The sequence below is a fragment of the Gossypium hirsutum genome, chromosome A07 (assembly GCF_007990345.1).
Source record: "Gossypium hirsutum isolate 1008001.06 chromosome A07, Gossypium_hirsutum_v2.1, whole genome shotgun sequence".
In the NCBI taxonomy this organism is placed as follows: domain Eukaryota; kingdom Viridiplantae; phylum Streptophyta; class Magnoliopsida; order Malvales; family Malvaceae; genus Gossypium; species Gossypium hirsutum.
Genome location: NC_053430.1, coordinates 28,183,193 through 28,255,281, shown reverse-complemented (window position 1 = coordinate 28,255,281; position 72,089 = coordinate 28,183,193). Strand labels below are relative to the sequence as shown.

At 31.6% G+C, this 72,089-nt stretch overlaps 4 protein-coding genes and 1 long non-coding RNA gene across 7 annotated transcripts; 3 read left to right on the top strand and 2 right to left on the bottom strand.

Moving 5' to 3' along the window:
- The first annotated feature begins 25,160 nt into the window (after positions 1 to 25,160).
- Positions 25,161 to 27,838, top strand: LOC107955838 (pentatricopeptide repeat-containing protein At2g03380, mitochondrial). Its single transcript, XM_016891628.2, has one exon. The coding sequence runs from the start codon at positions 25,445 to 25,447 to the stop codon at positions 27,836 to 27,838; it is 2,394 nt and encodes a 797-aa protein (XP_016747117.2). The 5' UTR covers positions 25,161 to 25,444.
- Positions 27,839 to 27,887: 49 nt separating this feature from the next.
- Positions 27,888 to 31,597, bottom strand: LOC107953017 (transcription factor PHYTOCHROME INTERACTING FACTOR-LIKE 15). Of its 3 annotated transcripts, none has more exons than XM_016888244.2 (8): positions 31,109 to 31,596; positions 30,830 to 30,895; positions 30,016 to 30,733; positions 29,821 to 29,931; positions 29,645 to 29,710; positions 29,473 to 29,538; positions 28,880 to 29,382; positions 27,888 to 28,253 (listed from the first exon to the last, which is right to left on the bottom strand). In XM_016888244.2, the coding sequence occupies exons 2-7, from the start codon at positions 30,859 to 30,861 to the stop codon at positions 28,954 to 28,956; spliced, it is 1,422 nt and encodes a 473-aa protein (XP_016743733.2). In that variant the 5' UTR covers positions 30,862 to 30,895; positions 31,109 to 31,596; the 3' UTR covers positions 27,888 to 28,253; positions 28,880 to 28,953. The 3 variants fall into 3 exon arrangements, with proteins under 3 accessions (XP_016743733.2, XP_016743732.2, XP_040973832.1); XM_016888243.2 differs by having other exon boundaries at positions 30,830 to 30,900; positions 31,109 to 31,573; XM_041117898.1 differs by having other exon boundaries at positions 30,830 to 31,597.
- A 1,403-nt stretch (positions 31,598 to 33,000) lies between these two features.
- On the bottom strand, positions 33,001 to 39,384 carry LOC107953018 (meiosis-specific protein ASY3). Its single transcript, XM_016888246.2, has 9 exons — positions 39,178 to 39,384; positions 36,606 to 38,250; positions 35,775 to 35,888; positions 35,613 to 35,682; positions 35,362 to 35,511; positions 35,231 to 35,289; positions 34,597 to 34,731; positions 33,869 to 33,960; positions 33,001 to 33,400 (listed from the first exon to the last, which is right to left on the bottom strand). Exons 2-9 carry the CDS (start codon positions 38,242 to 38,244, stop codon positions 33,332 to 33,334), a joined length of 2,328 nt encoding a protein of 775 aa, XP_016743735.2. The 5' UTR covers positions 38,245 to 38,250; positions 39,178 to 39,384; the 3' UTR covers positions 33,001 to 33,331.
- Positions 39,385 to 55,397: 16,013 nt separating this feature from the next.
- Positions 55,398 to 56,023, top strand: LOC121232255 (auxin-responsive protein IAA30-like). Its single transcript, XM_041117897.1, is given in 2 exon segments — positions 55,398 to 55,821; positions 55,911 to 56,023. Coding segments are annotated over 2 exon segments (528 nt in total). The 5' UTR covers positions 55,398 to 55,406.
- Positions 56,024 to 58,603: 2,580 nt separating this feature from the next.
- On the top strand, positions 58,604 to 59,283 carry LOC107956491 (uncharacterized). The gene is made up of 2 exons (XR_001700125.2): positions 58,604 to 58,878; positions 59,081 to 59,283. It is a non-coding gene; the product is annotated as an uncharacterized lncRNA (long non-coding RNA).
- The last annotated feature ends 12,806 nt before the right edge of the window (positions 59,284 to 72,089 follow it).

Sequence of the window (72,089 nt, the reverse complement as noted above, 5' to 3'; positions counted from 1 at the left end):
AAACAAACCCTTTTTTTTTTTTGCTAATTTACGTATAAGTTACTAGTGAATTTAAAACAAAACTTTTTATGTATGTCACATTTCTGAATGAAATATAAATGAAAGTTAATGTAACTTGTAGGAAATCGCAATCTAAAACTTGATGTTAAGGGGCAAATAATTGGACAAAATATATTTTACAGAATAATGACCCACAGTGTTGTTTCTTCACCTTTTCTTGTTTTGAAGCACATCACGTTCCTCCCTTAAGTGCCTAGAGAGAGGGGTCTATTCAGGATGACCCTTAATGTATCCCACTAAACCAGCCCCATTAACATTTAAAGGCAACATAAGCACATGCATTTGTCATATACATCTCTATTAAACACTCAAACTAACGCTGATTTCAGTTTAACCTGTACCAATTGACCTTATCGTTATCGTCTTCCACCTCTTAAGCTCGCCTTTCAACAACTAATAATTAAGCTGTTTATTTTTTAAAAGTGAAATTGGCATCATAATTAGTGAAATAGACAAGCCCTGAATCTTTTATGAGTTAGTCACAACTGAAAACCATGATTCACCCTCCTAAATAAAAATGTCAAAAAATTACATAAGGGATATGCTTTTAACTGATTTAAAGAGACCAAAAACATGATGGGGGAAACTGACTTTAATCACACAAGCAACAAAGCCTTAACAAGGGGGGATTAACATAATTATAAAAAGGCTTTGGCAAGTTGATTAAAGGCCCTTGTCTTGCTTTGTCAAACTAAAATCCCTGTTTTGTTTTCCATTAACTTTTGCATAATTACATCTCCCTCTCTTTTTTTATTATGTAGTGGAAAACGATAGTCAACTTTCATCACATATTATTACATCATTGAACCCCCCCCCTTTCTTCTTCTTTTTTTCTTTCCTGAATTGCTAATTATATATCATCTTGATGTTAGATTATTTTCCCAGGATGCAACTGCTTTGTTCTCCAGGGTTGAAATAAAAACATCCTTCATTAAATTTCATTGTCAGAGGCAATAATTAAGAAGGGGCAGGATTTTGAAGATAAAATAGAAAGTGGGAGTGACAAGGACAATGCGTTTGATTGATATATATTACCCTTTCCAGTTCAGAATAATAATAATATACATACGCAACATGAGCCGTTTGATGAGGAGCGGAGTGGCATTGACTGAAGGAGCGAAAAGTCAGAAGATTAAAAAAAGCGATAAAAGAGCAGCATGTCAACTGGGAAACTAATTTCACTTGGGTATCCTGTCGGAAGAAAAGAGAAAAGGTAGGTAAAAGTAATAGTAGAAATGAAAGAGATATATATTACTGATGATCATTTAGGTAAATATGGTACTATTTGAGTGACTTGAGTTAAATTTGAATCCAGACAGGGAAAATGAATCCATTATTTCTGTTTGGAATTGGGCTAACCGTGTTGGGCTAAATTAGAGGCTCACTGACTCAGGAACTTTGGCAAACAAGAAGGAACTGGTTTATAAATCTGTCGTCTAATCTCATCATGATTCACTTCTCATGTTCTCATCCTATTCCTTTTAAGACTCTGTCATCCTAATTCTGCTTGGTTTATCCCATTATTATCGATTTCTCACAATTTTAGCTTGTTCCGCGATGCTACCAAGTTTTTTCAACCCATAAAATGAAATATATTTGCAGCTCTGAAATTAGCAATTATGAGCCTTGGACTGGGCTTACAAACACCAAACTTGAAGGCTTACACTGTTACTATTAGGATCTGTTAGAGAAAAAAATATATATTATTTACTACTTGAATTTGATTTCAATGTTTAATTTGACATTTGAAATTTATTTTAATATTATTTTATCCCTTCACAACAATAAAAGTTAATTAAATACTTTTTAGTGCCATGAGAATGCATTGTGTAAAACACCAGACGAACACAAACAAAAGATGCACAAAATCAAACCAATAATAATTTTTAACCAAAAATGCTAATTTTTAATCTATATTTAAGAAATATGAGATTATAGAACAATCAAGCTTAATTTCTTTAAGGATTTGTATTAATGTTATCTAAAAAATATAAGTCAATCAAGATATTAGTGATCTCATACAAAAACTAATATCCCCAAATCATTCCATCAATAAAAACTTAATCTTACATAAAAATTCTAATGTATAACAAGTAAAGTCACAATTTTAATTTTTTAGACATCAAAGCTTGAAAAGAAAAGAAGAATAGTTATCAAATTAGAGAAACCTACTTAAAAGCATTAAAAGACTGATAATCTATTTTATAAAAATTATGGATAAAGTGTGAGAGAATAAGAAAAGTTTGAGAAAAAAAATAATGAATGTTTAAAGAGAATAAGAAAATATTTAATTTTTAATTTTAGTGGGTGTTTTTCAAATAATTTTGTGGGTCAATAACTCAATTTATTATTTATATTTTTTTATTAAGAAATATTTTTTTAGAAATTTTTTTGGGGTTAACTCAACATGTGGTTTCGCCATTAATTTCAACGTTTAATTTGGTACTTAATTTTTTTTTCTTTTTACATTTAAGTACTAATATATTTTTACTAGAACACATTTTTCAAACATTCATTAGACCATATGATACCATTCGATCTAGATATCAAATTGAATATTGAAATAAAATTTAGATATCAATTTAAAAAAAAATTAAATATCAAAATATAATAACTAAAAAATGTTCTTGAAACTTGTGGCGGTTAACTTAAAGATGGCGAATTCGAGCAAAACTCATTGCAGATGCCACTTTATTTTATACTTATTTTCATCACCAGTAAGGTATGCAATAGGGGTTAAACGAAATAGCTATTGTGTGGGATTATCATATATTTAGTGTTGGGAAAAATTCAGTTCGAAAGCGGCTTTTTTATACGGTGGAAAATTAAAAATTTGATAACCGAGTCAATATGTGATATTTATAACAATAAACCTTTTATTGAAATCGCACCTGTGTTTTTGGCTATATGGATCCTTGTCATTCCCGACTTTTAACCAAACGACCTTCTCTGTTATTCTTGTACCACGAACTGCTTCGAGTGTAGGCTCGAACGAATTCGAATCAAACACAGAACTAGAAATTATTTATTTTACTTTCAGCGGGAAAACAAAATTCTCTTTTTAATAGAAACCGGTAAAATTGTTATGCCAAAAAATAGAATTTATACTTAAAATAAATTCTTACCATTTTCGGACAAAATAACAATATCTTAAAGTTGTGTGTTTTAGCTCTACCGGTGCCATCTATTTATAAGGAGAATAAGTGAAACTCTTGTTGAATTAGTAGAAGTCTATTTCAATAATAATAATAATAATAAAACAAAATTTTAACCTAACTAGGAAAGAAAGGGCGTCAACCCTAGTTAAACGTACTAGGGTTTGTCGTCCCATGTATGAGCATAAAGGGGCTTTTGGGCTTCTCTCGTATCAGGTCCAATTATAAGTACTCCAACACTTTATAATTCAATCCAATCTAATACATGTTTTTCTATTTTCCAAAATAAAAGCATAAACTAATTTAAATAAATAAATTAATTTTCCAATTAAATAATTTCTTCAACCCGATTTTAATTTCATTAAAATCATTGCAACTTTATTGTAAGAGGATCTATGAGAAAATATATTTAATATTTTTACACTCAACGAATTCACTATGGGTAATTAATTTAATTTAATTTTCGAACTTCAATAAAAATAATCATAAATTAATTTTTTAGGTCATTTCCATTTAATGAGAAAACCACATTTATTTTTGAATATTTCCTACTTTTCCAACTTTATCATTATTATCCATTTTATTCAACATGCAATTCATTTCTGATTTCAACAAGCTAGCAGAGGGACTGATTAGACATATGTAATAAGGGCTCAAATGATTTATAATTAAGTTCCATCTTTTCGCCTATTAATTATAAACTCATTTGATGATAAAATCATTCCATTATAGTATTATGTTTGAGCTCTCCCTAACGACATATCATTACGAAAGCAACTCGATCAGTGATTGTCTAATGATCTTGTCATAAGTATGTTACCTTAATAGGATATCCTTAATCTTTTTGGAATAAATTCGCTCTCCCAATAGGATCCTATTTTATCTCATGGTAACCATTACATTTTCTTTCATAATCAATTACTATTAAACAATAATCAAGTCATTCATCACAAAGACGAATAACTTGTGGCCACGTTTACTTTTCATCTATCATGTAAAACCAGTGAAAGGATATCATTTACCCATATTTGGAATGATGAATTCTGTTGTTGTGAATGACTCTACATACTGCAGAAGTCATATACCCAACGCACCAATTTTGATTCCTTATTTATTTGAACTCAGGCTTTTAGTTATATTAAAGTATATGAGTCACACATACATAGTCCATCATCTACTCAGGATTAAGGCATGTCACACTTTGAACGTCACAAGTGAATAAATCCATAAACAGATTCAAGATTTATTCTTCTTAGGTGCAATCTGATGTATTGTTAGTCCAATCAGTCACATCTATGTATCTATCTCCTGAGAGTCATTTGCTCTGATGCCCAAGATAAGGCATCTCCCCAATTGAACTTGATAGATGACATATTAGTCTTTCAATCAGTTTCTCATTTCCAATTAAACTAAGGACATATTTAGGTTCATCTAATAATATAAGTTGTCTTTCAGTATTTTAATTTGACTACGTAATACCACTTATTATTAGTTAAACATTAGACAACCAATGAGCTAATATTTACTTCTATTTTACTTTACATGCAAAAACCGTGTGATGACAATATACAAAGAGTATTAATGTAATTCATGAATAATTTTATTAATGAATTTGTTCGAAAAAAAACTACAAGTGTACATAGATGAAAATACTATACTTAGGGCAATAGATCCAACACTTAGGGAGGGTAATTTTATGTTCTTTGTAAGAAAATTAAATAAATCAATATCAATAGATTTGAAGGGATAACTTAGGATCTTAAAACCTATAATCAAACAAGAAGATAAAACATTAGAAAAAAAATATTCTAATAAACATAATCAAGATTAATAGAGATATGGAGAATATGGAAAAAGATTGGATGGAAGGTGATGAAAAGGCAATGCCCTATGAAACCTTGAAGAATAATCTTCAACAAGCTTTACAAATGGTTCTTACCAACCCCCTAAGGCTGAACCCTAGTAAATTGGAGTATGAAGAGTGTATTCCCATGGTTCTTGAAGAAACCAAGAAGAAAACAACTTCCAAAAATCATAAGAAAGATATCTTGCAAAGAGAGAAACTGAAAGAGTTGTATTGAATCAAATAATCAAACACCATACCTAATGAGCAATAAAAATGCCTTTATATAAGCTACCTAATTACATGAAAATAAAAACTTCTAAGTATAATGAAGTTCTAATTAATCTAAACAAGAAGTAGTTCTAGTTTAACTAAACTTTCTTGTTGACTAATAAGCAAAAAACTTCTAAACAACTTAAATACTTTAAAATATCCTAAAATTTAGAATAAATAAGTAAAATATAAAACCTAATAAATAAAATATTAGGCTCATATATAATCAAAATTAAGCCTTAAAATCAAACTTAACTTCATTTAAACTTAAATTAAAGGCCAAAATTTGTAATTTCCCGTAATACTCTTGTATAGAAATTCTACTCGCACAGTCTTCACCAAAACAACCATAACTTGAGCTCTCTAACTCAAAATAAGGTGATTCGAAGTGTTTTTCAAAGCTAAAAGATAGATATTTCATCGATCAATAGACATCTCGACCCAAAAATGTCTGGATCCCATTGAAAAACTCATCGCAAGTCACGTGATCTTTTGGGCTTGCCAAATGTGCTTTATAGAAGGTTAAGCCCAACATGTTCTAAGGATGAACATTGGGCCCCATATACATATCAGCATTTTATTGGAATTTTGACTTCTAAAATTTGAAAAGTCTATTTTTAGTAAGGACGCATTGGTCATTTAGCTCATTATTATATGAACTTGTCTTGAATCATAATTAAGAGAAGAATAGACAATTTAGAGAGCATTTTCATATTTTAGAGAGCTTTTAAAGGAAATTTTGTAGAAACTTTGAATTTGTTATAGCTTTTCCATCCTTTTCTTGTTGATGGAAACATAATACAAAGGTCGATACAAACTCTAGCTTTAAATTGTGGAATTTTCTTCTTGGATAAGCATTTCTAAACTTGTGCTTAATTAGTTTATGTTGATTGGATGTATAGAGTGGTCATTTGTGTTGTGATTACGATGTTGTGTTTGATTTTATTAATGGTTAATGGAATGATGGTTTCTAAGTGTTGTTAATAGACATGTTAATGATTGGTTGATTGTTTGATTGTGTTGAATTTCTTATTAAGCTAGAATTGATGCCTCTAGTTGAATATTTAGATAGATGAGACCGGGATGTGGGTTTATCAAGTAAATTTTTAACCCAATCAGGCTAAATAGCAAGCCCATAAGGTGAGCTATGAACTAGGTGAGACTGAGAAGAGATCTTAGGTGGTAGCGTTTTAAGTTAGGATGAGACCAAGAGGAGATTTCTACTTAAGGATGGAAATCGAATGAATTAGGACATATATGTTGACTTTTTTAATAACTAGTTGACCGATCAACCGTCTCCTTGTTAATTACATAGTCTAAGACAAGGAAATGAGAGTTAGGTTAGTGTATTTGGTAGATAATCTAAAATAGTTTTCATGACTTTGAATTGAATTGCACTAATAATTCTTAAATCGATTAAGCTAACAATCATTTCACTAGTGATTTGAGTGACTATTGCATAATTCCTTATCAATACCTATGGAAGAATGTCACTTTGAATACTTGCTTTAAGTGTTTCATTGTAAAACAAATATATTAAAATTTGATACCATCATGCTTATAGTTTGTCGTGCTTAAAAGTGTTGAATATTTCTGTTTTGTGAGTAAAGGTATACAAGAAATCAAAAAGTAACTATTACTTTTCATATCATGGTTCTTCAAAGAAGGACTCCACATTACCATTGTTGGTGTGAGAGTAAGTTATTGGATTTTAACTAGATATAAAAATAAGTTTGAGATTGGTACTTGAAAAACCATTACAGCATGTTTGGTTCAATGTAATGAACATTCTACCCAAATAGATCAAATCAAAAGTTTAGTATAGTGTAATTGTCTATTACGGGTGTTGTTGTTTAGCTCCCTATTCCTACTAATCACTGAATAGAGTTTGAATACCATTTTTCCCCACCCTCTGTATTTTCCATTCAGAGCACAATAGGAATGCTAAAAGATTTAACTTATTCACTTTTGCCCTCATTTTTTCATCATTATCCTTTCTGTACTTTCAACTATAGCTTTCATATTCACTTCCTTCTCCATTTCTAAAGCCCTAAACACCATTGTCCTTTACCAACTTCAATCTTTCCCAACGACCAAATCTCTAACCCTTCCAACTCCATTTCAATCTCATCAGTTTTCTATTTTATAAATTCTCTTGCAGGCTTCAATTTTCTGTTATTAAAAAATTACAGGTATTTATTCAAAATTTGTTGACTTTCTTTTATTTTTGATATGGGTTCCACTGTGGCTTTGTTCTATAGAATCTCTATCTGATTTTCTTTTTTCAAATTTTTTTCAAAAAAAAGAGAAAAATAGGAAAACTATAAAAATTATAAAAGTGAAAAGATGATTGATTTTTGTTTTACTTCTGATTCAATTCGTTGCTAGCATGTTCATCATAGGAATTGAGATCGTCACTCGATCTCAACCGCTTCATAATTTTGGTATATCAAAGCAATATCTTTTTACTGAAAAAAATCTAACAACAATATGATAAGAGATTACAATAAAAAAAAACCTTAATTTTGTGTCCAAAATCAAGCAATCTTCAATTTAAAGGATTTTGAAAATAAATAATTTTAAAATTAAAAAAATATTTGAGCCTTTAAATATGATTACTTGGAGAATTGCCCTAATTCTTTTTTTATTATCTTGCCATTTAAATTCTGTTGTTGATGTCTTGAGTTGTTGAGGATATTAAGAATGTTGTTTTGGTTGTATTGGTTGGTTCTGTTGATGATATTCTATTGGTTTTGGGCACTTTGCCTGTATAACTTATTTTCCATTTTTGAAGTCTCTCTTTTAGGTTTCTTTGTTACTATTCAAGTTTTGAACATTATCATGCCTTTAGTACTTTTCAACTCCTTTACTCTGGTTGTTTTGATCTTGCTATTGACTTTTTTTTGCCTACGGCTAGAATTGTGTTGGTCTAGTGGCAAACATTTATATTATGTTGTTTCCTTTGAGGTGATTTGGTTGTTCTTATTTGAGGTCATATATGTGTCGCATGCATAAATGGACTCGACACATGTATTTGTTCTCTGTGAAAGTAGTATGGATTCCTTTTTCATCTCTTTAAATCATTCCTTATTGGATTCATTCTTGTTAGCATGATGCTATGCAAAAAATATGTCCAATTTCTGTAAACGGAAAAACATATAGATATTTCATTACTCTTTTGTGTACAATCTATGTTAATTCTGAGTATAAAAATAACACTTTCTATGGCTTTTTACCTTATCTTGTTATATTTTACTATTTTCACGGGAATGTGTTAATTTAGTGAATTTATGTTAAATACATGTTATTTTACTTTTTTTGGATTAATTAGGCTAAAGGAAAGGATGACAAAATTTTTGTTGTATTTGGGTCTTAAACATGTACATGTTGAAAGATTAATATTGCAGTCACATGGACTTCAAAATGGTGATGATCTAGTATGAATTCCAAGGAAGCTCAATATTGCTTAAATTGGAAGTCCAAAACCAATTCCACTTACACATTTTTACCAGAAAATAAGTTGCCAATTATCCGCTATTAGAATTAGTAGCCTCTAAACTAGCCATTCAACTCCCATATATAGCATATTTGACCTTATATTTTGCCAAATAAAAGTACGCACCAACATCCCTTGAATTAAGCCTTCAACCATAAACTAACTGCTAAAAATAACAATAAAAAATACACTTGGACCACATGTGGTCAGCCATGCATGGAGAGAAAAAAGATAACTTCATTGCTAAAAATAGCAAGGAAGGCTCATTCTTCCTCACATCAAAGGGATGACAACAAAGGGGAGGGGGAAATAAGCTAACTTACTAAATTTAGCAAGGAATACTCATTTTTCCACCATACAAGGGACGACAAGATCAAGGGGATAATGGGGAGATTTTATTTACTATTTTTGGCATATGAAGTTGGGGATTTTCAGCTATAATAGGAGGCATTCATTCATCATTTCAACACATCATTTTCTCACATTAGTTTTTAGAGAAAAATTCATTTTAAGTGTTTCTTGCCTTTCTTAAGGCTTGCTAGACATTTAGTCCACAAAATAAGGCAATCACTTGTCGAAATGAAAGTAGCTAGGAGATCAACTTGAAGATGTTTAGGTGATTTTTAACCTAAAGATGAGGAGGAAAGCCACAATCGGAAGTCACAATGAGTAGCCATAGTAGCCCTCTGCATTTAGTTGTTTACTCTTTACATTGTGAAATGGCTGTAGATAGCTTGCCTTGACTACTATTTCTTATCCTTTTCTTTCTTGTTAAATTATTGCTTTCTATGTCGAAAGACAAGATTGCATACCATCTTTATATTTTCAGTTTAATATGACATGACTTAATTTTGTTTATTCGAAATAGATATGAATCTTGATTTGAGTTCATTGGATGTTTGTTTCTTGGATATTCTGTGCAAATGATTATTTCATTCATTTAGGTTTAAAGCATGTTTATACATGTGAATGTATGACCAACATTTATAAGTTATTGAAATAACTGTTTAATATGGGAAAAGGTAATAGTTAATAGACATAAAATCTAAATGGTGTATATCATGTCGATTTCGGAAGATAATTGTTGTATGCATAAACTCTGTAAATGCCTGGGAGGGTGATAAGTTAGTTTTTGACATAGGGATATGCTAATTAACTTAGGGACCGGATTGGGCTTTGGGAGAAGCTTATGTTTTAATTAAAATGAGTTTAATGATTTTCAAATTGCCATGAATCTTTCATAATATATATATTTTTATGATTACTAATGAATTCTTGTTAAAGTGAAGTATTTTATTTTAGTTTAATGATGTTATGTTATATTATGCCTTGTGTTTATTTCCTGTTGTGATCATTTCTGCAATGTATGTTGTTTTGTTTTGTGGGTATTTGAACATTGATTTAATTCTTTAATTTAAATTACGGCCTTCCATCAAACTATTCTTCTTTATCTTGTTTAACCAAATTGATTAAAAATTAACTTTGCAAATAATTACCACATGGTCTTTGTGGAGATGATAATTTTTTTACTGACTACTTATTATTTGTACGACTGTGTACACTTGCACATAATCACTCGAAGATACAAGTTTTTGGCGCAATTGTTGTGGACTGTATTTTGTTATTATATGTGAAGATAATTATTTTGCAATTTGGTTTAAATTTATTTTATTTTATATCTTTTTCTATTTTCAGGTATTTATTTATCCTCTACGGCAAAATCAAAACCAATGAGGTTTTTACAACTATTATAATTCGGTTATTGTTACTGAGACAGCCCCATCTGTCGATATGTTGTACTTTTATTCAATGGACTCAATCTGGAAATTGTGAAAGCCTACCAAAGATCCACATCTACACCTTCATTGGTACAGGAATAGCGAAGAATATCATTTAGTTGAAAGCCGGAAACGAAAAGGATTCGCCTATCCGAAAACACAGGTATGATATCGGTCTAGGGTCTGTTGCTTAAAATATCACAAATCGGGTTAGTTTTAAAAAAAATAATATTCATTATGCAAAAAAAAATATTTTCGAACTGAAATTTTCCAACATCCATCTAGTCGAAAATACGGGTGTGATTTCGGGAAAAAGTTTATTGCTATAAATATTACAAATAATTTTTTTTCCAACAGAAAATTGAAAATCGACCTGGGAGGCTTTGGAATGTGTTTGCAAAGATTGACAGGTTTGTTTCCTTGTTATAGAATATGTTACCTTTGTTAATGTTTTTAGGGAAGCTAATGAATTTTCTAACTCATTTGCTAAGTTAGAAGTTTGTAGAGACATATTATTTTATTTGTAGTTGTAGTTTTGTGTTGGCGCTCTTGGATTGAGGCATGGTTTCTCTGTTTTGTTCCTTTTGAAAACTAGTTTTACCTTTGTTGAGCTAATAGTTTTCCAACTCGAAAACAATTAGAATGAAAAGGTAGAAATTCTACAGGTAGGCATGGGTTAAGGATAGACTGCTGTAAAATGAGATCATTTTTGAAGGCTTGATTCTTACTCCTAACCCCCATCAACCAACCTTTCAATCCTAATTAATATCAAAACCTTAAAACCACATGGCTACAAAAAATATTTAGGAAAGGGCTAAACATCGACCACCATAGCTGTAATAGCCAACCCATCAAACAAAGGAAACCAATGTTTCAAATTTTGAAGGTTAGTTTGTTTTAAACCCCTTTGAGAGATCTGAGCGATGAAGAAGTTCGTCATACTAAAGAGAAGTCATGGTCGAAGTTACAAGATGGTTCAATGGTTGAATCTTTAGAGTGGCGTTAGAGAAGTTAAAAAGTTGAAGCCATTTTTGTGGCTTTTTGGAAATATTTCGAGAAATTTAATCGGGGCATTCAGAAGAGGAGTGGAGAGCAACAATTAGATGTCATTTTTGGGTCAAAAAAAAAGAGGTTATTCACGGTGGTGTGGGCCGGGTGCTAGCTAGGGTTGAGGGAGGAAGAAGGAGAAAAGAAGAAGATAAGGAGGAATAGGGGAAAGGGAAGAAAAGAAATCTTAGAAATAAATTTTTTTAATTGATCATTTTTATATATATTTTTAGATTTTTATTTTAAAAAATAAATTATGATTTTAAAAAATATTTTTTATTAATTTTTAATATATTTTTATATTCTGACATCATCATGATGTCATTAATACCACGTGCCACAATCTTATTTTGTGACTTATTCTGAACTTAATGATATTACAAAAGTATTGATTTAATTGACTGAAAAAAAGTGTGAGTAAAAATTTTGGAAATAAACCTTAAATACCAATCTAGGAGAAATGGACAAATTTAGTCAGCATATAATACCAATAGTCAACAAACCTGAATATTTGTAATTAAATCAGAAGACATACAAATACTAAAAAACAAAGAGAATATGAAGAGTAGTTAGATATCACAAACTATTTTGATTCAAATTAGTTCCATGGACTAGAAAAAGAGTTTAGCAATCCATAAAATAAAGAAAAAAAAATAAAATAATACTAAGAGTAAAGTTTAATTGATTTCATGTCAAACTTTCAGGCTAATTTTGGACACATTCCCGATATTTTTTGGGCTTAAGTTGTGAAATAACTTTGGTTATATCTTTCAATTTCTTTTAAAATGGTGTGTTATAGGCTTAAAACAGAACCCTATAGCTCATGTTATGGCCAAAATACTAAAGTGGTGTTGTGACTGAAAGTCCAATTTGCAAAAACTTGTAAAAAAATAAACTCTATGCTCCTTTTTCTAAAATTGTTCACCTAAACCAAGAACAACAAAGTATGAGACAAAATAAAATAATTAAATACTTAATTAACACAACTCAAAAGAAAAATTATCACAAATAGATTTAGATGTATACACCTACCACATTGAATGGCTAATAAATGTGATTTGTGAATAAAGAACAAATGTGTCGATAATGAGGTAATATGCTAATTTGTCACCAAAGTCAATTATGTGATTAATTTCTTAATTTTGCAAAGATTTTCAGTAATGCTGACATGTTGCTATGAATATGATTTTAATATGCAGTAACATTAGTGCGGCCTTAATTAGAGGCTTGACTATATGTGATAAAGAATGAGAGTGGTAGGACGGAAACGGATCGTAAAGTTTGTTCAACTCACGAATTTGACTTAGAACTCTAGACATTGGGAAAGAAACTTGGATTTTGACACAACCTGAAACGAAATTAAATCCAAGTTAGATAAAACAATTTTAAAAAATAACTAAGATAATTAAAATAGAATAATAAATCTACTATTAGAACAATAAGGAAAAAAATAAAGAAGATAGATGGAAAGATAGGACGTGGTATGTAGAAGTCCTAAGAAGCCTTAGAAACATGAAGAATCCACAACTCCCTTCAAGCGGCTCTAATTTCCCCTCTAAGAAAAAAAACTTCGCAAGAAAAAGTTTGAATATGTAACACCCCCTAACCCTTATCCATCGCCGGAATAGGGTTACGGAGCATTACCAGACTTTTCATATCAAATACTAACATTTGCATAATCATTTAATATACACATCATAATTTAATCATATTGTCCCTCTATTAAGCCTTCGAGGCCTAAAATATATGTTAGAAACAAAATGGGACTAAATCGGGTACTCTAGAAATATTTCGTGAAATTTCAAATTTTTTCCTAAGTGTAGGGCATACACGCCAGTGTGGTCAAGGGAAACGCCTATGTGACCAAAGCACACGCCCGTGCTGTAGGCTATTTCTGACCCCATTTAACTCTCTGACTTAGAACACACAGCCAACCACACACCCGTGTACTAAACCGTGTGCCTCACATGGCTGAGACACACATCCGTGTCTCTACCCATGTGAAATTACCTGGGCATTCTATTTTGAAATTTTAAAGTTGCAGGGGACACACGGCTAAACCACACGCCCATGTAAGAGCTGTATGTTTCACACAGTCCAATCACACGCCCGTGTGTCTGGCCGTGTGGACTCAAAATGAACCTTGAGCATCAAGTATACCATACCCTGCAATCTTTAACAACAAGTGACTCAAAAACCAAACGTTCAATCAATCTAAAACACATTTAAATACATCTAAAACATGTCAAAACAATCAATTTAATGATCTAATCAATGTTCCCTCATAGAAACTTCATGTTTATTATCAAAACAATCCATTTAAACTTCATTCAAGCAAATTCAAAATTATGTCAATTTCTACCCAAATATGCATATATCATGCTCACTTATGCATTTACTCATACATCAATATTAAAACTCAATATAACAAACATATATATAAGCAACCGATATCATCATATAACATCATTTACATTCATTTCTCAAGATGACAAACATAAGACATCTAGGTACATGCCATTTCCAAAAAGAAGTTTACATCACCACGTTTTGAGATGGGAATTGTTGTGGATGCCAAATCAACGATCAACTTTAGCACCTACTTGCGCACAGAAAGCAAACCGTAAGTTGAGTATGAACTCGATGGTATTTTTATAATCTGAATGCTTAAATGTAACACCCCAAACCCAGTCTAGACGTTATGGCCATATCTGGCAATGCCACACAATAGTGTTTTTGAAACCTCGTTGGTACGACGAAAACATTCCATGTTATTATCTTTATTAAACCTTTTTTAGAACTTAGAAAGTCATCTTTATTCATTTAAAACATTTGTTTTGAAACATCCCTCGTCGCGAAAGTTTTAATAAAACAGTCTAAGTGATTATGCGTTTAGAAAATACTTTAACTTTTTGAAAACCGAATTTCTTACGACCAGTAGGTATAAACCCATAAAGTAAAATAAATAAATAAAAACTCAAATTTAAAACCAAAGTCCCAGAGGGTCCTTAAATTACAACTCAAATACTCAATTATAATCAAATTATAAATCGTAAATTGAAAACCAAGAAATCCAAAAATTACTGTGGTCACCACTGAGTCCTCCGTCGCGCCGATTCGTCTAAGTCTGGGGATTACCTGTGCACATTAAACAAAAAGGGTGAGTTTACGTAAACTCAGTGTATAATCCTGCAGAAACAAACAAACAATCAGTATTCACAGTGCACAATTGAATAGTCTTGGGCCTAAGCCCTTTTCAGTATCAGTGATAGTTTGGGCCTTAGCCCATCTCAGTACAGTGTCAAAAATGCAATAGGGCCTTAGCCCATCACAGTATCAGTAGCAGTAACAGTTATGCAGTAGTAAAAGCCTACCAAATCAGCCTCTACACACCATCTCCGTCTAACCCTACACTCCATGTGGGGATATAATCAACCCACCCATCCTTACACTCCAATTAATACCGAATGCGGCACAAAACAGTAGTTTGCAGCTGAGCTGCTAGTAAATTAGGCTTAAAGCCTTTCAGTACACTTCCTTTGAATAACAAACCCCAACCCAATGCAATGCAACATACAATGGATGATATGCTATTATGCAATTTCAATACATATACTCAGTTCAGATATTAACATGCTCAGTACAGATATCATTCAGTCAATTTCACACATTTAGGGTCTAAGTAGCACTTACCAACCTTACAGTAGGTTCACAGTCGACTTGAGCAACCCGTGCAACCTTAGAAACATTTCGGCAAAAATGGGCTCACACGCTCATGTGATTTGCCCGTGTGGCACACTCGGCCCAAATTGGCCTTGGCCATGTGATCCATTTTTAATGTAACCCATGCTAGCTAAATATTCAAATATGTTTTCACTATTTACTCATATGTTCATTCAAAATTGTCTACTTGAGTTATTGTCACTAAATTATTTATATCTTAAGCTACAGAATTCCAAATTAAGATCCGCTTGATGTTTTTGAAACTAGACTCAAATACCTTTCTACCATAAAATTTTTAGAATTTATAGTTTATCAAGTAAGTACAGTAAAATCTTCAAATTTATCCCTATTCTACTATTTGACAACTTTAACCTTTCCTTACTAAAAATTATTTATCTCTTAGTACAGAATTTGTATGATATTTCTGTTTGTTTCTCTTAAAAATAGACTCATTAAAGATTTAAACATATAAATTTAAGCCCCTAATTATTTGTTTACAATTTTTGATAATTTTCCAAAGTCAGAACAGGGGAACCCAAAATCATTCTGACATTGTCTCACAAAATTCATTATATCTCATAATTTACAATTTCATTGCTTACACTGTTCTTCCATGAAAAACTAGACTCAATAAAATTTAATTTCATATTTTATTAAACATCTAAATCAATTTCCACTATTTTTGATGATTTTTCAAATTTAGACTACTGTTGCTATCCAAAACTATTTTAGTGCAAAATGTTGATTTCCAAGTTTATAACACCCTTATTTCATTTCTCTACAATTTTTTTCGCATCATTTTCTCTTATTTATCTTATTTCTCGATAGCAAGCAATTTTGGCTTTTCATTGAATCTCATTTTCTGCGTTTCGAGTACACACTTGGTATCGTTTCTAATGCATAAGCACTCTTAAGCCTCCAGAACCTAAAAATCGACCAACATATCTCTAGATTAATCACTTAATTCATTTTTAATCAACCAATTTCGAAAGGAAATCGATTAAAAACCTAACAAAACCCTTACCTCGCTTGAGTAACCACAACTTCGCACAATCACAGCATCGATTCAAAACCACCAAGCCCTTGATTAACTCCTAAACACCAAAAAGGAATCCCCCTTTTAAAGATTAACCAAGAACGATTAACAATAGATAAAACCATTACTTACCGAACACGCGCAACCAACGATGAACAACCGAATCCATTGGAAAAAAAAAGAAAGAAACGGAAAGGGAAAAAATAATGGAAATTTTGACAGCAACTAGGGGAAAAAATTGGTAGAGGAAAGAAAAGAAGAAGAAGAAGAAAACGTTAGAAAAAGTTTAGGGAATTGGAGAGAAAACTGAAACTCTATTATTATTATTATTTTTGCAACAAAAAGATAATCAGATTATTTTCTGATAACCTCTCCCCAATTATCTCCTAAAATCACTCCCTATTAACCCACTAAAACACAACTACTAAGAATTTTGCCCCAACACAACTCTTAGCCAAAATTGGAGCAAAAATATTGTCTCCACTCCATCACAGAGAATTGAACACTGGACCTCTAACATTCCAACACTCCACTTAACCACCAAACCAGCAGGCACATTCTGATATAAAATTACCAACAATTAAACTTAAGCCTTTTGCACAATGTTAAGGCTTTATTTATAAAAAATTCCAAAATTTTCCCAAGTAAGGCTTGAACTTAGGACCTCACACACACACTCAGAACACTTAACCACTAAAGTAGATACACACTTGTGTGTCATACATACATGAAATCAAAAATTAAAATTTTAGGGCGTTGCAAATTCATCATCAAAACACATGCATAAATTATCATATGTTATATTTCTATCTATTTTCCATATCACATTCCAACTAATTTATGCTATTTTTTATTTCATTCAATTTAGTGCAGTATTTCAATATTCAATATTAATATTGACAATCAATTCATACAATCATTGTTTACTCACCTCGATATTCAATCATGCAAGTAACATGTATAAGCAAATAAATAAATCGATCTTGAATCATAAAAGTACAAAACTGAGATTTCATCACTCGTCGATAACTCTCGCTTTTTTTTCCCTCTCAATGTCATCTTTAGCTATGTACAATCATACAACAAATAAACAATACCAATTTTGATCCAATTCACATTTGAATACATAGTTAAGTATATTTTTATTTTATTCAATTTAGTCCCTAAATCTAGGACAAGCATAATTTTTTATATATGGCTTTGGATTAAAATTTGAGTTCACATTTACTCATTAGGGACTCTATACTTTCTGCTCCTAATTGACCACATCCGAACGTACCAACATCCAGAGTAAAAATCCTGCACAAAATATATAAAGAAGCGGTGTCCGCAAGTATACGGTCAGGTTGCAATATAGTTACAATAGAGTAGATGAGTACTCCGATGATCGTACCCAAGGGAGGCAAGCACTAAATTAATTATAACTTAAGCATAAATAGATCTAATTAGTACTTTAGATGATTTATATTACGATCAAATATAAAGAAGGGTTTTGGGGATTCTTAATAATAATAAAAAAGAAAAAGAAAATAACTAAATAAATAATGAGAAATCAAATAGTAAAATTTATCAAATCTAAGCATGGGTGATTAGCTTGCTTCGGTAATCATAATCAACTGTCGCTTCAGGTTTTCTTATTCAATCAACTAGTCAATATCCCCAGTAGGATCTTTCAATCATCCACAAGAATAACGAGTCGATGAGAACTACTCATCCCTTTACCTCACAGTCCAGATCGATTTAGGGTTAAAGTGTTCATGGATAATTCCTTCCAATTTTGGGTTAATTCCCACCTTAATGACTTCTTAGGGTTGTCAGGCCTAGGGTTTAAATTTTTCCTTTTTTGAATAGCTGATCCGCTAAGAGAACCCTACAAAATAGTTAATTAATCATACCTTCACTCGACAATCCTCCACAGGAGGATTAGTTCTTCATGGATTTCATAAACAATATAAACTTGATAGAAAGAGTAGACATGAATAATAATTCAAGAGTATAAAGTTTAGAAGAAGCTTGATTTGTATTAAAATAGAATGTCAAATCCTCATAAAGTTGATCACGTTCACAAATCTGATTTCTTCTAAAAAGCAAAGAACAAAAACTGAAATAAACGCAAAGCATAAGAAAAGAGAAAGACTAAAGACTAAATCTAATAAGAAAATTATACAATATCAAAGTTGTCTTTCACATGCATTAAATAAGCCTATTTATAGACTTTAGAATGGTCATCGTCCTTAACCCTAAATCAGCTGTCATCCTCATGCTTAATGTTTGATTGTGTGAACCAAAATGCCCTTAGCTTGTAATTATTTCTCGTATAGGGGTGATGTTGCAACACACCAAGTCTTTTGTCGCAACATCGAGGGTGGTATGCTTCATCTTCAAGATGTCTTCAGGGGTGTAACATGACATCCTCAAGCTGTGTCGCGACACCGAAGCCAGTCTTGAAATTCTTCTATTTTGCTCCCTATGTTGCGACATCCAACTCTTTGTGTTGCAACACAACAACCAATATTGAGTTAGCATGACTTCTAATTGTCTCCTGCATTCTCACAAAGTATATTAGCTCACCCTTAGGCTTTATTCGACCCCTAAAGTCAATAAAAGATTCAAATTGTACATTTTATTATATGTAACTAAAATTGCAAAAACGTAATTAAAACTTAGCCAAAATGTTTGTGTTCAAGCTTCTAAAGTGCGAAAACTAGTTTAATCAACTACACCGAATTTTGGCAAATCACTAGTATAATTTTATAATAAATTTTCATTATATTCAATTTGGTCCTTATGCAACAAAGTTAACAATTAAGCTTATTAAACTTTACAATTTAGTCATTTTTATAATTTAAGCTTAATTTCCATCAATGTCAAGTCTAATTCTTCAATTTCTTAATAATGATAACTTATCAAAATTTTAAAAATTGAACAAATTGATACATGGGCTAGTTAAATCAAGCTCTTATGATCATAAATCTAAAAAAATCAAAGAAAAATGGCTTAGGGACTTACTTGAAATTGATGGTTGACTGTTAAAGGGTTTTTAATCTTTCTTTTTCCTTTAAGAAATGGTAGACGGTAGAAATGGAGAATATGATGACTTTTATCCACTAAATTTTTGTTTATATAGTTAATTATTATTAATCTCAATTAATTTTATATTAATCTTTAACTAGCTACATCTAATGACATCCACCATCATCATCCACTACTACCTTTTTAAAATTGGTTTATTAACCATTTTAGTCCATTGAATAATTGTTATTAAGTCCCAAGCCTTTTCCTAATTAAAACTCTTTTGCGATTTGACTTTTAGAATTTAGTTCCTAGGCCTTAATTAATTACATTTTTAGCTAAATTTCTTAACTCAATTTCAATATATCTTTATATTAACTCCATAAACATTCCTATTTAATATTTACAAACTTGGTTTATGGAAATGGGGTTCCGAAACCACTAGAAATCAAGTCATTACAATCAAAATGTAAATTTCACTTGTGTTTCATATCCCTTATTGCATTTTATGTAACACTCCTATACCCGGTCCGATTGTATAGACTCGGTATAAGATTATTACATCTGGTGTCAAAGTGGTTTTGGCTAGACACTGTATAATTTAAACATTTTTCCATAGTATATTAACTTATTTAACCCAATTTTTTTTACTATAAACATCTGGGATCATTAATAGATGATCGATTGCATTTGGAAATGATTTAAAAATTGTTTTCACTCAAAAAAGGGCCAAAGTATCAATATTTTAAAAAAAGGTATCTAGACCACTGCATAAATTCGATACCAAAATAGCATTCAAGAACTCAACAACTTCAAATTTTGATGAAGGTATCGATACCTAGCCTTCAATATCGATACCAACACCAAAAACGATACTAAAACTACATTCTCATTTGAAAATTTTAAGTTTCAAAGCCTAGGTATCGATATCAATACCCTTGGTTTTGATACCTTGGGTAAATTTTGATAAAGCTCAATTGAAAATTTACTTAAAAACCCTTTGCGTATGATTTACCTAAATCCTGAGTTAGTCACTTACCATGCGTATACAACTCATGTGTTTTGATATAAGTGGAGGCTTATACTCTAAAGATGATCGAGTCCATAGCCAATATGTTGGGTACATGACTTGTGTATGGCATGGCTTTACTAGCAATAGTGGAATTCATAGCTCAATTAAAGAGTTAATGACATCTTCTCGTTGGTATTGTGTGGATGATAAATATGATACGTGGCCACGGGTTGCTTCTCGAGCAAGCAATTTATCACAGTAATTTGTTGATAGTGATCATATTGATTATTAAAAAGACACAATGGTGACAATGAGATAAAATAGGATTGTATTGAGTGAACGGATTTAACTCAAAGGAATCAAGGATATCATTTAAGGGTAACGCACACATGACAAGGTCATTGGACAAAGTAGTTGGATGAATTGTTTTCGTAAAGAGTATACAATAAGGAGTTTTCAATCATGGTACTTCTTGTGAACTGACTTTATGAGTAAGTAATTACAAATTATTAGAACGATGCTTCTAGACATAATTGCGACCACTAAAGCCTAATTGTATATGTCCGGTTGGTCCCTCCGTTAGCTCAACAAAAGCTCGATCGGATTGTATTTGAATCAGAAAAATTTTTACGACGTTGGAAATAATTTAATTGAGTCGATTTATTCATTGTGGAATTAAATTAGGTAGTCGTAACAATTATTCAAGTAGAGAATTTGATTAAAGAATTTTCTTGAAGAATTTATTTCGAAAATCTAAGTGATTTTTAGAAAATTTAATTTTTGATCAAGTAAAATTAAATTAGTCAAACCAATTAAAATTAATATGATTTTTTTGGAAGTTAATTTTCAAGTTAGACAATTGGCCAAATTGATAATTGAACTTGAAAATTGGACTTGAGATCGTACATTAAGCTTGAGAACCCAAAACCGAGACTAAGACCCAAAAACTAGTCGAATCAAGCCTGGTATGTGAAACCAGGCCAACGGTCCAACCGGTGGCTAGACCGAACCGACTAGGTCGTCATTGACCTGGATCGAATCGGTAGCAGTTGAACCGACTTGGGGTGCAGTAAAGGTGTAGCACCTGCATCACCTGACACAGCGACACCGATGGCTGCGACGGTGACGTCCCGATGGCTGGCAATGGTTGATTATCGGTGGTTGAGTAGTGGAAGAGTTACATTCCTACTGAAATTCTACCAAAGAATTTGATTTTAGATTAATTATTCTAAAAATAATAATAGTTTAATAGTTTAATATTAAATTAAATTTAATATTTATCTTAATAGTATTTTATTAATTTAATATTAAAGTGATTATCTTAATATTCAATTAAATTTAATGTTTATCTTGTAGATAAACATTCTATTATTTTTATAAGATTTAATATTTATCTTGATAAATATTAGATTAAATTTAATATTAAAGTGATTAAGTTTAATCATAGTTTAACTCTCTAAACTCTCCGTATATAAAGAGAGTCTTAGGTCATTATTTACATACACTTGAATTCAAGAGAAAGTTATATAGAGAAAATTCTCTAAAGAGTTTATTCTAGAAAATTTTTGGAGATATTTTTCTAATTTATAACTTGACCCAAAAGTTTAGAGAAATTACAAAATTACCCCACTAATAATTTTTGTGAAAATTTTTTTGATTCGAAACGAGCCCGTAGTTTGTAGACATGAGTTTAAGGATAGTGGAGAAGACTACTCGAACGAAGTGCTAATCCTAGACGAATAAAAAAGGTACAATTTTGATTGAGTGCTTATTACTTTAGATATCACAACCAAGATCTTGTTTTGGAAAAAAATTTAAACTTTAGTTTTTCTCTAAATTTATTTTTCGCTACGTTTTCTAAACCCGTTTTTCCAACACTTTTTCATGAAGATAAAGTAACTACTTTACTCTACTATTAATTTGATTGAGAACTCATGAGAGAAAAATGAAGAAACAAACTTGAAGGACTCAACAATAGATGAAAAGGACTTAGATGGCGATTAAGCAAAAGTTTGGTTTTGGGAGAAGGGTAAGTGATGATGGGTTGTGGAAAAGAAAGATGAAAACTTTCTCATGTTTTCTTCCTTCTTCTACACTCTTCATTAAATAAAAATCTCATGATTTTTATTTAAAATGGCTAAATTGCTAATTAATCCTCCCTTCTTCCATCATTACACTATGACCCTAATCATTATCATAAAATATCTCGTTTTTATAATTACAATTTTATCCCTTATCATCTATAAAATTTTCCATATATGAATCAAATCTCATTTAAGTGATATTACCTCTCTAGTCCCTCCTTATTTTCCATCAATCTCATGCTACTAACCTAACTTTTTTAATTTTCACACTTGCTCCCCACTATTTTTCATTTCCTACAATTTAGTCATTACCTCAAATCAATTTTTCCTATCCCAAAAATATTTCTATTTCCTATTAGCTTTAATTTCTTTCTATACTTTTACTTTAAAATTCCTATTTAATCTATTTCTAAAAATTCTCTAATTTTCCTAACGTGACACGTCACTGAACCAAACCCTTTTTATTTTGAGGATGTTACATTTTAATCAATCTTTGATTCATTATTTAAATTGAATGTTTTTATGTATTGTATTTTGAGCTCTAATGAGTCTACAATTTGTGTTATAATTATTTGAAACTTATTGATATCTTTTGGTAGTGTTTGGGAATGTTTTTGAGTGTTTTTGAACTGATTTTCAGCTCTAGGGGTTCAAGTATTCTTACCTTACTCAATTGTTTCGGAAAAACTGAGCTAGAGGGTTGAAATGGGTATTTTGTAAGAGTTGTATTGGTACATCTCCCTAAAGGTACCAATATCACTACCCCAAACCTGGGCCATTGCACTATTTTGGCCTATTTTAACTTTCGGGGGCTTGTTTGAGGTCCTAGACAACCCCGATCACTTTCAAGCTTTTTCTAAAATATTTTAAAGTGTCTCTAGTACTCCCAAATTTTTGTAGACTTGATTTTATGATTTTATTGTTTTATAAAATTTATTTAAGTTTGAGGTTTTAATTAGTCTCAAGATTTTTTATAAGTACATGCTCTTGTGACATCTCCTATTTGTATTGTACAACGGGATGGGCGAGGAGTGTTACATTTAAGGATCTTGGCATGCAAATAAAGACTTAGCTTGAGTTGTATTTGTAAAGTTGAATTGTAAATTCTAATATTTATGGTATTACAAACAAGAATTGTTCCACTTCATTTTGACTATGATTATAATATGTATTCAAGCATAAATAGGTTTAGAATGTGTTTAATAGTGTTTGGAGACTTGTTGAAATGATATGGGAGTATTTGGATATAACTTTAAGTGTCTTTTGACTAATTTTTAACTTCAAGGACCTAGGTTTTGGTACCTATACTATAAGTATCAAAACAAGGCAAGTCAATAGCAAAAGCCTATAGTTGTTGTTCCAGGTGTATCTGTGTATTATAACTTTACCTGAAGTCCTAATACATGGATTCTATGTATCGATACATATCCCTTAAACTTGGGCCACTACATTATTTTGTAAGTTTTAAGCTTGCTGAAAGTCAATTTTGGTTTCAGACAATTTTATTTACCAACAAAATGAATTTAAAAGATTTTAAAATGCTCCTGAAGCCTCAAATTGATTTAAACTTGGTTTTAAGATTCTTAAAAATTATTTTAATTTTTGAAATTATAAAAACCTTCGAGATTTTTGTTTTGTATGTATTCTGGTAACCGTACGTCAGGACGAGTAAAGTGTTCCATGTCATTTTATTTCATGAAATGTTGTTGATTATTACGAAGAAATCTAGAAGAAGACTAAAACGCATAAATTCTCTAAAAAATACCATTTTGTAAAACCCAAAAAAAAAACAACACGATTTGAATGTTCATGTACATGCAAATTAATGTTAGCATACTTCAAACAAGGACATAGTATCACATTATCTTCGCTTGCATTTTCAAAAGAAAAAAAAAGAAGTGTACTTGATAGAGTCTAAATTATAAAACAATATAGTGTATATTCTTTTATATTTTTATATTTAACATATTATGCAGTATGATAAGTTCAATACCAGTTACTAGTAGTATATTCTAATTACGAAACAAATATGTTTTTAGCTAACAAAAAAAAACTTCAGATTGTCTGATTAATTTAACTCTAGACTAAGGATTCTTTTGGAGGGGGTTTATTTTCAATACGATGCGTTTGGTTTTTTTTTTTGTCTCATACTATAATATCGCTATAATATATAATTTCATCGTTAACTCTATTTTTATACTAACCGTAAATAAACGCACTACCTATCCAAATAAATTCAAAAAAATACTAATTATTAAGCATATCCAAATAAATTCAAAAGGTTTACAGAGATGTATTATTCATGATAAGGATTAAGATAATGGCTTGGCTCTATACTACTTATCATTAAGAAGATCCAAATAAATTCATAAAAAAAAAAAGAAAAAAGAAAAAGAAGAGGAGCTATTCAAATATCAGCAAAAGAAATAATAAATAAAATTAGTATGGATATATGGAAAGGTTAATGTCGAAAATAGCAAGTATTAATTATAATAACTAAAAAATTCAAAATAAGCTGTTGTTTATGTAAGCATATAGTGCTTCATCTGAGTAATTATAGTCAGTCAAAACAACATTAAGCGATAATATCATGTCAGATCCCTATCTAATTGCCATTTTTAAATTTATATTTCAATTATTTTCCATCCTTACTTTCTCCAAATTCACCCCATTCTTTTAGCATGAAATTTGAATATCTGTCTATTTTCAAAAAAAAAAAATTTTGAATATCTGTCAAATAACGAATAGTTCCCTTCTCCGCTCTCTCTTTGAACCAGACATCCTTAAAGCTAATTGGCATGAGAGAATATTCCAGTAATGACATCTGACCACGTTTGTAGTCAGGACCAAAGGAAAACCTTTGAATAAGCCTGTTTTCTTTCAGATATAGGAGAATGGATTTGTCTAGCTATCTATACTTTAACAATGCGTCGCCCCCTCGAAATTGGAAAGAAGATGTTGCCGGTAATAGCCAAAGAATCAACCAGGGTTCACAAACTAGCACTTCATTTACCTACAGGACCATCATCCCCTTTTATTGCCAGACTGTTGTCAACCCTCTCCTCTAACCCAAATCCAAGCAAAAACCCACCTCGTACTTCCACTGCTGAAGCTAACAAAACCTTTCTTCCCACAGATGTTCCATCTTTGCCACAGTCATTCGCTCATCAAACTCTTTTGCATAGCTCCCTATCCTCTCAACTTAAGTCACCGCCGAATCTTTCTGAAGCCCAAAGGTTACATGCTATTTTGATTGTCAATGGATTCTTAAACTCCGTCTATGCTGATAAGTTCCTTGGTTCACAGCTTGTTAATGTTTATGCTACCTTTGGCTTCTTACAAGATGCACTGGTTGTGTTTGATAAGTTGCCTCAAAGGACTAATCTTGCATGGAATGCAATCCTGAGAGGCTTTCTTGGCGTGGGATGCTTTTCCATAGCAATTGAGTTCTTTCACTTGATGGTTAGTCAAGGATTGATTCCTGATAATTTCACTTACCCACTTGTTTTCAAGGCTTGTACTGAGTTGAATGATCTTGAAGAAGGTATGAAGCTTCGAGATTTTATTCTGTGGAATGAGAGTCAATATGACATGAAACACAATGCTTATGTTGAATGTGCCATGATAGATATGTTTGCCAAGTGTGGCAGTCTAAGTGAAGCCCGAAAGATTTTTGAAGGAATAAGAGAGAAAGATTTAGCATGCTGGAGTGCACTGATCTGTGGGAATGTGCAGAGTGGAGAGTGGCTCGAGGCGTTGTCTCTATTTAAAAGGATGGTATTAGAAGGCCTAAGACCTGATTCAGTAATTATGGCTGCCATTCTTCCAGCTTGCGGCCGACTGGAAGATATGGAAATGGGACTGACCCTTCACGGATGTGCTATAAGGTGTGGTTTTAACAGTGATTTGTATGTCTCTAATGCTCTGATGGATATGTATTGCAAATGCAGTGCTACTCATTTTGCCTACTCTTTATTTTCTAACATGGACAATAAGGATGCAGTCTCTTGGAGTACCTTGATTGCTGGGTACTCACAGAATTGCCAGTACCATGAGAGTTTGCAGCTGTATCTCATGATGAATGATGCAGAAATAAGAACGAATGCAGTTATTGCTGCAACTGTTCTTCCCGTATTGTCCAAGCTCAAACTGTTGAAGCACGGAAAGGAGATGCATGGTTACATCCTAAAACAAGGGTTTGAATCTGATGATGTTGTTGGAGCTGCACTGGTTGAATTTTACGCCAATTGTAAGTTAATGATTAAAGCAGAGCATGTTTTTAGAGTAATGTCAGATAGGGACATTACATTATGGAATTCAATAGTCGTTGGATATTCTTTAAATGGTGAGATTGATATAGCATTTCAGATTTTTCAGAAAATATGGGATTTCAATCTCAAACCAAATTCGATAACCCTGGTCAGCATTCTTCCAATTTGCACAAAGATTGGAGCTTTGAGATATGGGAAAGAAATTCATGCCTTTGCAACCAGAAGTGGTCTAGGAACAGCAGTTTCTGTTGGAAATGCTCTAATAGATATGTACTGCAAATGTGGGAGTCTTGAACTTGCAGTGAGAGTTTTCAATCAGGTGAAGGAAAGGAATATAGTGACATACAACACAATAATCTCTGCTCATGGGATTTATGGACTTGGAGAACATGTTTTTCAGTTCTTTGAGGAAATGAAGGAGGCAAGAATTAAACCCAATAAAGTCACATTTATCGCGCTCTTGACAGCTTGCAGTCATTGTGGTCTTCTTGATAGAGGCTGGTCAATGTATCATGCTATGATGTATGATTACAATATTCCACTAGGCATGGAACATTACTCGTGCATTGTGGACCTTCTTGGTAGAGCAGGGCACCTTGATGATGCATATGATCTCATAAAAAAAATGCCAGCGGAACCTGACATGAACATTTTGGGAAGTTTGCTTGGTGCCTGCAGAGTTCATAATAGGGTTGACCTGGCTGAGTGTTTAGAGAAGCATATTCTAGAGAAAAATCAGAAAGATTCAGGCCATTATGCTCTGTTATCCAATATATATTCTTCCACAGGAAGATGGAAAGATGCCCTGAAGGTCAGAACAATGATAAAAGAGAAGCGTCTGCCAAAGAGACCTGGAAGTAGCTGGATTGAGGTAGATTCTAGAATGTATATGTTCCATGCTACGCAGTCCGAATTAGGTAAGATTCAAGACATTTTGGAAAAGCTATTGTTGGGGATGAGGAATGAAGGATATATGCCTGATCCAAGTTTCTCATCTGATGATCTTCAGTATGATGTTAATGATTTGACAAATTTTGATGCTAGCTGAAACTGTTAAACAATTATTTATTCAAGTGAAGAAACTCTCAAGCAAAAACTGCTAGAAAATTAAGTTTTTATTCTATACCCCTTGTGGTAATGTACAAAAAGAAAATAAATAAATAAATAAAAAGTTGCAATCTCTTGCAAACCATTACCGGGGTAAATTTTTCTTGGGTAACTACATGTTCTGACAATTTCAGTGCCTTGATTTAGAAAAGTGGCTACCCATTCTTTGAATCACACTGGATTTTGAGCCGTTTAGCGCAGCTTGGTAAGTCACATTTCTGCTGATAAAAGGGGACCTCCATGGATGATCTCATTCCTTAACTGTTACACTCCATTTTCAAATCTTGGGTGTGAAACGAATGGTGCAGAAACAAGCCAATACTTAAAAGACGCTTGAGGGTCTCCCATATAGTCCACTGCGTCAGAAAAAGATTATTGAAATTAGGCTTTGCATTAATTGATGATATTAATAGTCGGACCCTCTCGTTTTGTTGCATGAATAGAAAAAAGCACACAAGGAAAATGAAATTTTGAAACTACAATGTCAACAGAAAAATAATGATGAATTAAATGCTAATTGCCAAATAGGTGGAAGGCTTTTCTATCATCTTTTGGAAGTAGTCTCCATTATGAGCGCAATTTTTACCATGCATCTCTCAAATAAAATAAAGTAAATAATGTGATTTTCACTATATAATATTAATTGAATAATATTACCAAAATAAATATTTATAATTTTATTTAATTATTATTTATAAATTATTTACTATTTTTTATTTTATTTTATTTAATAATGAGATGTTATATTTATTCACTAATTAAGGATAAGATTCATGCCCAGACTATATGTAAAATATTATTTCTTCATCTAATGCACTCCTTTCATGCATTAACATAATATTGCCAATGCTACTTTGGTTTAACTGCAAGAACAGCAATTACCATTATGGGGGTGAAGTCGATTATAGTTGTAAATTTTAACTTTAAAAATTATATATAAAATTAGCATAATATGTAAATGGCAACTGGCAAGTGGACAAACCTGATGACAGGAGGCCAGCGAGGAGTGCTTTTGGAAGTCATCAGAAATGGAATTGGTGTTGAGTATTCATTGAGTTAATGTGTTGGATATGAATCCTTAGGTGTCGAAAGTGGATTAGCACCACCTAGAAGATCCACTTGCGCCGCAGGAGGAGCAGCAGATTGCGAAACCACAGCCGCAGGTGGCTGGAACGACTGTAGGGTGAAACTAGCAGCCGAAGATAAAAAAGGTGAATGTGACATGGACCTTAGTAACATCTGATCAGGGAACCCAAGCATGATGAGTCTAGCTTCCGGATTCCCAGGCACAGCTGGGGCTCCTGTCATTAGTGAAGTTGGGAACTGTGGTGGGGCGCCGCACCCAAGACCCATTTGCGTTCTCATACCCATCCCAAGTGCCATGGGAGAATACCCACCCAAATGCTGTGCGTTTATATGTTGCATTGCCGAAGGCAAAGGGACCATCATCGGTGGCATATATACTCCATTTCCTATTGACATCATCTGTTCCAATATCCCATGGTTAACGCCCTCATTTGACTATATGAATCTAAAAAGAAGAAAATTGTAATGCAAGCAGTGGAATGGCTATACCTGAACTTGAAGCTGAAGGGTCTTTAAATACTCGATTGCTTCATCAAGCATCGAAGCTTTATCCACCTAAGTCACACGTCGACCGGAGTAACCGAGAGAAGTCAAAGTTAGATAATAGTAGAAAAGCTTAGAACAAAAGGTTGAAGGAGTGAATATGGATTTTTGTACTTACCTTATTACAGTTGGGTATAAGCTCTTTCAATGCACGCATCTTCTTGTTGATTTTATCTCTTCGCCTCTACATATAAGCATAAGATACCCAAGAGCTTATCAGATTTCGTTTTTTTTCCCTTTTTTACTTTTCAAAATATTAGTTAATTTTTCGTGGTTGCCTGCTACTGATCTTACCCGTTCAGATAGGTTGTGAACTTCTGTTTTTCTCTTTCTCTTAGCACCTTTGCTTCCCCGTGGAACTGGCGCTGCTTTTGTTGTTCCTTCGGCTTCTTCCATTGTTGTATTCTGCACCACATATTGACATCCTTTGAATTAGAATTAAGTTCACTGTAATATTTTATATTTTCTTATGGACAAGATAATACATACTTTACTGAGATCAGTGTCTTCATATCTCCTTTTCAAAGTGTACGTGGGACAATTTGAAGCCCCACGGGAACATAATGAAGACGATGCCACCATTTGGTCTGGATTTCCCTTAAAAGCTGTATCATCCGGCGCTAATCTCGCATTTGGAACAGCTTCGGATTGCTCGTCAGGGAATGATTCTTTTAGAGGCTCAGAATCTGGTAACGTTGGCCTCATTCGCTTCGCCATGAAATCACCTTCATTTCCGAAGGGAATATTGCTACTCCTTGGAGGCGCAGATCTGACATTATTGCCTTGTAAATCCTCAGCACCTGCAGCTAATCCTGGAGTGCGCATTGCACCAGAGCTTGCATGGTTTGATCTTAAGATGGAAAAGTTCACCCTATCTTTTTCCTCCTTTGATCCCTTAAACTGCTGCAAGGAAGAGCAAGGTACCTCGTCTTCTACAAGTTGATTGGGCACGTAGCTTGGTTTTAAACGATTGAAGTTGTTTACTGGAACAATATTAGCATCCACGCCATGACGATCCAGTTTTGAGAGACTGGAGAGACCTGATATGGGATGGGCGAAGGTGGAATCTGCAACCCCCCCATCCTTTGATCCATTCGCAGTAGAACGCGATGAGAACGGGAAACTCTTTTGAGTTACCTTGGACGATAAACCTCGAATGAGAACTTGACCATTTTCCCATACCAGCTCCATGAAATCAGGATCGCGCCTGCATTATTAGAAAAAACTTCAATCAATAAATTCAATGCATAAATAACAAAATAGTAGAGAGCTTGGGAAAAAAGAATCACAAAGAAAATCATACATGAAAGGTCCATTAGGCAAGTCGGATGTCATCCTTGGTGTTTGCAGCTGAATGTAGCTAGCCTACCTATCCTACATCAATAATGCTCAACAATGAGATTCTGCCAACAAATTAATCTCCATTTTCATGACCAGGAGTCTTTTTTTCTCTTTCCAAAGGAAGAACAGTGGTGATAAAGGACAAGGGAAAAAAGTTGAATAGAAATCATATAGATGGTCTTTCTGTACTACCCAACCAACGAGAAAACCCCACATAGACATGTTTAGAGGGGGCTCTTACCTGCTAAGATGCTGGAAATCCTAGAAATGAATGAAAGTGAAAATGGGAATCAAATCAAGCACTAGAAATAGTGGGTTCTTTGTAAAATTATTACACAACACTGATAAGACGGTGGGATTTGGAAGAACCCTGTGGTGAAAAATGAGGCGTCCACAAAAAATTGAAGCCTGTCTAATCTTAAATATGTTGTTGCGTGGAGGTTAGGTATCCACACTGGAGAAGGAGGCCAAGTTCATTGACCCACCAGCAAAGAGAAGATATTCCTAAAAATAATTCGTCATTTTTGAGATTTTTGGGACCATTAAATTGTGGTATTTTAACTAATGACTCACTCCCTGGAAAAAGAGAAGTTTCTTCAATGTAAAGGGAGCTGGACCATTTCTTTCGATCGGTTCCTAGGCAGAATAGAAGCATCTTTAGTCTCCCCCCAAAAAAAAAAATTAGGCAGCGGAAGCGAAATAGAAGAGAAAGAGATGTTCTTGAATGGTGACGTACTGATATTTGACTGGCTTTCAAATTATAAATATAAATTAAATATCTTGTCCTTTCATGTCTTCTGGTAGAAGCTATGGTGATAGACAGCATTTTAATTTCATTTGGCCGTAAAGTCCCCTTCGATTTACAGGCCAACTTTAGATAGGAATTTTAAGCAAGAAAATAAATTTTGATTTTAAATTGAGATTTGAATTCAAATAAAAAATTAAACTTTTTAATTTTTGAAAAAATGTTTTTTAATGAATTTCTTTTATCTTATTATAATACTTTTTCAAAAGCGTTTTTTTATAGTAATAATAAACATTATTAAATTTTTCAAAAAAACATTTTTCAATCTTAAAAGTAAACCAATCCTTGAATTTTTCTTATTTTATTTGTTTGTTTATTAAAATTAAAAAAATGATAAAAATTAATTTAGTATTTGTTTATACATCCTATTATTCATACACTTTAAAACAATATGATATGATATTTTATTGTTTTCTTTTGTGAAATTATATGATATTTTCTTATTGAATTAAGAGTGATTTTTTAATTCAAAAGAGAAGTGAATTTTTAAAATTATCTGATTAATCATACTATAAGTTCATGGTAATCGACAACAAACATGCCAATGAAGGGGATAGTGACGAATCATCTTTCATTATCTTGAAACTAAAAATGAAAGTTCGTAAGCTGAGTAAGACGTGGGCAAAATTTTGTATGAGCCCATAATGGAATCTAAGACACTCACGTGGGTTGGGGGGTTCAGGACCAGGACTAGCCACAGTCCAAAGTGGAGCCACCGCCAAGTGGCGACATGTAACCCAATTTATCAGTTAGTCACCACCTTTGAATTTCGTATCAAAATCCTTTCACTGAGAAGAAGAAAAAAGAAGAAAGCGTGTACTTCACGTGATCACCAATGGTTCACGTGGCCCATGTTTCCTTGTCTTTGAACTTTAAAAAAATAATTTTTTTCCTTTCCTTTAGGATTAAATTTTCCACTTCCAGGCAAGATTTAACAAGTGTAGACCAAACAAAACCGTGACCAGTCCTTGAATAAAACCAGGGGGACAGCGACGGTTCTAAGGAAGGGGCCGAGGCCACCATAATGATGATGATAAGGAAAGTTCCCAACTCAACGGACATTAAAGAAGTGTCAGATGTAGAACCTAATCTAATCTCCTGTAGAATATGCCCGAAATATTTTTAAGTCTTCCGATTTCAAGGCTGACGTGTGTGCCTTAGAAACCCCAGAAAGTTTCTGCCAGGGTCTCTTGTAATAGTGCTCAACCTAACAAAGACTCCACATTGTTTAAACACTAATGAAAAAGACCGGAAGTTATAATTGGTAATCAATTTCGTTACATCACACCAAACAGCATATGGTGGGGGCGTGCACTAGGAAAATAGAATTGAGGAAAAAAAAAGAAAATCAAATACTTATATCTCACCGTGATTGTAGATGTAGTTGCTTAAATCATGAACAACAGCAGCCCCTGGACAGGAGGATGATTGTAAGTTAAATAATGGAACACCATAGTTATAAATGCCAAAGCTCCCGCAAATGCAAGTTACAGGCCACTCGGAAAGCAAAATGATATGTTCACTATTACAGATAAGGTTCTATTGAACAATTGAGAGATGGACAAGGTATCAGGAAAATTTTAAGGACGGTCAAATTTACAAAGTCGACTTCTTAGTTCCTGGGACAAATGGAAGTCTGCTCATCGGACCTCTTTTGGTTCAGTATTTACTGTCTTTCAAGCACTCGGCTATTACATGTTTCAGCTGGAGCATCTTTTCCCTTGCTGACTGCATTAAGTTAGGATGATAAAATGTATTAATCAACCTATATAGATAACATTCAATTCTAATTTATATCCAAGAATTTATATAGTCTATAAGCTCCATCTTAAGTATGAGGACTCCACATAAGGTGAGGAAGCAAGTAGCAACAGTATCCCAGTATAAACTCTCGTCAAATATAATAAGCTTCTTATTTAAGCAGGCACTTAGCGAGCAAATTCGATAGAAGCATTATACTCAACAGCATAGATTTCAAGCCCAAATGACTCCACTGTCTAGTGGCCCCCAAGTAATGTACCTAACCTTCTCACCAAGGTCAGCTAACTGTGATGTATGGCTATATTCCACAACCAAGTATTTTGGCCAGTAGATACCCCGCATAGTGAATGGACTACACAGACCATACCTGAATTATGGAAAACCAGTGCTAAACTTTTTTTTTTATGTTATTATAAACAGAAACAACAAACGTGCCTCATGTACAGAAGTGATTCTTCTTTCAGCATTATTAAGTTGGATTTCAGCTGCTTCTTTAACGTGCATGAGAAGCTTCTGGTGTGATACTTCTGAAAATATGAGACAGAGTCAGGTGTGCAAGATACACTAAATATTATTTAAGCATTACACTGTTAAACATATAATCACATGCACCGGATTTTAAATTTAAGAGTTTGTCACTTTGTTGTTGATCAGAAATCTAGTTAGAACCTTTAATGCTACACTGTAACCTAGTTTGGCCACTAAAGTCGAGTATTGAAACTTCAAGTGTTCAAACTTCAAATGGGACCTAGAACACCGCGTTTCTTTAATCAAGTATAAAAATTTCTTTAGTCTATTGCTTATAATTGGGATACATCGCAAGATCCTGGTGATTTCATATCCAAGAACCTCTATGACAATTAATTTCTCCATACTAAAAAGCCTTGCATGAAAAATCAAGGACTGAATCAATGTTATCCCAGTGAGATGTCCCAAGAAATATTCCATGTCCACCAATTAAAACTTTCATATAAATTTAGCTTCACCACAAGATCACATGCAAGTAACGAAGGACATCATCTTATGATGGAGAAAATGGGGTTCACAGGTTTGTATACAGTCCTCACATTTTGGCTTAAGCAAAATGGAAAAACCTACACAACAAGATGCAATAATGCTCTCATGGTTAAGGAATTTATTCAAATTAAATAAAGTTCACATACTTTGTTTTTTCATGATTCCCTTTAACTCAATTTGGTGAGCTTCCATCCCTTCAAGAATACTATTGCAGTCCAAGAGAAGATGATGGATATCCTCCTTGAAGTTTTGAAGTATCAGCTTTAATTGTTCTTGTTGCTCTGTGAAAAAGTTGAGCAAATAAAAAGGAAAATCAAGGCCTTCTTGAGAGAATTAAATTACCAACACAAATAACTAAATACAGGGATTCCATAAGATCGAAAGCACTCATGTATGGAGTTGGTTATGACTTGCTTTCCACCACATATCACGAACCATCTTTTACAGAAAATAGGATCATACTTGATCTTTTGTTAAATGTAGTGTGCTCTCAGTAAAAGCAGACAAGATGACTAATGTATCAGGGCAAACTACATTTAGATAGCATGCCTCTTAAACAACCTCGCCAGTGATACATAACCCATAGATGCATATTTGTGCTATCAGAGTGGACATACAAATTTCGAGGCTAATTGTAACTCATTGTGCCATACCTTTGAATTACAAAACCAAGATCAGTGAGATAAAAGTAATAGTCAAAGACATTATACAAATTATTTATTAGGACCCAAGACATCTAATTGAAGTCGATCAAGTTATTCATTAAATTCAAACTGTCACCTTGCAATCTAGTTTCCAGGCGTTTCTTTTTTGTTTTATTGAGACTAGTTAGCTTCCCCCTGAAAGATCATCTAAGCAAAGGTAAGTATCAACATGTTGGATTTGCAAGACTTTCAATTTTAAATGCATACACATCATATTCAATCTCAGACTGAGCATTCAGCAACAGTGAATTAATCTCCTCAGAAATGGACACCAAAATCTCGGAGGACTTCTTGCTAGTAGTTGAATCCATTTTCCTTTTAAAGGTTTCTAAAGCTGAAGCAAACAGTGTAACAGCCCTGAAACATTGCCAAGAAAACCTCAATCAAGAATAAAGATGATAGTCCACAGATTGTATCAGAAGGTATTTCCTAATATTTTCTTAGATATAAATGAGAACCTTGTCAATTCATCCTCTTGGTCCTGTTCTAAGGGTTCATGGAACCGAACACTTTCTCCAATCCTTGCCCCTTGGGAGAAAAATAGAGAAGACACTACTTTAGAACGAAGTAATGTGAGAATAAGAAGAGCATGTAGATGTTTGAATGTTAAGAAGTTGTACCTTTTTGAGAGGCAGTGGTGGGAGTGCATTCACTAATCCTTTTGATTGGACAACGATTGAAATTTGGTTTCTCAAAAACACCAGTGTCTAGTGAGATCGGATTTTCTGTATGACCTAGACAACATCAGATAAAGAACCAAAGGATCTTCCATTAAAAAGAAAAATTCAGAAGAATAAGTCGGAAAAGAAAATGCAATTAAGAATTTGTGCTGAACTGCTGATGTATATCACTATATGCAATACGGACTGATTGGAAGTTTTGAGTCACTTAAGCCATGGAAATTAATAAACGGAGTCATCAAGTAGATTAATAATCAATCTTGAAGCAATAGCCTAATCTGACAAAGTTAACAATAATTATTCTCCAACGTGGCAAATTACCATGAATTTCACAAGCAATAAAGAAGGCAGATTAGTTTCATGGCATGATGTTATAAAATTAACAGTGTTCAGAAGGTATTGTGATTTTAGGATATGATTTCTGCTCAAAACATTCATGTTTTTGGCCAGCTAGCTCTAACTTGGTTAACAAAAGAAAAAAACAAAGAATCACAAAGCCATAAGCAGAGGTGCAACATCAAGAAGAGAAAAAGGTTTAAAACTGCAGCTGCAACTTTTCTATCTTTCTACTTTTGAAACATAATGCCCAGCCAAAACAACTCAGGTGGAATGTCTTGTAAGCACGTTAGTCAGAAGGGCATATATGAACTCTTATCATCCTAATCAATTGATTATTTATAAGTAACTAAAGGTAAATCATATACCAAACAGAGTTCTCAAAGAAATGTAATGTATATAGCATGTTTCAGAAAAAGCATTCTTGCTACTTACAATTGTATCTTTTAATAATGGGCGAAAAATCTTCAAAGCTCTCTGACAGCCTCTCTTCTGATGATGGTTTGGAATGCGCATATCTTTTAACATGTTCAATTCCCATATCAGAATCCTGAAAAATAGTTAAGGATACTGGTGAGTGAGCTTGTGCATTTGATTTATTACAAACAGGCCTTGAAACTTGGAAATTCCTGAAGCTGCGGATATTTCCTGTGATAAATCCTCTCTCTGATGGTACAGGACTGCATAAAACTTGCTCTCTCTCCATAGTTTTTGGTGTTGGGCTTGGAGAAGTGTTTAAAATAGGTGTTCTGAATCCAAAAGTTGGACTTGGAAAATTGTCCTGGGTGTTTACAACATTCCACAAAGATATATTACCAAAATCTTCTTGTTTATCCCCTTTTTCTGGTGATGTTGGATTTTCAAAATTAGCTGGTTGGTTCTTGTTGGTCACCGGAGAGCTAAAAAAGTGGTTTTCTTGCACCCTTTCAAAGTTTTCTCTCCTTTTCTCGCTAAAGAAGCTAGGGGAGTTTTCCATCTTATTACCAAGTACAGAAGTTTTCCCCGCTGGCACTGGAGTTTCGCTCCTATAACTTGTTTGCTTAATCTCATCTACATTACCTTCTTCAGCAAAACAGATCTTACGTGAATCAATTTTTGAACTTTTCTTCTGAATTTTCTTTTTCCTGGACAATTTTGAGGCAGTATTGACAGCACCATCTAGCTTTGTAGATCTTCCTTCTCGAAAAGAGACGAATCTTTCTCGATGTTTCTGCTTGGAGGATAAACCAACTTTAGTCTTGTTTGTTTGCACTTTGGCTGGAGCTCGCTTTCGGGTCAGAGAATTGGTTACTGGCCTCTTAATAATCTGATCAGGATTCTCTGAATCAGTTTCTATGGTATCTGAACTTTGTCTGGGCTTTACAACTGTGTGTCCCATATGATCAACACTTATTTGTGGTGTTAAATTATTGGCATCTGCCTCCTGATCTTGTGAACGAGATAGCTGACTTTCTGGTGAAGAAACATTTCCCAATAATTCTTGCAGCTTCATTTTCAAAGTTTCTGTTGGTTTGTTTTGTGTTTTATTTGCTTTGCTCTCTAACACCAGTTTATCTGACTCAGGAACTTTCCCTGCATCTGCTAAATTGAACTCCACCTTCTGTGAGTTGCCATCATTCCTTTCTTTCCTTTTGTAGGTGAGGTCATCGATGAAGCTATCAAAACTATTCTGCTTGCTTCTGGCATTCTGTGCATTGAAGGTTTTGTTAGAAAAAAATTGAACCGAATATGTAACTGACACATCCTTCGCTTTTTTGTGTTTCTTCTGTCCAAGGTTGGAAGAGGCGGTCCTTGCAGCAAGAGATTTTCTAGGAGTAATCCATGGAGATTTAACCTGCTCGGCATGTTCAGTTTGCTTCCTCTTAGGGGTTGTGGCAGCTTCCCCTTTGTTTTTACCCTCAGCATAAATTCCATTGTCAGGTTTAATTCTTTCTGTGTTTGACTGTTTGCACTCATCTTCTTTGATGTCTCCAAGTTTTCTCTCAACTAAGGAGTCTAAGATAACTCCGATAGAAATCTTCCTAGATTGGCTGGATGGATGAAAATTGCTGCCAAGACTTCGACAGTCACTCATTTGATCCTGAAATATAAATTTGTAGAGCATCAAACAGTTATTTCTAGCAGCAGGTATTGGAGTTGCAACTTGTAATAAGTTACTGGAATCGTGAATGCAGTAATAACAAATACAGTCCTGTTATTTTTTTCTATATGAAGCTAAATTCGTTTTCTGAGAGTTCAAAACCAAAGTAACTTGCACATCAAGTAAAACAAGACCTACAAATTGCAAGAACTGGAAATGAAGCTACTAATAGGAAAATCAACGCACATAAATTGGATATAACTGCAAAACCATTAAGTATTATTATGCTCCATCAAATATTGTAAAATTCATATGTTAAAGTAAACTTAAAAACAAACTCTGCTAGCAACAATTGCTAGCAACAAAAATTGTTGTTCTTTAAATTAACGAGTACAAACTCTTTAAGCAACCTTTAGTGCGAACAATTGAAGTTAATAAAAAGAAACAAATAAGGAAAAGGTACATCTCTAAAACTCTGTTTGGTTACTGAGAAACGTGAAAAGTAATTTCTTAGTTCAACTCCACTTCTTAGTTTCGGATAAGCTCAGGAGATCTCTCTATTTGTTTCGTGAAATGTCTAGGATTTTAGGCCCATTTTCGTCTGATTTGTTGTTTTCTAGGCAACTAAACAAAATATAAAGAAAAAATCTCAAAAGGGAAATTATCAAAAACGGGTATACGGGCAGCTTAAAAAACCAAAGCATCCCAAGCTTCAAAGAAGTAAGACAACAGTAAAACTAAGAAAATTAAATCCAGTTTACCACAATCACAATCGTGAACAACAAAATTTGAAAAAGAGGAAAAAAAAAATCATAAATTCGAATGCCAATTGAGACCCCCCTAAGATCAAAGTAGCATACAAAATCTACAAAAATTTGAAATTGAAAAAAAGATAAAACAAGAATCGAGAAAAATGTAAGATCTTACTAATCACTTCTCCAGCTGATAATTAAAGAACGTTGTGATTTCGACTTTATTTAGGGATTTTGAAATAGAAAATATGGAAGAAATAAGGTGGAATTTAAGAGTTTGTGGAAGAGAAAAGAGGCGGGAAAAATGGAAATGTGTTCAGAGCTTCTTAAAATCGAAAATTCCAAATTGCAACGTCCGCTGCGCATTCTGCACGTATCTGAATTCAGCTAATTGTCTATATTGCCCATGCAATCAGCTTTTCATTACTATCAAGCTTAATGATGAGGTGGCGGCCCGTCCTGCAAAATCCCTCTCCATGTGAAAATATGTTATCATAATAAAATTTCAATTTATTCCTATTCTCAGAAAAAATTAAATTAAATTGTCCATCAAAATTGAAATTAATGATGTTGTATCTCTTTTATATCCCTTTATTTTCAGGAAAAGAAAAGCAAGAATGTATATCATCTTCTTAATCTCACATTTGCCATTACTCAAGATTTTATTTTAAAAAATTTTATTATCTCACCTCCTCTTAAAATATCACATCATCACTTAAAAATATAAAAAATACAAAAAATTTAAAATTTTTAAATAATAATGTGATACAGTCTTGGAGAGTTGTATCATTAAATTTTAATGAAATCTAAATTTAGAGATCGAATTGAAAAAAATTGTCAACTTTCAAAATTAATGTGGACTAAATAAAAATGTATGAATCAAATTGAAAAATATTATTATCCCTTTTATTTATACAAGTTTTCACTATACAGTTTATTAGGTAGATTACCCTTCTATTTTATTTAAAGTTTCTTTATTCAAAAGATGAAAATAAAGAGACTTAAAAATGAATCTCCCCTAGGCCACAAGCATCGGCCAGCAACATGGAAAGTAAGGGATCAGGAGGAACATCTCACAGCCTTTAATTCTCATCCATCTCATGCACGAGATTTGCAAAAAAAAAAAAAAACTCAGCACATTTATTCCCTTCAAAAAAACCGTGTCGTAACTTGATAACATGATTATACTCGATTAAATTAAGATAATCATTTATTAAAATGGGATTTGGATGCTACAATTATATTAAAATATTAATCATATATAAAAATAGGTGAAAATGAGAAGAATGTAAATATTTCTTAGTATAGATTAATAGTATTTCTTTTTGAAAGAACAGATTAATAGTATTTAAATAGGTGAATAAGGGCTATTGGGCGTAAAAACAAAAACTTAAGGAGATGGCCCAATGCTTATAGCATGTCCTTCGTTCTAGACCCAAATCTTAAGCAAGAATGAAAGTCTTCCGTCCGTTGATGTTTCACTCTACATGCAGGAAATTAGGTGCGGCTCTATGTATTTCCTTTGCAGCAACTCTTGCCATTAAGATATGCTATATTTATTCACTTACTACTACGTAGGTTTTCTTTGAACGCAATAGCAAGTCCTTTTATTTCCTTTTAATTTATTGTATCTATCTGCATTTATACTTTGGATTAATTTTGGTAGCTAACAAGAGAGTGATTCTATAAAGACAAATACTTATCAATACTAACCTGCTGTTATTCCTCGTCGCCACCACAGACTTGTCTTTCATTCCTCAGGCAACTCACTTCTTCTCTTTTCACTTTCATTTAAACAAATTGATGACCAGTCCAAAACCCCAAAGCAATCATTTCACTATGTTCTTCGTTTTCCCTCTTTGACTTATGCCATGATTTAACGAGCAGTCTAGCCATAGCAGGTATTAAATATTAATTTAATTCATTCAGTGTACTTTCTTTATGCATCATGTTACAATAATTTATTAAATAAGATCCTATACCCATAGGCCATAGATGATGTGGTGGGACATAGGTAATAAGATGAAATGATCATCAAATCGTTTGATAGAACCAGTTCCAAGAGTTGCTACATGCAAATGAATGGCATGCATGCATGCATGGAGATTGCTTTTCTTTGACATTATACGCTAAAGCTTAAAAGCAATTTGTCCAAGCAAGGCGCAAGGAACTCTGCCCACGCCCCCAACCCATGCACGCATATACGGATATTCTACTTTAAAATGTGTAAACGACATTATTCTAGTAACTGCCCTGCCCTAGAAAAGGGTACAAAACAAAAGACTTGATTCGGTTCGGACAGTAGGGAAGCATAATGTTTAGCCTATTACTGCGTAGGCGGCTGAGCTGAGTTGTTATATTTCTTGTAAAGATGAGATTAATTCCAAAAGCAAAAGCCTTTGAAGTGAAGATTAGATAAAAGCAAAGCCAGAACATGAGATTATGCTCCCACCACGGGGCCTATCCTTGAAGACATTTCAATGCATCGGGTAAAAAAAAAACCATAGGTGGTTTGACACGAGGAAGGAGATTTTCATTGAAGGGAGAGGTGAGGAAACTTTTGAGAAAAGAATTGAAGATACGAGGGTTCTGGAAAAGTGGGGGTGTGTCAGTCTTGGATTTGTTAAAAAGGGGTTAATGTTAAACATTAATAGGGTAATTTAGAGAAACCAAAAAAAGTCATTGGAGCAGTAAAAAGGGAATGGCATTTGAAGCAACATTGATGGTAGGGGTGGTGGGGAACATTAGCTTTTGCTTTTTCTCCTCCCTTTGTTTACTTCGCCAGTTTCTTTGTCCTTTCTCTCCCTCTCTTTCCCTACAATTGGCGTTTCTTTTGGTGTAAGCAATATTTCTTGTTCCCTCCTCTTATTGACGTGCATGGCAGATCCCTCAAGTGTTTGGTGATATTATTATTAAAACCGCATATACTGATTAATTGTTTTTTAAAAGGTTTTAGTGCACATTCATATTTCTTTTATTCCGCAAGGTTGAATTATAGCCAATAGAAATGATTCATCTTATCTTCCCTCATGGAAATGAAATATATATTATAACGAGTGGTTTATTTATTCGAAAAACTCCTTTACTAATGAATTTAATTATTGTTGTAAGTGGTAGATATCTTAATTACGACCAAAAAAGAAATGAAAATAGATTTCTTTTCCCAATCATTTAAGCTAAGTGTTTGAATGTTGGATTCTTTGTTGTTAGGAGGGTTTCACTTAAATGTCATCCCCATTTCACATGGTAATACAGATTAGAACACTTATTGTTGACACTTATGGTTATGCAAAAAGAAATGTTGCCTGTGTATCAAATAAATTTTAATTTTAGTTTTGTTTTAAATCTATTGATAAATGGATGCCCATATAATTCTCAAAATCTTCAAATTCATCCTTTTGTAACTCTTGTAACCCCTAATAATTTATAGGGCATCTTATTTATCTTTATTATGGATTTGCAACCTATAGTGATTGAGGCCCCATAAATAGCTAGAGGGCATGTACAAGCTTATTGAATCTAAGAAAAAGTAGAATTATCCTTTCACATTTGTGTCTACTCTTCTCTCTTATTCTTACTATAATTCTCTTGGTTTTATAATATGTTATCAACACAATTTAGCTTAGAAGTAAAATTATTATCTATTAAAGATCAGATTTATCCTTCATGATATTTCAAGTTGGAAAATATGGACATCACATATATAATAAGGGTAATTATATGTTATTATTTACTATCATGATAAGTTAGCCCAAATTAAAAGTGATTTAATTTGGTTAGAACTTTATTGGGCTTTAATTATTAAATAAAGTATGGGTCAAATATGTGTAAATACTCTAGTAATTGAGTTCTAATCAAATTCTAATTAATGATGGGCTAACTAGAATTTGATTAAAACTAATATGCCAAGGTTATAAATATTAGGGTTATGGTCCATCATTAGGAAAAAGAAAGCAGATATTCTCTGAATTTCTTATGTGCTAATTTAGAAGATCAAATCCCTAAGATCCGGTAAAACTTCAAGGAATTCATGGATTCAAGTACGCTTTCTCATCTAGTTTTATTCTTGATTTATTCTTAATGATTTGACATGATAGATCCCGGTTTATTCAGTTTTATTTTAGATTTATTTTACAAATCTAACATTTCATTCGAAGCTTTAGATACAATATGCAAAAAAAATTGTAAGGAGTTTTTATTTAACGTTTCATATTGGATTTTTTTTAAAAGTCTTGAATAATTATGATGATATTGTTTAATTTGTTTGATTTTTATATTTTAAGTGTGGTAAAAGATTTGATCTCAATATAGATTTTGATCAAAAATAATTTTATGTCAAATTTTATGGATTACTTGACGTGCTATTGAAACATTAGTAGAAGATAATAAATTTGAGTAAATTACTTATCACATCACATGCTTATATGTACCTAGATTTTTGTTCATAAAAAATTATTTTTCTTAATATATGATATTTGATAATTACTTGGTGATTATGTTTGAATGATGATAGATTAATTTTAATGTTATATAAATTGATAGATTTGTAAATAGCGATCCATAATTTTATCGGTCATTTTTATTAATTAAGGCCTAAGGTTTATCATAATATGTGACTTTGCATCGGTTCTTAATCATTATTAAATTAATTGCTTTATGTGTTTATTTGATGGTATCAATTTGAATTTATATATTCTAAATTCTAAACAACATATGTTTTTGGATTTTGATATCGGTTATAATTTTGATTCTATGTTCTTAACGTTGAGGTGTATTTGTATTATATAAGTTATTTTGAAGTTTTACTATTGATGAATTTTAATTGGATTCAAAGTATACTACCGGAGCTTTATTTGTTTACTTTTTGATAAAATCATCAAGACTTAATTGTCAAACAAGAAAGATATATCAACTTATTAGATCTCTATCTTTACGGGTTTTTTTCTCAACAATAGCATATTTAAATATTAAATTGGTTTGATATATGATTTAAATATTTGAGATGGTATTCCTTTTTAAATCTTGATTTCATGGGCTGCTTATTATTTTAAACATATTATTTGTTCATAAAAATGAATATTGATGGACTTATTTATGTCGCTATAATAAGTTCTATAATTAAATAATATATTTGACTAAAACATATTTAGTAGACAAATTTGTATTGATAAACCAATGAATTTTATGATTGTTCATATTTGATTTAGTTCAAGTATAAATTATGTTCCTCTAGTGTCTCTTCTTAATTTGGTTATATAATTTAAAATTTTCCAATACTAATACATGCGTAGTTCCAAAGACAATTTTTGAAGAATGTGTAAATTGATTTTTGGGTTGATACTAATATAGAATTTCAAGCTTAACCGATGTCATTTTTAATTCTTAAATTATTTTGGTTGGAAACATTATCATAAATTTAAAAATGAAAATTGTTATATTAATTTGGCCATTGGCATTTATATGGGTCTCGTTTGTATTATATAATTGATTGTTGTTTGATAAGAAGCATAAAAAAAAAGCTTGTGTGGTTTAATTTTGTAAATGACTTATATTTTTCCTACTATACAGCCCTAAAAAACATGTTACTTTTGTAGAGTTGTTAAAGGTAGTTCATACGCTTTATATTATTTCATTTATTAATTATTTAGAGAAATGATATGATAAATTATAAATGAAAATGTTTTAGTGAATATGAAATGTATTATTTTGAAGTAAAATTCATGCATGTCTACAATGGTTTATGAAAAAAAATTTCTAGCACTAGCATTATATCAGGTTTGATATTTTAGATGTCAGTCTTATCCATGCATTTGGTTTACAATAAACTCTATGCATGACTTGACTATTTCTTTCTAGTTAATTGATGATGCAAAACTCTTGTGAAAATGATTTTAAAAGTATTATGAATTGACCTCATGCATTCTTATGGCTAAACAAAATAATGAGTTATTCTTTCCACTGATTCTACTCCATTCCTTGAGGTGAATGTAGCAATACATAACAATTATGAAAATAGAACCTATTGTCATTATTGTCAAATAGATAAGAATAGAAGATTCGAAATGTTGCTAAATGTTCATTCTTAGAATAGAATAATCAATCATATATATTAATTAATCATTCCTTGAAGCGGATGATATCTACATGTTCTTATTGGTAAGAAATATGATATATGCTTACATTATTATCCAAATTATTTTTTGCACATTCCTTGAAGTGAATATTGCATATAATTGTTTGCAAATTATATTTCTTTTATTGAGTTAATGACATTGTGGACTTCACATTGATTTAGACATTTCCAAAAGTAAATGTCACAATACTGCTTATATGTGGATATATACAAAGTAAAAGGAATGATAATAAAATCATTAATTACCAAAATTTATATTGATATTATTAGTATAATTGAAAAACATGTTAAAGTAAACCAAAAGTTTACTGGTACAAATACATTTACTATTTGGCACGACAAGTTAGACCATCATAGATCATATATGATGCAAAAATTAATTGAGAATTCGTATAGATTCATTAAAGAACCACAAGTTCTTTAATTTAAATAATTCTCATGTGTTGCTTATTCTCAATGATAATTGATTATTAAAAACTCACTGACTAAATTTGAGGTTTAATGTGTTGCATTTCTAAAATGAATATGGGCCTCATTCGTCCACCATGTGGATGGTTTTGATATTATATAATTTTAGTAGATGCATCTATAAAATAATCACATGAGTTATCAATACATTTACTATTTGGCACGACAAGTTAGACCATCATAGATCATATATGATGCAAAAATTAATTGAGAATTCGTATAGACATTCATTAAAGAACCACAAGTTCTTTAATTTAAATAATTCTCATGTGTTGCTTATTCTCAATGATAATTGATTATTAAAAACTCACTGACTAAAGTTGAGGTTTAATGTGTTGCATTTCTAAAATGAATATGGGCCCCATTCGTCCACCATGTAGATGCTTTTGATATTATATAATTTTAGTAGATGCATCTATAAAATAATCACATGAGTTATCAACTTGCAACTAGTCATTTGAGAAATTGCTTGTTTAAATGATTAATTTCAGATTATACAATTAAAACAATTCATCTTGTTAATGTTGGTGAGTTTATGTCCCAAGATTTCAATCATTATTGTATGTCAATTGATAAAAAAGTTGAATATCCGCTCATGTTCACACATAAAATGATTTAGTCGAATCGTTTATCAAACGCCTCCAACTAATAACTAGATCATTACTGATGAGAACAAATCTACCTGTTACAGGTTGGAAATATGTTATTTTGCATGCAGCAACATTTATGCTCATCAGGCCAACAAGTTATAATAAATACTTTATTACAAATGGCTTTTGGTCAGGAGTCAAATATATCCCATCTTAGAATTTTTGGATGTGCGGTATATGTTCCAATTACTCCATTACAATGCACAAAGATGAGTCATCATAGGAGGTCAGGAATGTATATTGATATGAGTCTCATTATATTATTAAACGTTATTAATATATTAATTTGAGATTTAGTTATGACATGAATTGTCAATTATTAAGAGATAGTTTCCCTAAGACTAAGGGGATATAATACAAAGTTGAATGAACAAAGTGCTTGAAATAAATTGTCATTGTTTAAGATCCTTGTACAAAGCAATGTGAACCAGAAGTTCAGCAGATAATTCGTTTTACAAATCAACTATCAGATTCATTTACTAACCTTAAAAGAATTACAATATCTCACATACCAGCTAAAAAATGCTCCAATATGAATTGATTTCCCAATAGGGCAAACTGCTAGTGCAAAAGAAAGTAATCCACGCCTGAAGCGTGGAAGACCAGTCAATTCCAAAGATAAAAATTCTCATAAAAAGAAAGGAGCATGTCGAAACCATTTTTTTAATTTAAAAAAAATGGGAATCAACTTTAAAACGAAATATGGAGTCGCCACCAATCTTTTTTGCTTAGGTGTGATCGGATCACCTTATAAAATATTTTGTTTTATTAAAATATCAATTTTGGCCTAAGAAATTCAAGAAAACGGGTTCGGGATTCGGGATTCGGTTACTTACGAGAAAGGATTAGCACCCTCGTAACGCCCAAAATTGGTACCTAATTGATTAATTAATGTCCTAATGTCTAAAATTTGAAAAGATTTTGAAATACAATTTCTTTTAAAAATATTTGGATAACTTGAATTAGAATTTAAGATTCACTCGTTCTGAAGGAACAAAATACCATATTCAGTACGTTAGGATACGACATTTTAAACCTTCAAACCCGAGATCACCTTATGATTTCCAAAACATGCAATCAAAAGGATATTTGACTATTTGGTCAAATGAAAAATCAAAACCCAGCACGTTAGGGCAGGATTTCTTGAATTTCCAAACACGAAATATTGCCTTGTTTTTTGATTAGTTTAAAAGGGTATTTAGTTATTCGGTCAAACGAAAAATCGAAACCCAGCACGTTAGGGCACGATCTCTCGAATTTCCAAATACAAAATATTACCTTGTTTTGAAAGTTTTTGTAAATAGGAGCGATGATAAAAATGGACTTGAAATACATTTATTCGGTTTGTTTGAAATAAAGAAAATGAAATGATCAATTTTAAACAAATAAGTTGGCAATCTTAAACATAATTCAATACACGGAAATGACAAATGAACAAATATGGAAAATATACATGGTTAACATATTATACAAATTATTGACAATAACATAAAATACTAATATGTAAATCAAAATTCACCCAATGATAATACACTATTTAACATTTCTAAGTAAAGACTAATGAAATAAGAAATCTATTTAAACAATGAAATAAAAAAAACTTTTAAATGGTAATGAGCAATATTAAAACAAATAATGTAAAGGAAGATAAATTTGAAATTGACAATATAAAAAAAACAATTTAAAAGTAAATTATATGTATATAAACAAATAATACATGTAAAAATTTGAAATAAATCATGAAATAAATATAACAAATAAGAATTAATACATAAAATATAAAGTTTAACATATAGATGAATTTCAAAATAAGAATTATGAGAAGAAATTTTAAATTAATGCTATACAAAACAATTTAAAACCATAATTTATAAATAAACATATAATATAAATTATGTACATAAAAATAATAATGTATGCCCATATAAAATTTAAGAATATATATGAATAACAATCTATATAATATGAAATCAATGATCATGCAAAATAATTTGAAACAAGATTTATTCATCAATAATTAATAATATACATAAAGTGAAAACTTAATATAAATAATGTACATATATAAGAATAATAATATGAGAGAGTGCTTGAAATAAACAAAATATAATTTAAAGTTGAGTCCTTAAAAGAAACAAATAATATACCTAAATGGATTTAAAATATATATATGCCTATTTGAAAGGGAATTTAAATTTTAGTGTAAATTATGTGTGTATATATATATAATAACAATGTATAAAAATAAACATCATATAAATATTTAAAACATAGAATTATATAAAAGAGAATTTTAAAATAGACAAATTACAAAATAAAACAATTTTAAAAAAAAATACACATGAAAATATGAAAATAATGAACTAAGCTAATGCAAAAATCAATGAAATAGCATATTAAAATAAAAAAATGAGTGATAAATGAATTAAAAAGAGTAAAAAGAATTACATAAACTAAAAAAACTCAATTGAAACAAAAACAAAATCCAGAGGTTAATTTTTAAACAAGTCAAAAATTTAAAACATAGTCAAGGACTTGAATTAAATGCGCACAAACAAACAGGGACTAAAAATGCAAATGTCCTGAGTTCCAAAACACGGCGCTTAGGTGCGGACTAGATTGAGTTTATACGCAAATTCCAGGGATAATTTAAAAAATCAAAAAATATAAATGGGACTTCAATTGAATGTCAGCGCGAAAGGGAGGGACTAATTGAGCAAATATACCTTCACCACAAAAATGCGTGGATCCTGAGGGTACTCGGGTCGGGTTGAATCGAGTATGGCCTATACGGCACCTTTTTGGAGCCACTGAAACAGGCCCTAAACGGTGCCGTTTCATGCTCTTTATAACAACAAGACTAAAAACCCTAAAATTAAACATTTAGCCACTTTTACTAAATCAAAATAAAAAAAAACCTAAAGATCTCTCCCTCTACCTATTCGGCCGAACCAAAAGGCCACTCCACTCAACTACCATTTCGCCTCCGTAATCAGTGGATGGCATCAAGCGAAGGCTTGTTCTGACCCTATTCGACAACAAATCCGCAAGTTTTGCTACTTTTAAACTCATAATCCTCATCTAAGCTTCGATTATGACGAAGCAAACAAGGATTCGAAGACGCCACTATAAAGATAAGTCTCTACTCTTTATTTTTTTGTTTATATGCAGCAATAAAAATAAAAAAATAGAGGCAGGATCGAAAGAAAAATGAGATTTAAAATCACCTTTTGCAAACTATTTTTTCTTTTTCTATTCAAGCTTTTTTGTCTTCTTTTTGTATGCGTAAACTTTAAAAAAATCTTCGGCCCTTTTTATAGCCAATTTACAGAGTAAATAATAAAAGGAAAAATATAAAGAGACAAAAAAATCTCCGATCTATACATTTGATGGCTTATTTTTCTATTATTGGTACTGTTTTTTGTTGTTTCTTCTCGCAGGTTCTATGGCCGTACAGAATAAGAGGCCGTTCGTGGTGACGTAGAGGCCATCGGCGCTGGGAGGCCAGCTGCGGCGCAATTTCTGTTTAAAAATATCCTGGGCCGTTTGGGCCTTGTATGTTTTTTTCGGCTAGGTCTTAAGTTGGGGTTTTGGGTGTAATGGGATTTTGGGTTTTAATTTTTAAGGCCTGGTATATTTTTGGGCTAGTTTTGTTATTGGGCTTAAGGGATTTATTTAGTTTGGGTTATAAGTGTAAACGGACTGATGATGGACTTTAATATATTTATTATTATTTTGTAGTTTGTTAACTGGGCTTGGGCAAAATCGGCCTTCTACAAAGCAAACATTCAAGATAGTCATATAGTGGAGGTGGGGGTTCTTGAAGAAACCCATGACATAACTAATTATAAAACTCAAGAAGAGATCTAGGTACCTAGAAGTGAAAATGAAAATGATGAAAATAAAGAGATCTCGATAAGTTATGTCAATACAAGAAAAAGATGGAATCGAAAAAATATAGTTGTCGACAATAATTTTACTTATAATGTTGCTATTAAAATAGTAAAAGAAAATAAAGATCTTGAGCCTAAATTTATTGAGGAATATAGAAATAGAAAAAAACACCAAAATGGAAAGATGCAATTCAAGTAGAATTGAATTCACTTTCTAAATATGAAGTCTTTTGACCTATAGAATGACCACCTCTCTCTCTATCCGACCTCGCAAACGAATAGGGAGAGAGATATAAAGGATCAACACTCAAAAATTAAAATAATATATAAAAATCATGATTTTACTATAGTGTGACGGGTTAGTTGTAATATTTGTACTGTTCCAAGGACTGAACCCATGAGAATTGTGGATTGAATAATTTCTAAATAACGTGGGTGTAAAATAAAGAGTCTAATCAACTAATTGAAAAAATATATATTACAGCAAATCATAAAATTAAGAGAAATTTATCTACTTTACTATTTTGCTAAAAAGGACTAAATTGTAAAACATGCAAAGTTATAAAGTTAACAACTAAGTTACAATGGGTGGTTGGTTGAAATTGATGTGGTTTACTAATCCTTGAATTAAGGATCCAAATCTCTTAAACTCCCAAATGGCTCCGTTTTACCTCTTGATCTCCACTTTACCAAGTTAGACAAATTAATCTGGACTATCGCTTAATCTCACCGGTTAACTCGGGACTAATGAATTGGTGCCCAACAAGATCTCCTCTCGGTATCACTTGCCTTAATGTTCCCTTAGGGTCGTCAATCCTATGTTTTTAAGTTAATTCAAATTAATCCAATTTATTACAATTTGGTCCTTCATCCAAAAATCAGCTCACCACATCTCTATCAATTAACCCCCTCAAAGATTTAACTACTCATACTGAAAGTAAAACTAACAGCCAAGGAAATGAAAAGCAAAGAAGCCATTAAAGTAAAACTTCAGAAAAATATAAAAGTTGTGATTTTTATGCAAGAAAATCTAAAAGGCATGTAAAGAAAAGCATTCAACTAGAAAATATAAAGCAATAAACATAAAAGGAGCAAACTTTAACAAATACAGAGTAAAAGAAACTAAGACACATTAAACTAAATCTGAAAATGTCTTACAACCAAGGTATATGGACTACAGGTGCAAATAAACTTAAAATACAGTGATAACTAACTTAACTAACATTAAGAACAACTAAAATAAGAAGAAAAGTTGCTGGGAAATTTAAAATCTATAGCTAATGAAATGAAAATAAAAAACCCTGGAAGAAGAATAAAAAAAAAGCTAAGAGAAAAACTAGAGAAAACTAAGCCTAAGCTAAGGTAATGTGGCTTCCTCTCTCTCATCCAAATTTTAGCTGATATAACAGCTATAAAGACCTATTTTGTGTGCTCAAAGTACCCTTGAATGAGTCTTCAATGATTGGTGTTTCGGGTGGACAAAAGCTACCCTTTTTCTTTAATTTTGTCCCCTCACAGTATCAATATCGTGATACCAAATAAGAAGATATCGTGATACCACTGAAGGGTAGTCTCTAATTCTCTAGTTTGTTAGAGGTATCGCAATTCCAAGGCTTGAATATCGCAATACCCTCTCTTTGGTGTCATTCTAGCTTATTCAACCTCCAACACGTCCCTACATCACTCAACCATACATTAGGGCCCCCAATGGCACTATTGGCCAAATTAGGTCTCAAATTGAGTAAAAATAATACATTCACACTTATTAACTTAAAATCTAAAAAATATGAAAAACTACAAAAAAGACGCTACTTTGCTTGAGAATAAGCTCATTAAGTATATCGAGAAAAATTTGTCATATCAAATTATGATAGATCATAGTCTAAACACCTGAAGATGTAAAGCTAGTAGGATATAAATGGGTATTTGTGTGAAAATGAAATGAGAAAAATGAAGTCGTAAGATATAAAGCACGACTTGTAGCATAACGATTTTCGCAAATGCTCGACATTGATTATGAAGAGACATTTTCTCTTGTGGTGGATGCAATCACGTTTAGAAATCTTATTTCTTTGGCGGTATGTGAAAAACTTGATATGTATCTAATGGATGTTGTTACAGCCAATTTATATGGCTCACTCAATAGTGAAATTTATATAATAAAAAATCTCTGAATGATTTAAAATCTCAGAAGGATATAGAGTTTCTCAAGAAAATTGCTTGATAAAAAATTATCTAATTTGTTCATATAACAACTTGGATTAGATTTTGTGATAATTGTTGTTTATGTTGATAATTTAAATAGGAACTCCTGAAGAGCTTTAAAATGCAGTAAATTGTTTAAAAATAGAATTCAAGATGAAAAATTTTGGAAAAACAAATTTTCATCTTGGCCTACAGATTGAGCATTTAAACTATAGAATTCATGTCCATCAGTCAACTTATACTGAAAAGATATTAGAGAAATTTTACATGGATAAAGAACATCTATTAAGTATCCCAATGGTTGTACGAACGTTAGATGTGAATAAAGATAAATTTCATCCTTGCGAGAATGATGAAGAGTTTCTTGGTCCTGAAGTACCTTGTCTAAGTGTCATTGGGGCATTGATGTATCTTGTAAACAACACAATACCTAATATCGCTTTCGCTATAAACTTGTTAGTAAGATTTAGTTCTTCTCCAACACGTAGACATTGGAATGAAATTAAACATGTATTCAGATATCTCAGAAGGACCATTGATATGGGGTTATTTTATTCAAATGATTCAAAATCCCTATTAGTTAGTTATGCTGATGCTGGATATTTATCGAATCCACATAAAGGTTCATCTCAAATGGGATATTTACTTATATGTGGGGGTTCTTCCATATCATGGTGTTCAACAAAGAAAACATTAGTTGTCGCTTGTTCAAATCATGCAGAAATAATTGCAATGCAGAAGGCAAGTCGAGAGTGTGTTTGGCCAAGGTTATTGACCCAACATATCTAGAAGATATGTAATTTGCCTTTACAAGAAAAGATGTCAGCTATCTTATAAGAAGATAATGCATCATGTATAGCTCAATTGAAGGGTGATTACATCAAAGGTGGCAGAACGAAACATATTTCACCAGAATTATCCTTCACTCATGATCTTGAGAAGAAAGGTAATATAGAAGTTCAACAAATTCATTCTATTTTGAAATACCAGTATACAAGATTGAAAGCGTCGACCCAAATAAGTAATGTGATGTTGCCATTAGAGGGAGTCTAAAACATGTTGTACTCCTTTTCTTTAACCAAGGTTTTGTCCCATTGGGTTTTCCTAGTAAATGTTTTTAGCGAGATAGCTTGTAATAGAAGATTGTGTACTCTTTTTCCTTCATTAGATTTTTATCCCATAGGGTATTTTCTAATAAGGTTTTAATAAGGCACGTTTTCGTTAATGGACATCCGAGGAGGAGTGTTATAAATCTATTGATAAACGAATGCCCATATAACTCCCCCAAAACCTCCAAATTCATTCTTTTCTAACTCTTATAACCCCTAAAGAATTTATAGGGTACCTTAATTATCTTTATTATGTATTTGTAACCTATAGTGATTGAGGCCCTATAAATAGAGGGCATGTACAAACTTATTATATATAAGAAAAAGTAGAATTATCTTTTTGTGTCTACTCTTCTCTCTTATTCTTATTATTATCCTCTTAGTTTTATAATAAATTTAGTATTTTATATATCTTTTTAATCATCATTTTTATCTCCTCACGATTATCCTCCACTTTAAGGATTAAAGGATTATGGATAGTTGAAGCATTTAATAAAAATAATAATACTCACTTGAAGGACATAATTATACTTAAATCTATTTATCAAATAAAAATTATACTTAATTCTTCAAAACTTTTAACTAATTCTGACAACTAGACGTGAAATTTTTAAGCCTATTCAATTGGCTTCAAGTAATATTTAAATAACTGTTAAAAGATCATCAAATAGGATAATAAGTGTTTATAGAGACCTAAATAATTACTAATGATTAAGTTTGGTTTTAATTAAGAGGGCTGGAGTTACTTTTCTTGGAGACGTGGGAATGTTTTGATTGATCGAATGCTTAAAAACAAAAAAAGAAAAAGAAAAAAAAGAGTGGCCTCTGTGAGTGTGTGTTCTTTTTCCTTGTTTCTTTTTCTTGTGCTTCCAAAATTGTGTTGATTGCATATATACCGCCATGATGAGATCTTTAGCTTCTTTCTTTAAGGAGAACATTAGTGTTTACGTGTAGTCTGTTGGATGAACATATTGATTTTTATTGTAAAAAATATATATTTCTTTGCTGTTTTTCAATACTTGATGAACATATTGATTTTTATTGTGAAATCAAAATCTTTGCATGTCAAGCCGTTAGGTATATTATGTGAAGATCGATAAGCATGAAAGAAAAGTTTTATTCAAACGAACAAACAAAAAATGAAGAAAATGGCAAAAGAAAAAATGTTTATGGATGAAGCAGTAGGGACCCATTAATTCCTACATCTCAGACATCCAAACGTTTAGTGTCTTCCTTTGAACGTTCAATTGTGTGTGTGCGTGGGCGTGCGCGTGTTGACATATAATTTTGGTCATATATACGTATTGTAACTAGTGTTTGAAAAACATGTCATTTAATTAGCATAGCAACAATGCATATATAGTAAAAGCTGAAAATCATCGTTACCAGTAATACCATGCCTTAATTATTGGTAGTTTACACGCAGCACGATAATAATATCCATTGAACATTGATTCGGGACAGGATTTTGAAGGTTACTATGTCAAAACGTATGTTTCTTAAATCACCTTTTTCAACGAGAGGGATGCCGCAAATTAGTGCTGTATGCTACAAACTATACGAACTATATACCCGTGAATTCTTGAACATAACACGAGCTAAGCCAACACCAAACATGGTACTGCCTGCCCATGCACCTCGTGGAGTCAAACTCCAATAAAAATGTTATAACCATTATTAATGTGGTATAGAAGACACGTGTACGTGTCGGCTGCCTTGTCAACATTTCAGCCCACCAACCAACCACAGCCAGTTATATCGTGAAAACTAAGAATTGGCCTTCTTTGATGGACAAATTTCAGTAGCTAGCTTAGTACATAGTTTCCAATTAAAAACCTGTATTTCTATTTGACTAAATACGAGTTTTTCTACTGGTTCTGGTTATTTAAACCCACAGGTGGCGGCTCATTTGTCTTCACTTGAATCTTCGCCAAAAATCTTAGAAAATGGGAAGGGCAACCAGTTCTTCTTCATCTTCCATCGAGAGCAGCACCCATTTTGGGTTTTCAAGCAATGGTGCTTCTTCGTCTTCTTCCTCGCAGAGGGACCTCAGCACTGATCTTAGGCTTGGTCTTAGCATTTCAGCCTCTCGTCCCTACGCAAGGTGTTTACCTAATCATCACAGTATAGTTCAATTTTCTTTTGTTTTGTGCTAATGAGTGAGCGTGTATGTCAGGGGGCAGCCATCGCTGTTAAGGCAGGTAGTTTCTGAAGAAGAAAATGAGTGCAACAGTGCAACTTTCTTCGTAAAGGTGTACATGGAAGGGATTCCTATTGGTAGAAAACTGAACCTGTTAGCTCATGAGAATTACTACGATCTGATAAGGACACTGGAGAACATGTTCAACACAAACATTATCTGTTAAGTTTCATTTCATCATTTTTTTTATTTGAAATGAAACTGAATGCCCTCTTCCGAGTAGTGATGGACTGATGGTTTTGAGATGCAGGGGCTGAACCTGAAGCTGAGATGGATGGAGATCGTTACGAGAAATACCATGTGCTAACATACGAAGACAAGGAAGGGGACTGGATGATGGTTGGTGATGTTCCTTGGGAGTAAGTATTTTAAACCATTTTCATCTCCATTTATATACAACAAATATTCCCTTTTGTCAAAATCAAATTATTTATTATATATAAAAATGATGATGTTCCTTTATAGAAAACCAGAGCTGAATCTGTTTTTGTTTTGTTTTTTTCTTATGCATGTGTAGGATGTTCTTGTCAGCTGTGAGGAGATTGAAGATCACCAAGTGCTAAATTTTGGTACAAAATCCTTTTTTTTTCTTTCTTTTTGTTTTTTTTTTGGGGGGGGGGAGGGTTGGTTTTTAGTGTTGGTGTTTGCTGTGGAGTGAAAATGAATAGGTAGGCAAACAATATGTAGGGTGGGATAGGTTTAGGATTTGGAATGTACATTGCCATATACTAATATAAAAGCTTCAGTTTTGCCTTTGAGCTTTAAACCTTTCTTTCTTTTTAATGAAAGCCTGTTAAGTGGAGTATTTAATGAAACGAGATGCCTCAGGAGATTGTAATTCCGATTCAGAATTGCATTCTAAAGCTAATGGCTCTGCATTCGTTATTAGGATCTGTAATATTAACTGATTTTTTTTTGGTTAATATACTATTAATTACCTAAGTAGGCTTTAATGTTTAGTTTTTTATCACAGTTTTTTTTTTTCTAATTTAGTACTTAAGTTTAGTTCTAGTGTTTACTTTGGTAATAATTTTTTTTGTCCTAGTTAAATATTTGAGTTCGACTTCAATGTTCAATTTAATACTAAATTAACTCGTTAATATTTAATAAACTACATTATATTATTTAATATGAATATTAAATTAAACATTAAAAACAAACATAAATTCAAATATCAAATTAATCTGTAAACATTATAGTAATATTAAAATCCAATTAGCTTTTGATACATTTTGTACGTAAATTTCCTTTGGAATTGATCAATGCAACCCTTTGACAAATTATTGGATTTTAAATATTATTCCTACTATTCCTTTTATGAGAAAAATAACTTTTTTATCAATAGTCAGTAACCTTTTTGAAAAGTAGTATAGGATGACGTTCGAAAGTGGAAGAAAAAATCCTCTAAATATAAGGATAGAAAACATAATAAAAAAGAATCCATCCCTTGCATATGGATAAATTTATATAAACTTTGATTTTATGCATAAAATTTAGATTTAATTCAATTCTCATAAATTATTAATATTATTATTCATATAATATTATTTTATGTTTATATATTGTGTGCACAAATAATTATATTAATCAAATATAAAAATAAATTAATGTATTTATTTTTTAAAATGTATATAATCAGAGGCGAAGTTAGGGGGTTGGCAGGGGCCCCAGCTCCCCCAAAATGAAAAATTAGTATTTAGGCCCTTTAAAAAATTTTAAAATTTTAAATTAGTAAATGTAAAATTGCACTTTGACTCCTCCTAAAATTATAAAAATTTGATTTAATCCTTTAAAAATTATAAAGATATAGATTATAAAAAATTAAAATTTCCCTTGTGTATAATAGAATCAAAAGTAATCACAATAAAAGTTTTATTTATATAATTACACCAAATTAAAGTTTATGTATTAAATTGCAGATTTAATCAAAAGTTCATGTATAAAGTTAACATTTGTCCCTTTTTAAAAATAAAAAATCGACTGAGTCAACTCGATTGATATTAACATTGTTACCAATACATAAGGACGTGAGTCATTAATCCTTAATTATTTTTATTTTTATTATTATCAAAAATTAATCCTTGATTGCTGTTAGCCCAAGAAAGAGACCATTTTGAAATGCCCAAGACAATTGGGTTACTAGCCGCAGTTTTAAATTTATTCAGATTTCAATATTGTGCCGAATAAATCATTTAAAGAATTTTTTTAAAAAAAAATAGTATATTTAAATATAAATCTTAAAAATACGAATTACAATACTGTGGGATTACAATGTCAATTGTGAAAAAATGGGTGTCCTGATAATACATTTAATTCTTATTAAGTTGGGAGCTGAAGGCAAAAAGGGAAGCCTGATACGGATTGATCATAAACACGAGAAACATGGAGGAATAGATGCCCAAACCTATTCACTCCCTACTTTATTCATATATATATTATTATAATGTTAGTAGTGTTAGCGTATTATTCTCAAACCGATTCTTTATAACATTAAACTTGATAATAATAAAAGGAAATGAATGAGCTGGTGAGCACAAAGAGGGAAGGAATATATCTGGGTAAAATTATTTTCAACCTCTTTTATTAAAAATTAGATTGTATTTTTTTTCTCTACTTTAAAATTAGATAAATTAGTTTATGTGCATTAGATTAAAGAATAAACTCATCATTTTGTCAAAAATTTCATTCAATTCTATTGTTAAAAATCAGTCCCTATACGTTAGAATGAGGTACATGTGGAGCACACCACATGTAATTTTTTTGTTATTCTACTAGCTACGTTAAATTTTAACAATAAAGATGTATGGTACTTTTAATAGAAATGACTTATTTACTTTTTAATTTAATCGTATAAAGACTATTCTATTCATTTTTTAATAAAAGGTAAAATGTAATTTAAATCTTAGTCTCTATTATATTTTTACCCATATATATGTGTGTTGAGGATTTGTTGATTGATTGATTCCTTATTAACGTCATAGAACGGTGGTCACCCAAACTACGAAAGCATCCTCTGGGGTGCAGCTATATATAATCAGTGTATGTGAAGCCTCACTTTCCTGCATCTTTTGTCGATCTAACCAACCATGTGCATATGTGTGACATGCGATTGCTGCAAAGCTAAATGTAATTGCAAGGCCGGAGATGCCAATTGCACCGACTTGATCTTAGCCATGGTCATGCCTCCCATTGGAGTTCTCAGAAAAAGAGGACCTAAGGTAATGAATCTTTTTCTTTTCTTTCATACAAAGCTGTTTCCTAATCATAAAACAAAGCTAAAGGTTGTATCTGTATTTTAACCCCCAAACATACCAGATGTCTTTACATTGAGATAAATCCGCTCAACTTGATTTTGATATATGTGTTGGAAAAGCTATATTTGAGTGAAGCTAAGCCCTTTTTTGGGGGAATTTATTGCAGAGACAATTCTGGCTGAGTGTTTGCTTGACAATGGCATTATTTGTGCCGGGAAGCATCTATGCTGTCACCGTAGTCATGTCCAAGGAAAATAATGGAACAAAATAAAATGAGAAATGCGTATTTTATATTTTTTCCCGCCTTATGTTTTCATCAAACTCATAATATAATTGTTAAGTGCTCTATAAATCTATACATAAATCACTTTCATTTAATTAATCTATAATTATTCATACTGTATGATGTGGTCCTCATATCTGTAGTGATATAAAAATCCATATACAAAATGGAGTAGGTTGAAAAGTCACGTGGGGTAAGGAATTCTTTTGTTTTTTTACAAGGGATATGAAGTCCAAATTATCAATTTTATCTTTTTTTTTTGTCAATTTAATTCTCAATCTTCAATTTTTAGTTCAATTACATTTCTTTTATGTAAAAGATAATTAAAGTGTTAAAGTTTTAATGACTTTGACCTAACTGTTTGCATTATAGTCCATGTGTATTTTTTTTATACGGAAGGTTATGCTAAAGCTATAAAAATTTTAACAATTTACTCAATTTTTTCATCTAAAAAATAATAATTTGACTAAATTTTAAAAGTTGAGAACTAAATTGATAAAAAAGAATTAAAGTTAAAATGATAAAAATAGTAAATATTAAGGAGCTAAATTTATCATTATACCTATATAAAACAATTGACAGAATAATTATACTTCCCAAAGTCCAAAATGAAAATATTAACTATTTAGAATAATTAAAATAGATTGGAAATATTATAAATATGGCATAGTTACAAATTTAGTTTTTAATATTTACATTTTTTTGTCAATTTGACATTTATTCTTATTTATAACTAAAATTAACCATTAACCTTTTAAAAAGAGTCAAATTATTTTTTTAACAAAAATGTTGACTGTAATATTAAATTTTTAATGATGTTGGCATGGTAATATGCATAGCAGTCCATGTATACTTCATGCCTGCATGATACTATTTGTCTTATATGCCATATTCAATAAATAATTTAAAAATTACTAAAATAAAAAAATCATTAAAAAGTTCATAAAAACTCAAAAAAGAAAAAAATACATGAAGTACATGTGAATAGCTATGTTGGCTTCAATATTAAAAAATTTAATGTTTTAATTAGCATTTTTGTTAAAAAAATGTAATTCAACTTTTTTGTTGATGATCAAATTCAGCTTTTTTTTTTTAATGTTGAAGGTGAAATATAACTTAAAAAATTTAGGGTTAATTAAACAAAAGAAGTAGATATTAAGGGTTAAATTTATTATTATACTTATAAATAAATAGCAAAACTCAAATTGATTTGGGTCAATATCGGATACATCCAACATCAATTTCATAATGGAGTAAGACAGATGGTGGAACAAAAATACCAATTACAAAGTATTGATAGATTTAACGTCACCTTTCAACCTCGTTTCATTACTATCCCTATTTGCAAATTTAGGGAAAAAATATAAAACCTTTATCCAGCAAAATCTCTCACTTAATCACACATTCATCTCAAGGAGAAAGGATTGTATGAAACAGTGACGCCACATCATCTGTATCCCTTTCTAATAGTTTTATGCCACGTCAGTATTCTTATCCTGAATTTCAGGATTTTAATTTGAATTTGATTTTTTTCAAGATAAAATCCTGAAATTCAGGATAAAAATACTGATGTGGTATAAAACTATTGGAAAGAGATACAGATGACGTGGCGTCATTGTTTCATTTTAATTCTAAAAAATTATTGAAATAAATAAATAAATATGCTTATAATATGTTAATATTTTTCATTATCTTTTCTCAATCAAATTAGTGTTGGATTAACTTATTATAATTTTTCATAAAGAAATATTATGGCAATTACAAGTACATCACAACAAGAACTGCCATATATTATATATAAAAAAAGAAGAAGCTGAATATTTCATACAGAATGATGTGCAAGGAAGCGTTGGGTGTTATTTATGGGTTGCATACCTAATCGAAACCCAACACCTACCCATGTATTCTCCCTTTCTCTTTCGGTAATACATTAGCCCAAAGTTGATGGTATAGAAGATCCCAACTCAGCTGAAATCGCATGCCCCACTAAATAAATAATAACTCCAAAATCTTACCTTCTACTAATTGATTTTTAATAAACATCAGGGAGAGAAAAAGCTAGACTTTCATCTAAGTCAAGTGATCCTCTAGAAATTGACCATTATGGATTCGTGCTGAAGGCTAAACAAATAAAGAGGGAAAAGAGGTAAGGGAAGGTTAGACTTTATAATCAAAAAGAAAAAACAAAAGGTGGTCCTGGTTTTGAAGAAATTGGACATTATGTAGAGCTAAAAGGAAAAGAAAGTGGTTCTATTTTGAAAAATGAAGGCAAAAGGCCCATTCATGTTTTGAATGCAGCTAGTAACGTGGGAGTTAAATTGCCTTTTATAGATGAAGTCCGTTTTTCTCTCGTCCCCATCAAAGACCATTCTTCAACACTTTTTCTATTACTTGCTTCTACTAATTAATTAACTCCCTTTCCTTTTCTCTCACCAAACCCTAGTTTGGAAAAGATTGTACTGCATGCAATCTCCCTCTACCACATACCACTTCTTTATAACAGCAGGCACCACCGCTACTTCTTTAATTTAATCTTCCTACTCTACTTAATGTTGCCCTTTTCCTAATTTCCTTTAACTTTGAATTTCATTCTCTATTTTATTTATGTAATGGAGACATGGGTTTCCATGTTTCGAAATTGATTTAATTATTAGTCAAAAAAATTGGTTGGATTGGAAGGTGCCACAGACCCTTTTACAAACTTCTACTATTTATTACCCTCTAAGCTCATACCAATATTTCTTAAATTTATGAGAAATTTAAATATTGGTATAAGTTAGAAATTTTTTGTGCGTTTTCTTGAGCTCATGGTAGAATCCCCTCACTACCCACTCCCTTGCTGGCACGTCTTGTTTGCTTGACCGGATCTCAAACATTCATACAAGGAAACCCCACTAGAATAGCATGTTGCATCTCCCACTTTTTGTTCTCTTTATATCTCTAAGGCAAAGAAAAGAAAAAGAAAAAAAAGAAATTACCCATCATAATTCATTCAGCATTGTATGCGTACCAGAACAAAAAGATGTAAATTAAAAAGTGTTGAAATACATTTATCTTTTTATTTAATGATAAAAAAATTATAAATAATTTTAAACAAAAATTGCATTCACACTAAAACAAATGTCCCAATTCAACTCCAAATTTAATTATATCCAAATTAACATGGAATAATATGAAAACATTAGACTTCGGTCATAGATAAATAATATATATTAAATTCATTCATATTGTCATGTCTTTATAGTTAGTAGTAGTACGTACAAATCACTCTCTTTCAGAGGTCGCTTCCTTTTCAAAGTTGCTAAGAGGGGATTGGCCCTTTTGATTAGCTAATCCCTTCAAGTTTGGTCCCTCGGGACGAGAGTGCTGTGAGCGTGACTTTTGGGATAAAATAAAGTCAGCCTCTTCTCTCCCATTTGCAATCACAAAATGACAACAAAAGCATCTCTTTGTCACTTTCCATCGCTTTGGATGAGTTTCACACGAAACCCACCACCAAAAACATGTTTGTATCAACCATTTCTAATTTCGGATCTCATAAATATCATTTCTTAAGACGATTGAATAAACAATCCAACCAATTAGATGCAAGCATTTTAGTAAAATATCACAATTATGATGATATAAAATGAGATATAAACAACGGTGTAGTGTGATGATTAGTTTTTTCATTCTTTAATCATAAGATTTAAGGGTTTAATTTCTACTCATAAAAATGAATTACATGCCCAGTTGCTTAATTTTTTAGAAAATATTTACAATGATGAGATTAATAATTACTACTGTTATGAATATTCAAAATTAAAAAAAAAAAAAAAGGAAACACTAACAACATTTACAGTACATGTTTTAGTTAAGACTAGTGTGTAGTAAAAGATACATATAAAAACGTCATGTATACGTAAGTTTACCTAAATTGGAGGCAAAAGGTCAAAAATAGGGCGAGGCTAGCTGTTAACCTAACGACTGATCGTGCGTGGGGCGGGGGGTTATAGAGTACCTTTAGGGTTTCAATTTTATACTTTATATATATTTATATATGGAGGCGTCAACGTGAGTAATAGACCGCAACGGTGTCTTTGTTTTTGTTAGGGTTTGGATCTTGGGGTAGGCGGCGTAGAGAAGGGCTAGGGTGGGGGGGTGAACGTGTGGGCAAAGGTGGTTCGCCATCGTATATATTTATATATGGAGGGACCAGCGGGGGATGGTTTTTCTCTAACGGCTCCCTCTGGCTGTGGTTTTTGAATGCTGAAGCTATAAGCGCCGCTCTGACTTTAATGTGTTAATAGATTCAAAATTTCTTTTGGTTTCTGTTGGAAGTTTTGACTCTAATTAACAAAAAAAGTCTAGTAATCCCACGTTTGCATGTGATGATATATTCCTTGAATCTTTTTCATTTCCCTTCAAATTACCAACTACAATCTAGATGCCTAGCTACTAGTCTTTATTATCAATTACCTTTAGTTTTTATTGAGACGTGATTATGAAATTATGATTTTTTCTTCCTATACTCTAAATTCATTCAAATTTAAAGAGTTTGAATCATAACAACTTTTTCTTAAAATTTCATACTCAAACTATGATTAATTTTTTATATAATGAAATTCCAATTTTTGAGGAGTAACACATAAGTACAAAAGCAATTTTTTTTAATTTAAAGTATTTTTAAATGACTATTATATTTTTTATATATATAGTATTACATCGTATCAAAATTTTATATTAATTCAATTTATAATGCAAAATTTATTTATTTTTGGTTAAAATATATCATAAATCCCTGTACTCTTCATAAGTTTCAAGTTTAGTTCTTTTACTTTTATTTTTAGGAATTTAATCTTTCTCCTTTTCGGATTTCAAAATTCAGGTGTAACGGTTAACAATGTTAAAATTATTTTGTTAAATTTAGGTTCATTATAACATCATTTTTTTAGTTACATGGCTACTAAGTAGGTTTTTTTTTTTATTTCAAAATGTCACACCAGCAAATTTAATATTGTTAACAATTGGACCTAATAAATTTTGAAATATGAAAAAGTAGAGAGACCAAATTGCTAGAAATAAAAGTACAAAGGCTAAATTCATAATTTGTGAAGAGTATAGAGACCTATAACATATTTTAACCTTTTTATTTTCCATAAGGATAAAATTTCTTCATTATACAAAATATAAAAAACTCGTTCCTTTTGTATTATTTGAGAATAAAGTTTTTCTTATCAATTATTTTAAGAAAAATTATTTGGTACACTAGGAGTTTTTGGACTCTATAAGCAAGGTTAGGGGTTGAAAGGTGTCCTATAGGGGTATAGCAAATTAAAAAATAAATATTTAAAAAAAAAACACATGTCAATTTTTCAAGGCTGCTTGTGGAATAAAAAAATTACACTGTCAGTATTGCAGTATACTAACTATTATTTTAAAGATAAATATAATTAATGTGTAATATATCATATCTTTATAATAAAATGATTTAACACAATTAAAGTTATATAACGAATGAAAAATAACAATAAAAATATTAATTTTAATAAAATAAAATTAAAATATCATTTTTTTGGTACAATAAAAATTTACTTGAAAATATAATAAATTAATAATTTATATTGAGATGTAAAAATTAAATTATGTATATATAATTACATCAAATATAAAAAAATAACCCAAACTTGAAAAAGCTCAAATCTCAAAAAAAAAATCAACTCGATAAGATACAAACCTAAAAAAGTCTAAACTTAAAATAACTCGATCTGAACCCATCTGATTGCCAGCCATATTCTTGAGGTGCCAACAAGAGATTTTAATCATTTATCCCTCCAAATTATTGGTAAAAATATGATACTTAATATATAAAAATAATTTTTACCACTACAATAATGATAATTGTTTTTAACCACAATAGTTAGGTGAGATGGCAATGATCTCTCTTACCTTAATAAGTCATCGAGAGTTCGATCCACGCCTTGTATAGAGCAGCTTTAAAACTCGAGGTCAACGTCTATCTCTTAATGAGCCTACAAAACGTGGATATTTTAAGAAACAAAAATAATAATTTAAAAAAAATGGTTTTTTTTGACACATTCAGTAAGTATAAAGGATTTGTGTTATATTAAACATGACACTATATATCTTAATTTATAATATTGAAAAAAGGGTTTGATCCAACTGTTATTTGTGAAATTCAAAATGTTGCTTCAGCCACTGAAATTGATGTTCATCACAAAAAATGATGAAATGGAATATTAATAACAAAAAGAAGTGAAGATTTCTTCTTATTTTTTGGGACCTCAGATAGCAATTATTAAGTCACACATGATCCGAGATGATGATTTAATTGCTTGACAGATATAAAAATAACCATATTTGATGTGTTTGTTTGTTTGGTATGATAGTCAAAAAGAGATTTGTCCTGTTACATTCATATTCGTTTTTGGTTTTTAAAAAGGAGGGACAAACTTTTATGGATATTATTATTGTGTGTGAATGGAAGAGCTTGGAACTTCGCCACAATTTGTTTTTCTCCATTTTGTCTCCCTTTTGGTTGGAACAATGACAAGAGCGCTTTTGAAATCACCAAATGTTGCTTTCAATTTAACCTCCACGCCAACCTCATACCTTATATATATATAAGTGTTTTTTTTTTAAATTTTTCAGTACTCGGAATTGAGTTGAATCGAATCTTTAAAGTGACAATAAAATTCTTTTAATATTGTTTTATTTAATCCAATAAATATAGCTAATTGATTTAATTACTTAGCTTAGAAAGCCCTTCATTTTCAAGGACATTGAGAAAGAACTTTGTTTAAGGCCACTAAATATAATTTTCTTTGATCATTAATGAGTTCAATGTTTTTTTAGTCATGATCCGAAAATAAATAAATATTGAAATTTAAATTATTGAATAGAGAAAAAAAATGATCAGTTGGCTATTGTTGGCTTGTTTAATGTATCACATTGACTTAAAGGTATCCTTCACATGGAAAATTTTATATATTAATTAGATTTGGGCAATTTTCTTTGTGTAAAGCTGGAGACAATCCGATCATTCTTAAATACCTCTAATTTTTTTTATTATTTATATAAACCAGAGAGAGAAGTTTCCAGGCTCCAGCTGTGGCTTTCAGTGTCAAATGACATCTTTCAAGTTTCAACAATTGACCAAACTTTTCCACATATATATTGACTAATTAAACTGAGATTTTTATTTATATAAAAATTTTATATATGGTGTTGATTGGCATATGAGATATATATCTGTTAGCTGACAACAACATATTGAATATATTGTAATTAATGTATATTTAAACTGCTCCGTTTGTAATTTACATTCAAAGACAAATTTTAGGTAAGGTTTCTAATTATAATTTTTTATATAAAAAAACTAACTTTCCTAAAATCAAATTGATTTTATTGATACTAAGAATCAATAAAAGAAAAGGTTGGCGAAGGTACAAGACAATTCACCCAAAGGTGACAAGAGAGGATAAGAAAAAAAAAAGGAGAAAGGGGAGAGAGAGATTGTTGGAAGAGTCAAGAGAGAGGTTTGGGATACCATGTGTGGATATCTCATCTCATTAGCGAATGGGTCATCTCCTTGTCCCATTGTAAAGGCCACGATGTGATCCTGTAGATCGGTGATGTGACAATGTATGGTGGCTTGACAAGTGATGGAAGCCTTATCGTGATTGAAAGGCCCTAGGTGTTGGGTGCCAATTGGTCTTGCTTCTTGCGGAGGTGTCTAGTGACAAATGTGTGCTTGATAAGGCAACATTCGAGGGTGATGTGCAGAGGTGGTATAACAATTGCCCCCTCTGTCGAGGGGTAGGTCATAAAGTGACATCCGTCGAGGTGATTGAAGGGTCCTATGAGAAAGTTGGTAAATGTTAGAGACGACTTTAAAGTTTTAGATATTATACCTTGAAATTTGACATTTTCTTTTTGTAGGTTTTAAGTTTGGGTGCCAATATGAGTAGTTTGAGGTGTGCATTAAATGGTGATGCATCTTTTGGGGAGTCATCTTAATCCATTGTTAGCGATAATGAGGTAAGACATGTCACTTCTTGGGAGAGAGTTTCATTGCGCTTTTTGGGAAATATGTACAAGTGTCACACGTGATTGCTTTTTTTGATATGCAACTTGGATATAGCAAGAGAAATCTCCGATTTATAAATAAGAAACTTATATTGTTTTGCCCATTTCATAACTTGGTTTGATTTTCTAATTTTTCCTTTTTCTTTGTTTTTTTACAGTGGTTAAGAGCTTAGGTTTCTTTTATTTGATCTAGTGGGTATCTTTTCTTCCTTCATATGTTTTTCATTTTTACTTTATGTTTCTTTTTGTTATCTTGAGTGTTATAGTTGGTGAACATGTTTTTAAACACAAAAAGGTACCTAGGAGGCCTCGTAATATAGCCACCGAAAGTAATGAGTCTGAATGTAGCACCACAGTAGAGAAGATGAGCAGGTTGTCGAAGTGTAGGGGAATGGAAGTTTATTCAAAATTTAGACACAAGTTTTCAAAACTAGAAGGGAGACATAAGTTAAACGAATTTGGCCTAAAAGGGAAAGGCTCGCCATATTTCTTTTTTTTTCTTTATGTTTTTGAAGTAGGGTTTCATCTTTTCCTTCATCCCTTTTTCATCGAAGTTTTAAATTCACACAGAGTTGCACCTAGATAATTGATAAAGACCTTATGGTGGGCTTTTGTTGATGTGTTTTGCAAGTCTTACATTGTGTCTCCAATGAGTGAAATTGACCAAAAAGGCTTTGTGTTCTTCATGGCACGTAAGGGTAAGAGTGCCATGCTAGACAATACCAAGAGCAATAGGCAACTCTCAAGGGAGAATTATATTAAGATACATTAACATTGCAGTGGTAACTTTCCATTCCCCATTTCTTGGTGCATACACTCAAGCAATCAGAGCACTAATAATCTTATTCCTAACATGGATACGGAGTTTTGTTAGTATCTTTGTTTGTACAAACATTTGCCATTGAAGGTAGAAGACACCCTGAGTTTGCATAATATTTGGAAGTATTTTTTATTTGCGAAATGATATTATTAAAGTGACAAATTAAAGAAGCCAAAGCAACCATATAAGCCTATGAGTCGACCAAAAAGGAAAATATGTGTGGGTCAATCTAGCGGGGATTCATCTACCAAATGTTCTAGAGAAGTTGGGTCATGTACGAGATCAAAAATTGACTCAATCGCTAAAGGTATTTTATGATTCTATTCTAATTAATTGTTTTTATTTATGCAAGTTATTTGATTTTTGTACGAGCAAATTTGGTATTGTGAAGCTGAAAAGCTATCATCATTTTATAGAATGACTATTCATTCGGTGGTAGATATCAGTTCCAATGAGGATGTGGCAGAGGTTTAGCCTTTGAATATTTATTATGGGTTGGGGAATGTCTCAATCGCATGCTTCTTTATAATGCCAATTGTAACGGTTAGATTTTCAATGGTACCAAAAAATATGCTTTCGAAATCTCATTTTCATAAACCGAGTCTGTAAATATTAAATATTAATATTTAAATGTCTAATATATTGTTACATAAAATTTTGGTCAAGGAATTTCGTTGAATTAATAGTTACTTAAGGCTTAGGGACTAAATCGTAAAATCCAATCGCTATAAATTTTTAATTAACCAAAGGCTTGATGACTTAAATGACAATTAACTAAAGGTATAAAATGGTAATTAAACCATTTTTCATGGGAAATTAATGGATGGTGATAAAAGAATTCAATAAGTATGTTTAAAGAATTATTAAGTTAAATAAAGCATGATTTGTTTAATTAATCAAGTTAATTAATTTTTAATCTTACTATATAAGTTAAAATATGTAAGAAAAAAATGTCATCTTCCCCATTCATCTTTTCCGTTTCCAAAATTGAAGAAAGAAAACCTAGAGCTTTTGGTGACTTTTGACCATCAATTGGTAGGTAATTTCAAGTCCTTTTTTTTATTTTATGAATTTGGAGTCATGAGAGCTTGATTTAGCTAGCCAATGTTTGCAAAATTGTTAAAGTTTTGGAAAGTTGTCATTGTTGATTTCTTGAAGAATTAGGATTTAAATTGATAGATTTTAAGCTTAGAATATAAAAACGACTATATGGTAAAGTTATTTTAGCTTATTTGTTAACTTAGTTACATTAGGACCAAATTGAATAAATGTAAAACTTGTCATGAAATTATGTTAGGAATAGAAAGTTTAAGGCCCCTAATGAGAATATATGAAATCAGATTTTTATCCGAAACTAGGAATCGCAAGTTATAATTATTTTGAGTTCAAGGACTAAATTGAATAAAATGTAAAATTTTAAGGATATCGAAAAGTTGAGTTCATATTGGTCCATGCATATCATAGCATAGTATGGTGTTATTTGGTATTGATTGATGATATAGAATAATTGTTTAGATCAATAATTGGATCAAAGTAGAGTTGATCGGGGAAAAGCTAAAATTTCAAATTAGTCCCTGAAGTATCCTTATTTCACATTTTGAATAGGTAAGTTCATATGGAATTTACTATCCTATGTTATATTATGTTATGTATAAATTATGATGTATAAATTATGTTTAATTTTATCTATATATTAGATTTAAATAGAATTTAGTGAATTTGACATATGTGGCTTAAAAAGGACTAAATTGAAAAGTCATGTGAATATTGACTATTATGAAATAATACAGGATGCAAATGTCAATATTGATTGATTACATGATTTGTAAATGAAATACAAAAACATGTTTAGATATTGGTTATGACACATGTATACAAAATTGGTGCCTGTGTGAACTTAGTAGAAGGTTAAGATACGTATGGCATGTCATTAGGGTTATATGTACATTTGATTAGGGATATTACACGTTATTACGAGATCTAGTATTTGTTGCAGACTCTCAGGTTATATGTATCGTAAGTTTAGCCCAGACATATAACCTCAATATAATGTAAGCTTATGTTAGGAACTCTGTTATAATGTCAACTTGTGTGCGATATGGATAAGGATATGCATCATAATGTCATTTAACCATCAAGATTCAGCCTAATGAACTACATGAACAGATACAGATACACAGTTATCCATCCAAAACATGCTAGAATCCAACTAAAAACACGCTTGAGCACCAAGTGCCTAGCCCGTAGGCTAACATCCCTCAAAAAATACGCCTGGGTCCGCCCCCAGAAACACACTAGGATAACTGCAAATATAACTCAGTAATCCACAACAAATGCTAAATTCCAATATACTCAGTGTATAATAAAATCTCATATATCATCATTTCATTACAAGCCAATCCTGTACAGCACGCAAAATAACCTATTGGCATACCCATTGTATCCTATCTTATGTTCATCCAGGCTCGATACATATAATCGTATAGCACTTTCTATATTAATCCATTTTCTCTCCAATTCAATCGTAACATTTATGTTTACAATAAATGTCACCAAAATACAGAATTTCAATAATACCATTACTAAAATATACACCACACTACCATATGAACTTACTAGGGCCAAACAACAGAGATAGCAATATTAGGGACCAATAAATAATTTTCTCTTTTCCACTATTATCAACCGGTTCTTGATCTATACAATAATTTTACTTCAATTTATCAGCCTCAATTATATTATAACACTCAATTGATGCATATGAGTTCCTATTCACATTTTTCACAATTCCCCTAAAGTTTTGCACTTGGTTCAATTTAGCCCCTAAAATCGAAACAAGCTTATTTTCATAATTAATCCTTAGACGAACATGTCGATTTCATATTCATCCTTAATCAGCCCTCTAGTACTGAAATTTCACAAGAAAACCAAGCCAATTTCAAAATTTTATCATTTTAGTCCCTAAATTCCAAATTGTTCAAAATCACTTTACGAAATAGTCTTAAATCATTATCAAGCTTCAAACTCAAGCATTAACATGTAAAAACCTTCAATAATAAAAATGGTAACTTTTCAAAAAGTTAATAGAAATTCAAAATAGTCCTTATGTTAGTTAAATTAAGCTACAACGATATCAAAAATATAAAATTCATGAAAAATGGGTGGAAATTTCACTTATATGCAAAATTCTTAGCTTGGCTGAACCTTGAAGACTAACAAAAATGGATTTTCAATGGGAGTTAAAACAAAATGAAGAAGCTGATGATTCTTTCTTTTGTTTTATTATTTTATTTACCTTTGTTTATTAAATTAACATTTTTATCTAATGTATTTTTAATTAAAACATCCACTAACTGTCCATTAGGTTTCATTAAGGTCTAATTACCATATAAATCCTCCCATTTTAAGCATTTTAGCTAATAAAAACCAACACTGATTAACTTTATGGTTTTTATGATTTAGTCATTTTTCCTTAATTAACTAACTAAACATCAAAATTACCGAAGAAATTTTCATATAACACTATAATGACATCATAAATATTAAATAAATAATATTTATGGGCTCACACGTCGAAATTGTGGTCCCGAAACCACTATTTTTGACACTTCTGAGTATGGGCTGTTACACACCACATGATCCTTATGTTGCGAACTGCGCTATCCCATATGAAATGATTGCGTAGCCTCATCCTCCTACTTTTAAGGGTTCTGCCTTTGAGCATTTCTAATTACCCTTAACTCTTCAATAATTTACTTATTTTATTCATTCGTCTAGTCCATCTAACACCAATGCTCTTGCTGTTTTTGGAAAAGCCTTTAATATTCTTGGTAAAGGCTTTTTTTTGTTATGATAACAATTGTTCCTCAGGTGCCTTCACTTTTTCTTGTATTTTTGTAAACTACAAAAAGCCTAAATGAGGATTTTGAGAGTTTTGATCACCTTATGGGTCACTACCATGGCTTTGAGTGCGTTGGTTGTAAT

Bases quoted from the DNA above. Each gene is read 5' to 3' on its own strand.
- LOC107953018 (XM_016888246.2), bottom strand. From the start codon at position 38,244: ATGAGTGACTGTCGAAGTCTTGGCAGCAATTTTCATCCATCCAGCCAA. The intron at 35,683-35,774 runs GTACAACTTCTT...TTTTCTCCCAAG, and splicing joins CACCACTGCCTCTCAAAAAG to GGGCAAGGATTGGAGAAAGT. The intron at 35,290-35,361 runs GTATGCATTTAA...ATGATCTTTCAG, and splicing joins TCTGAGATTGAATATGATGT to GGGGAAGCTAACTAGTCTCA.
- LOC107955838 (XM_016891628.2), top strand. From the start codon at position 25,445: ATGCGTCGCCCCCTCGAAATTGGAAAGAAGATGTTGCCGGTAATAGCC.
- LOC107953017 (XM_041117898.1), bottom strand. From the start codon at position 30,861: ATGACATCCGACTTGCCTAATGGACCTTTCAT. The intron at 29,539-29,644 runs GTAAGTACAAAA...CGTGTGACTTAG, and splicing joins TTATACCCAACTGTAATAAG to GTGGATAAAGCTTCGATGCT. The intron at 29,383-29,472 runs GTATAGCCATTC...ATATTGGAACAG, and splicing joins CCCTTCAGCTTCAAGTTCAG to ATGATGTCAATAGGAAATGG.